The following is a 72,089-nucleotide window of genomic DNA, read 5'->3' on the forward strand; positions in this document are numbered from 1 at the left end:
ACATCTTAAAGAGCTGGCACTTGTACAGTGACAGTTCTAACCCTTCAGCTTTCAGACAGTCTAGCAACTTCAGTAACCTTGTCTCATGCTCCTCCAGTGTAGACCCGAACGCTATGATATAATCCAAGTACGCCAGTACCTCAAACAAGTTCATGTCCACAACAGTCTTCTCCAAGACACTTTGAAAAGTAGCTGTTGCTCCTGATATGCCCTGGGGCATACTTTCACAGCTTAGCTGAGTTATGAATTATGAATTATTTAACAATCCATAGTATTTGCTTGGATTATGTTGGTTCTGTTGCATTTTCCGCAAGGCACTTCTCTAATTCTGTGCCTTGCTTAATTTTCAGTGAATTTAAAGCTATCTGAAGACCCTAGAAAAGAATATACAAATTGTGAGAAACCGCCGTCTGGCGTATTATTACCATTTGCTGGCTAAGAGGACAACCAAATCAACTGATGTCAATTACACGTACTATTCTTGTTTCAACAAAATGTGGGGGAAAAGTACTTCTATATTCTGAAAGAAAGGGTACTTTCTTTGGCTGTTCGTACAATATAATGCACTATAAATCAGTGCAAAAATATATAGGCAGCACATCATATCTTGTCCTTTTTCGCAATTCATCATGGCTTGGCTTCGTGAATGAAGATTTAGGAAGGGGGCTGCCCATATCTGCTGCAGGCTCGCTGGTGGCTGACGAGGCCAATACGGGACAGGCAGGCCCAGCCACAGCGGTTGCAAGGGAAAATCTGTTCTGGATTTGGTGCTACTGTGTCACAGTTCTTCCTCCTTCTCCTTTTGTCTTCAATGCCAGCCCTGCATGTGTTCTCGAAGGAGGAGACAGACTGGTGAATGGTGTGTCACCAGGCCTCACGATTGGAGGCTAGGTTAGACCACTGATGATGGTCAATGTGCCAGGCACCAAGGGATTTCTTCAGACAGTCCTTGTACCTCTTCTTCGGTGACCCTCTGTCACGATGGCCAGTGGAGAGGTCGCCATACAGTACAATCTTGGGCAGGTGATGATCCTCCATCCTGGAGACATGCCCTGCCCAGCGCAGCTGCATCTTCAACAGCATGGCCTCGATGCTGGTGACCTCCGCCTGTTCGAGGACTTCGATGTTGGTGACGAAGTCACTCCAGTGGATGTTGAGGATGGTGCGGAGGCAGCGCTGGTGGAAACGCTCAAGGAGTTTTTGGTGGTGATGGTAGGTGACCCACGACTTGGAGCCATACAGGAGGGTGGTCAGTACAACGGCTCTGTACACGCTGATCTTTGTGCCTTTCTTCAAACGCTTGTTGTTCCAGACTCTTTTGTACAATCTGTCAAATGTATTCTTTGCCTTTGCCACACTGTTGTCAATCTCTTTGTCGATCTTGGCATCTGACAAGTTGGTGCACCCCAGGTAGCTGAACTGGTGGACTGTCTTCAGCTCTACCTTACTGATGGTGATGCAGGGAGGGTGGTAATCTTCCTGAGCTGTGGGCTGATGGAGAACTTCTGTCTTCTTCAAGCTGACTTCCAGTCCGAAGAGCTCGGCAGCCTCTGTGAAACAGGATGTTATACGCTGCAGGGCTGTCTCTGTGTGGGCAACAAGGGCAGCATCGTCTGCGAAGAGTAGCTCTCGGATGAGATGCTGCAATGACTTGGTGTGGGACTGTAGTCGCCTCAAGTTGAACAGGCTGCCATCGGTGCGGTGTCGGATATAGACATCGTCCTCGTCATCAAGGTTTTCTGTCGCTCTTTCGAGCATCATGCTGGAGAAGATGGTGAAGACAGTTGGTGTGAGGACGTAACCTTGCTTTACTCCGTTGCCTATTGGGAAGGGTTCTGAGAGGTCGTTGTTGTGTCTGACTTGGCCACGCTGATCTTCGTGTAGCTGGATGACCATGCTGAGCAACTTTGGGAGGCATCCCAGTCGTTCCATGATTTGCCACAGACCTTCCCTGCTCACGGTGTTGAACGCTTTGGTAAGGTCAACAAACATCACATACAATCCCTTGTTCTGTTCCCTACATTTCTCTTGGAGCTGCCTGAGAACAAATACCATGTTGGTGGTGCTCCTGTTGGCTCTGAAGCCACACTGGCTCTCTGGGAGGTGTTCTTCTGCAATGATGGGCACCAATCTGTTCAGGAGTACTCTTGCCAGGATTTTTCCTGTGATAGAGAGAAGAGCTATCCCCTGGTAGTTGGAGCAGTCAGACTTTCCCCCCTTCTTCTTATACAGGGAGAGATCCTGTAGTAGTTTACCTTGTTCCCAGCAGCAGACAAAGAACTTGTGGAGTTTGGTGTGTAACGCTGGGCCCCCATGCTTCCAAATCTCAGGTGGGTTTCCATCAATGCCCACTGCCTTGCCACTTTTCAGCTGCTCTATGGCCTTGACTGTCTCTTCCAGGGTTGGAATCTTGTCTAGTTCTGTTTTCTCTGGCTTTTGTGGGATGCGATGAACTGCTGAGTCTTGGACCATGCGGTTGGCACTGAAGAGAGTCTGGAAATGTTCTGACCACCGGTTCAGGATGGACGCCTAATCTGTGAAGAGCACCTGACCATCTGCACTACGCTAGGGACTCTGGACCTGGTGCGAAGGGCCGTACACCGCTGTCAGGGCTTCATAAAACGCTCTGTAGTCACTGTTGTCTGCACAAAGCTGAGTTCTCTTTGCGAGGTTGGTCCACCACACGTTCTGAGTCTCTCGAAACTTGCGCTGGAGGTTGCTGCTTACAAGGCGGAAGGCTGCTTTCTTATCAGGACAAGACGGCTGAGCGGATTTCTTCTTCGCCAGCAATTCTTGGATCTCCTGGTTGTTTTCATTGAATCAGTCCTTGTTCTTCTTTGTGGAAAACCCTAGGACTTCTTCAGAGGTTTGCAGGATGGTGGTTTTTAGGTGTTCCCAAAGCACTTCTGGAGAGGAGTCTGTGGGGAAATTGAGATCCTGAAGCCTCGACTGAAGATTCGTCTGATAGTCAGCTTTAACTTCAGCTGACTGGAGATTGCCAATGTGAAACTTCTTCCTTGGAGCACCTCCTCTCTTTGGCTTGGGTTTGAAATAGAGACTGAGTTTGCAGCGGACAAGACGATGGTCCATATGACACTCTGTGCTGGGCATCACTCGGGTGAGTAAGGCGTCTCGAAAGTCTCTCTGGCGCACCAAGATGTAGTCTATGAGGTGCCAATCCTTGGACCGAGGATGCATCCAGGTTGTCTTCAGACGGGTTTTCTGCTGAGTTCCTCCTTTGCGCAAAACTCTAATAGAAGGTGCCCATTGTCGTTGCAGTTTCCAACACCATGTTTACCAAGTACTCCTTTCCAGGCTTCTGAATCTTGGCCTAATCTGGCATTGAAGTCGCCAAGGATGAAGACCTTGTCGTCTGCAGGGGCATTCTGTAAGAGGTTGCACAGATCAGTGTAAAACTTGTCCTTTTCTGCAGGATCTGCTTGAAGAGTGTATGCTGAAGAGTGTAGCATGCTGCTTGGTTCGAAGTGGGAGGCACATGGGAATGATGCGGTCGGAGTGACTCGTTGGCAATTTTTCAAGTTTGGAGGCAATGGATTTCCTGACCATAAAGCCAATGCCAAAAAGACACCTCTTAGTCTCTGGCTTGCCTGACCAGTAGACCATTTTCTTGAAGGTTGCCTTCCTCTGGGAAGCGGACTTTACTGAGAGCAGCGATGTCAACATTCAATCTTGAAAGATCATGCTCAACTAGAGCGGATCGTCGTTCTGGGCAACCACTGTCTGCTGTATCGAGCATGGTTCTGATGTTCCAGCATGCGAGCTTTAATCCTTGCACTCCTTCTGAGGCAGGTGTATACTTTTTCCTTTTTGTTGTTGTTCAACCACATTTGAGGATGCCCGTTGACCGCGGCCAGCCAACTGGGGGAAATGGAAACGAGCTTCGGTTAAGCTACCTTTTCTAGGCCCCTCTCCGTGTGGAGCGAGCAGTGCTGTCCCTAGAGAAGGCTGCTTGGTCGTTCAGGGTGCTGCCAAATGATATAGTTGCCTCTGGGATCAACATCAGACGACCCATACACCTGTACCGCCTGCATGCAGGATCGGAACTGCGGCTTCCAGTGTCGTCTTCCACCTGCCGTTTTCGCCCCTTTCCCGTCGCTGCAGGGCTTGATGAATGGTCGGGGAGGATTGCCATAGATGTGGACGTGTCCTTCGGCCTGCGCAATGGTATTTTAGGTGGAATGCAGTGTGCGCAATACTGGCCCCGCCCTTTACACCCGAGGTTCATCTGCCATAGCCTAGCAAGCTGGGACGGTGACAGCGAGGTCCTCAGGTCATAGGATTTACGTCAGAGTGTCCTTCTCCTAGGTGGATGGCCTGACAAGGTTAATGAGCCCCACCTGCCCGGGTTTGGATGCAGAGTTGTCCTCCTCTTAGGCTGGCTGCCAGCCAAGGCTAACGAACCCAGCCTACCCATCCAGTTATACCACCAGACACTCGGTCACACCATGTTGCTATGGACGCAGTTATGTAGGAGAGGCCATTTGCAGTGGCCTCCTGCCTAGCAGGCCAGACAGTGACCATGCGGCGATCACTACACCAGGAAAGAAGAGGCGATGTATTCCCTGGGTGAGCGGGATGTCAGGCCCAGACCTTACCCTCCCCACTTTTTAGCAATAATTTGCACTGGAAACCCTAAGAGATCTTTGTGCTCCTAATTAAATGAATATGTTGTGTGAAAAGGAAAGATTAGAAAAAAATCTTTAAAGGAAATACAAAAGTGGTATGTGTGGAGAAATTAATCTTCAGTTATTTGCATCAATGCCATGGAAAAGTATCAACTGCTGATTACCTCCACCTCTACACATGGTTCTGCGGAATGGAAAATGTAGCTGAGGGCAGCCATTAGCAACCATTCACACATGGGTTAACACTGGCAATCAAAAGCACATTACTGCCCCTGCGGTCAGTTGATGGTTTCAATCAAGTATAATAACTAAAACAATTTTAATAAATAATATTTGTCATTTCATTATGGTTGGAGATGAAAGGTTAGTATTTTTCACTGTAGAGTGTTGCTAGGCCTTCATCAAAATCAGAAACTGTCAAGGCACTGAACAAAATAAACATGAAAGTGATGTGTGACAAGCATGTTTGATCTTTTCCAGTGTTGTAGAAATATACGGTATGATTCTTGGTATGTGATTTTATCTCCAGATATTCCACAAGCAAAAAAATATACTGATGCCTTTGGTTAAAACCCGCATGACTAAAGCCACTATATTAGCTCAGGAAATTTAACAGAGATCTTTTCTCCAGGTAGACTTACTTACAGTACCTACTGCCTGTTGGGTCCCTGGTGTTTAGGGCAGCAATGAAGGTCTCTGGCAGTGTTCAGGGCTTCTTTCATCATGTCAGCAGCTTCCTCTCAGTTTTCACTACTGTCAGCCATGCAAGTCCCATGTGGAGACTCAGGAATACTGTCACACTCAGATGTAAGACCATAAGATATAGGAGCAGAATTAGGCCATTTGGCTCATCAAGCCTGCTCCGGCATTTCATCATGGCTGATCCAACGCTCCTCTCAGACCTGATCTCCTGCCTTCCTCCTATATCCCTTCGTTCCCTGAACAATCAAGGATCTATCAACCTCTATCTTAAACATACATCGAGACTTGGCCTCCACAGTTGCCTGTGGCAACAAATTCCACAGATTCATCATGTGTGGTGAAAGAAATTCCTCCTAGTCTCCATTCTGAAAGGATACTCCTCTGTTTTGAGGCTGTGTACCCTGGTCTTGGACTCTCCCACCATAGGAAACATGCTCGTCATATCCACTTTATCGAGGCCTTTCACTATTCGATAGGTCTTAATGAGGTCACCCCTCACTCTTCTGAATTCTAGTGAAAACAGGTCCAGAGCTATCAGACACTCTTCATTTGACAAGCCTTTCAAACCTGGAATCATTTTTTTAAACCTCCTTTGAATGCTTTCCAGTTTCAGCACATCGTTTCTAATATAAGGGGCCCAAAACTGCTCACAATGTTCCAAGTGAGACCTTGCCAGTGCTTCATAAAGTCTCAACGTTACATCCATGCTTCTATATTCTGGTCATCTTGAAAGGAATGCTAATATCACATTTGCCTTCCTCACCACAGACTCAACCTGCAAGTTAAACTTTAGGGAATCCTGTACAAGGACTCCCAAGTCCCTCTGCACTTCAATTTTTTCTATTTTCTCTCCAATTAGAAAATAGTCAACCCTTTCATTTCTTCTACCAAAGTGCATGACCACACACTTCCCAACACTGTATTCCATCTGCCATTTCTTTGCCCATTCTCCTAATCTGCATGTCCTCCTGTAGCCTTCTACTTCCTCAAAACTACCTGCTCCTCCAGGTATCATTGTATTGTATGCAAACCTTGCAACAAAACCATCAATTCCATCATGCAAATCATTGACATATTACATAAAAAGAATCAGTCCCAACACAGATCCCTGTGGTACACCACTAGTCACTGGCAGCCAACCAGAAAAGGCTCCCTTTATTCCCACTATTTGCCTCCTGCCAATCAGCCACTGCAGAAAGCAGAAGGGTTCTTCATTGCTGTTTCTGTAACAGTTTTGTTTTGTCATTTAGAGTTGATAGACCTGAACTGAACCCCCTGAACCTGGAGGACCGGTGATCCACTCTTAGTCTGGCTTCTACCCTTTGACCTGTTTCACATGGGTGACCCTACCAAGAGCCAAAGCATAAAACCCTGATGCCATCCAACATAGCTCTCTGTGTCATTGAGGCACACAATCTAAACCAGGAAAATGCTGAGCTTAAACACAAGCTTTAATCTTGTTATAAGGGTAAAGTCTAATGTCAAGGTCATCTTTTAAAACCATGAGACTATAGGGTGCTGGAGCAGAATTAGGCTGTTCAGCTCTGCCATTTAATCATGGTTATTCTTTTTTCCAAACGCCTTTCTCTTGCCTTCTCCCCATAACTCTTAACCTTCTTACCAGTTAGAATCTATTAATCTGTCCTTTAAATACTCCTAATAACTTGGATTCCATAGCCCTCCATGGCCACAGGTTCCATGCATTCATTAGTCTCTGGCTCATCGCAGTTTTAAAGAGGCATCTATTTATTCTAAGGCTGTGCCCCCAGATCCTCGACTCTCTTACTAATGGAAACATTCAATCCACATCCACTCTATCAGGCTTTTTGGTATTGGCAGGTTCCAATGAGATTACCTCCTCATCCTTCTGAACTCTTCTGAGTACAGACGCAGAGACAACAAATGCTCCTCATATGTTAAGCCTTTCGTTCCTGGGACTGTTGTGAGCCTCCTCTGGACCTTCTCCAGGGTTAGCACAGCCTTCCTTTGATAAGGGAAACAAAATCGCTAACAATACTGCATACTCGGATTTAAAGTGTGCATGTGCCTTTTAATACTGTTTGTATTTATATCTCCATGTCCCAACATACACCAAAATTCAACTTACTCACTATGATAATTGATAGATAACTTCTGGTGTTGCTTCATGAACTGCACTGCATGTTACTTGTGACCTTCATAAATTTCAACTTATCTAGGTCACATCCAGCATATATTATATTTCTAACAGGCAAGGAAACTTAGAGCAGCTCAGAGAACAGTGTATATTCAGTTGACAAAGTAGCCCCCAGTGTTTGGATCTGTGCGGGTGAGCAATAACCTTTGTGCTCAATGTGCTATATTATTTGTTATCAACTCTTCTGATTAGGCAGTAATTCTTTCTGAGCTATTTATGCTCTACCCAGGAGCATTTAAAATGGAAGAAATTTATTGCAGGTCCAAGGCAGAAATGATGGTCTTCTTCTAATGACCACACACCGGGAGTTCTGCAGTCAAACAGACCTAACAATTTATGATAATGTGAGCTCCTCTTCCTGCAGGCACAGGAACAGATCAATGTTTTGAGATTTCTGCACCCTGCTGAGGTGCGAGGAAGCTGTCTTGACAAATTAGTACTGTTCGGGAAGAAGTCTTTGTTCCTGCTTTGTAATTTTTCTTGGCAACAGCTGCTAAAATTTGCCCAATTTTAGAGGACATGTGACAGTTGATTTTTTGCTGCAACTTGTAGCCTTGATTCCTTGTCCTTTCATATTTTAGCTGATGAAAGTGGAATGGAGGTAGAAGTCCAGTGTACTCATATGGTGGAAAAGGAAGAATTTGTCATGCCTTAAGCAATCTATACAAACTGGATGCTGTCAGTTGTGAGAGAGTATGGACTTTTATTTATATTGCTTCCTTCACGTACTCAAGATAGCACAACACTTTACAACCAATTACACTCTTTTAGAGTTGTGTCACTCACTTTTGTAGTATAATAAATACTATTACCAGTTGGCATAGATATGGTTCACTAACCAAGGATCTGAAAAAAAAATCAAAAAATATTTTGATAATACCGGGCAGGTTACTAGATGCATAATTTATTTTTGGATCATGAAAACTATTAAATGGGAGATGCTTGTAGCAAATATTGAAAATATTGATCAACTATTGAAAAGACAAATTAACAATAACGGAGGAAAGGTCAAAGATAAAAATAAAAACCTAATATTTATTCTTTTAAATATAATCCTCCATCATTTTAAAATCAATTGCATAATTTTGTTACTTGCAGATTTTTAAGGTTATATCACAATGATGTAATCTGCTGAACATCTGACATGATCAATCAGCCAAGCTAAATTTATTCAAATTTGCATGATAACAAAATATTTGTCTTAATTAATGCTGGAGGATGTGGATTAATAAGCACTGTGCTGGCAAGTCTCAATTCAGCTATTCCATCAATAGCAATCAAATTGAACCTCCCACATTAATGAATGGGTCATGGATGGGGTGATAAGCTTCCAGACTTTAGATAAGTCAAGACATATTGCTACTAATAATGATTCATCTCTGATCCTTTTCCTGCTCTCCATTGTAAGATTGCTCCTTGCTAAATGCTGATAGGCTTCATTTTTAGCACTTTAACCGAGTAAGAGTTAAGTCAAGTGAAAGAGAGAGCGTGTGTGAGAGAAAGGGAGATGGACTTGTACTGGTGGGCAAAGCCAGAAGCAAAACAAGTTTTTTTGCATAAATATGCAAGAGCTTCCAGAAGGTATCTGAGTAGCCAGGGCATCAAAGGTTATGGTGAGAAGGCGGGGGAGTGGGACTAAATGGGAGAATGGATCAGCTCGTGATAAAATGGCGGAGCAGACTCGATGGGCCGAATGGCCGACTTCTGCTCCTTTGTCTTATGGTCTTATGGTCTTATAGTCTTAATTGATTATTGTTAGATCTGATGAATAATCTTGCAGCATTAACTATTGCAGGTCCATTTCCATTTGCAAGACTGTAGATGCGATTCCTCAATGGTATTACTTTGAGATTGTCCATTATTCTACTTGCTATAATAGCAATAGAGATGTTCCAACATATTTCACATCTTTTTGCAATTTATATCTGGAAATACCTAGAAGTTTCTTGGACTGGAAGTTCAAACGTGTAGCATGTACGTTTTCTGTTGACTGAATCATGCAGTAAAATTACTCATTGAATGTAATCTAGACTTTCCAGTTTTCTACTGGCTATGACAGGTTACAATTCACCCATTTTCAAAAGTACGAAGTGAATATTCAGAAAGGATTGAGCCTATATTATTGTTCAATGTGTATTTCATACCAGTGCTGAAATTTTGGGCCTTGGATACTTGATAAGGAAGCATAGACTTGAAATCGGGCCAGAACAGAATAAAGTGGTCTCACCTGCAAACACTTTAGAATCACATTACAGAAGATATCAATGATTCAAGCACACAAGTAGAGATAGACAAGATTGCTGAGAATTTTGCAGGTGAGATCTGCTACATTTTGTTTGGCGTGGGTCCTGACCCCTTTTACTTCTGATGTCCACTTGGTTATACTACTTGCAGAGTTGGAGCCACTATGATGATATTGTGTTTGTGGATCACAAAGTTCTAAACTCAAACAAAGACCTAATCCTATTAGATATACTGGGTGTCGAGACCATGATGGATGGCACCATGGTCTGGGAGTCCACCAAGGGTGAACATGATGCACGACTGAAACAGGTGCTTGATGTGATACTGCATATCAATTTGAAATTAAATAAAGAGAAATGTGAGTTTGGTGTCAAGACACTGTCTTTCAGAGGAGATGTTATATCAGGAGAGAGAGCAAAGCCTGACAAGGCACTTAACCGCACATCGGTCTGACGACACTGGTGCCAAGCTGTATGGGTCCTAATGCCCTTCCCTTGGACAACATCGGTGGCGTGGAGAGGGGAGACTTGCAGCAAGGCCAACTGCTGGTCTTCCATACAACTTTGCCCTGGCCTGCGCCCTGGAAACCTTTCAAGGCACAAATCTATGGTCTCATGAGACTAACAGATGCCTATTATGATGATTATTATTATTATTATTATGAAGAAGAAGAAGAAGAAATAAACAATAAAAATCAAGAACATGACATGAAGAGTCAGCATACGGGGACAAACTTCATCAACAGCCCTTGATCACAATATCCCTTGATTCAATAAATGCACAATGAGTAGCAGATCAGGGGATAACTTAATCCCTGTGGACATGTTAAACCAAATAAAACATAAAGTTGCACGAGAGCTAGAAAGAAACCAAACAAAAAACCACGACAATACGACATTACAAAAAAGTAATGAAGATGCAATCCACTGCAGCACTGATGAGCATACAATTATTTCAACTGAACATAAGAACATAAAAAATAGGAGCAGGAGTAGACTATCTGGCCCGTCAAACCTGCTCCACCATTCAATAAGATCATGACTGATTTGGCCATAGACTCATTTCCACCTACCTGCCTTTTCCCCATAACCCTTATTTCCCGTACTATGCAAAAATCTATTCAAACTTGTCTTAAATATATCTACTGAGGTAGCCTCCACTGCTTCATTCAGCAGAGAATTCCACAGATTGACTACCCTCTGGGAAAAGCAGTTCTTCCTCAATTCCATCCTAAATTTACTCCCCATAATCTTGAGGCTATGTCCCCTAGTTCTCGTCTCACCTATCAGTGGAAACAACTTTCTATCTTATCCATCTCTTTCATAATTCTATATGTTTCTATATATATATATATATATATATATATATATATATATATATATATATACTCCTCTCATTCTTCTGAATTCCAGCAAGTACAGTCCTAGGTAACTCAATCTTTCCTCATAGTCTAACCCCATCATCTCTGGAATCAACCTGGTAAACCTTCTCTGCACCACCTCAAAAGCCAATATATTCTTCCTCACGTAAGGAGACCAGAACTGCACGGAGTACTCCAGGTGTGACCTCACCAGTACCCTGTACAATTGCAGCATAAACTCCCTGCTCTTAAACTCAATCTTTCAAGCAATGAAGGCCCACATCCCATTTACCTTCTTGATAGTCTGCTGCACCTGCAAACCAACCTTCTGTGATTCATGCACAAACACTCCAAAGTCACTCTGCACAACAGCATGCTGCAAATTTTTACCATTTAAATAATAACCTGCTCATCCCTTTTTCCTTCCAAACTGGATGACCTCACACTTACCAACATTTTACTCCATCTGCCAGACCCTTGCCCATTCACTTAACCTATCTATCTCTCTCTGCAGACTCTCCATATCTTCTGCAGAATTTGCTTTTCCAGTCAGTTTAGTATTATCAGCAAACTTAGATATACTACACTTGGCCCCTCTTCCAGATCGTTAATGTGTATCGTGAACAGTTGCGGGCCCAGCACTGACCCCTGCAGCACATTCCATTTGCCAACCAGAGTAACACCCATGTATCACAGCTCTCTTCATTTCTATTAGTTAACCAATCCTCTATCGGTGCTAATACATCACCCCAACCCTATGCAACCTTATCTTATGGATGTCTTTTTAATGTGGCACCTTATCAAATGCCTTCTGGAAATCTACGTAAATATCATCCATCTGTTCTCCTCTATCCACTGCACTCATTATGTCCTCAAAGAGCTCTTGTAAGTTTGTCAAATAGGAGCTGCCTTTGTTGAATCCATGCTGTGTCTGCCATTTCTTTCCATACCCTGGAATGCATTCCATCAGGACCAGGGGACTTATCTGTCTTCAGGACCACAAATTTGCTCAACACTGCATCTTTAGCGATAGCTATTGTATTGAGGTCCTTACCTCCCATCATATCCATAACATCTGTCTTTGGCGTGTCAGACGTGTCCTCCACCATGATGACTGACACAAAATAGTCATTCGAAGTCTCTGCCATTTCCTCATTACCCAATGTCAATTCCCCCTTCTTGCCCTCCAAGGGACTTAATGTTCACTTTAGCCACTCTTTTCCACTTTATATAATTATAAAAATTTTTACTAGCTATTGTAATTTTTTGCTAATTTATTTTCATAGTCTACCTTCCCTTTCTTTATGCTTGCTTAGTGATTCTTTGTTGATTTTTCAAGTTTTCCCAGTCTTCTAGTTTCCCATCGCACTTGGCGACTTTGTATACACGAGCATTTAGTTTGATGCCTTCTTTTATTTCCTTAATTATCCAAGGCTGGTTTTCCCCACCCTTAATGTCCTTGCTTGTAACTGCAATATACTTTTGTTGAAAGTCTTCCACTGTTCCTCAACTGTCCCACCATATAACCTGTGTTCCATGTCTATACTAGCCAAATCTTCCCTCATCCCATTGATATTGGGTAATGAGGAAATGGCAGAGGCTTTGAATGACTATTTTGTGTTGGTCTTCACAGTGGAGGGCATTTCTAACACGTCAAGAAGAGATGTCATGAATGCGATGGGAGGTAAGGGCCTCAATACAATACCTATCACTAAAGAGGTAGTGGTTAAGCATAATGCACTGATTTTGATCGAACTATTGCACCCTCCATTTGTATGAGAAACTCAGTCATACTGTGATCACTCTTTCCAATAGGATCCCTAACTACAAGATCACTAATTTTACTTGTCTCATTGCACAGAACCAGACCTAAGATAGCACCTTCCCTTGTAAGTACATTAATGTGCTGTTCAGGAAGTCATCACACAGATGTATTCTATGAAGTCCTCCTCAAGACTGCCTCGACCAGCTTGATTCACCCAATCAATGTGCAAGTTAAAGTCCCCAATGATAACTGCTGTTCCAATCTAACGTGCCTCAGATATATCTCTGTTCATTGCCTATGGCAATGTAATGCTATTATTTGGTAGCTGATAGACAGCTCCCATCAGTGATATTTTCCTTTATTATTCCGAATCTCTACCCAGATGGACTCAACATTTTGCTCCTTAGATCTTATATCGTCTGCCACTATCACTCTGATCTCATCCGTAATTAAGAGCACTACCCCACCTCCCTTACCTTCCTGCTTATCCTCCCGTATTACTTGATATCCTTGGATATTTAATTCCCAATCCTCTCCACCCTGCAGCCATGTTTCTGTAATAGCAACTAAATCATACCCCTTTGTACTGATTTGTGCCACAAGTTCACTGACCTTATTTCGAATACTACGTGCATTGAGATAAAGTGCCCTTACCTCATTGTGCTTTTAAAATCTTGTACTCTTTTACTCTTTTGCACTTGACTTTTCTTTACTCCACTCTTACTCTTCTCTTTTTTATCTTTCGCTTTTACTTTATTTTTATCCACACTTTTCTCTTTTACTTTATCCATAGTTCTCTAATCTGCTGAACACACCCCCATACTATTTATTTGAAAGCCCTATCCACAGCACTAGTTATGCAATTCACTAGGATTCAGGTCCCATCGTGGTTCAGATGGAGCCTGTCCAGGTCCCATCATGGTTCAGTTGGAGTCTGTCCCATTTGTACAGCTCCCTCCTTCCCCAATACTGGGGCCAGTTTCCCATGAATTCAACTTCTCCCACTTCTCCCACACCAATCCTTGAGCCAGACATTTAACTTTCTAATCTTTTTGACCCTGTGCCAATTTGTACATGGCTCAGGTAGTAATTACTACCTTTTTGGTTCTGCTTTTTAATTTAGTTCCTAGCTGCTCAAACTCCCTCAGCAGAATTTCTGTCCTTGTTCGACCTATGTTGTTCGTACACACATGGACCACAACAACTGGATCTTTCCCCTCCCACTGCAAATTCCTCCGCAGGTGAGATAAGATGTCCCAAACCCAAGCACCAGGCACCAGGCAGGCAACACAGCCTTCAGGACACTCCATGCTCACTACAGAGAACTCTGTCTATTCCCCTGACTATCCTATCCCCAGTTACCACTTCATTACTCTTCTCTCCCCCCTCTTGAATGGCTCCCTTCAACCCCTTCTCTAATTTATTGAATCAGACCAAAATTGGGTATCAACTCAGAAACAATGAAATGAGTTATACCTCAACACACCTTCTATACAGGGATGGTTTGAAATTATATGCTTCTTCATCAGTAAAGCTAAAATAATTAATTAAAATTGTAGAAATATTTTCCAAAGATATAAACATGAACTTTGGACTGGATAAGTGCAGAACATTGAACATTAAGAAAGGTGCAATAGAGCTAATAAAATCCAAACCAGAGCAGCAGGATACAATACAACCAATGGATGAATATGAAACATATGAGTATCTAGGATACCAACAAGGAAAGAAAATAGATCCTGGTGTTATAAAGGAAAAACTATTGACAGAATTTACTTCAAGGCTTAAGAAAATCTGTCAAACAGAGCTCAACAGTAAAAATATAACAAAGACCATGAACACTTCTGCTATAACTGTATTAATGTATTCTTTTGGCATAATATCTTGGTCCAAAACCAATCTGGAAAATTTACAAAGAACAATAGGAACTGAATGGACATATTTCAGAAAACATTATGTACATTCGAATGCGCTTAGATTAACACTTCTTCGGACAGACAAGGGAAGATGCATAACAGACATTGAAGATCTACACAACAGTCGGATAAAACTTCTAAGGATACACCTTCATCAACAAAAACAGGAATCAGCTCTCCACACAAGCACATGCAATTCCAATAAGAAGTACACACCACTGAACTTAAATGAGTACACAACCCAGAAAAATGAAGACATTATCACTATTGAGGGAAAAGTTAATGAATGGAAGAACATGATCCTCCATGGAAGATATTCCCATGATTTGAGCAGACTAGATGTCGACAAGGAAGTGTTGGAACACTTGGCTCTGAGACCTCTTCCCAGAAACAGAAGGGTTTCTTGTGGCAATATAAGACCAGCTGGTTAACACAAAGAATGTTCAAAAATACATAAGAAATGACCAACAAATTCAAGATGATAAATGTAGAAAATTCTGAGAAAAACCAGAAACAATCCAACACATTACAGGATCCTTTAGCAGTTTAACTCAATCTGATTATTTACACAATAATAATCAAATGGCAAATATCCTTCATCAAAATCTTGTTTTAAAATACAAGCTGATAAATGAAATCACACCTTACTACAAATACAAGTCTGATCCAGTTCTGTAGTCAGAATACCACAAATTACATTATGACTGATTAGTTAATACAGATAAGACAATCTATTATAACCATTTGGGTATAATAATACAGGATAAACAAGCAAGAACAACTTACTTAAAAGATATAGCCATTCCAAACACACATCTTGCAGAAATCAATGTGAAAACCACTGGAAGTATGCTGAATTAAAAGAGGAAATTGCAAGACTTTGGAACATGAACAAGGCATACATTGTCCCGATAGTAATATCTACAACTGGTGTCTTCCAAAGTCACTACACAATAGCATTAAACAATTAGGGCTTCACAGTAATATCTACAGTATGTAAATCTTCAGAAAGCCAAATACTAACCACCACTAGAATTGCCCGCAAGTTCCTAGCAATTGCCAAATGAATGTGCTTGGCTCTGACTGCACTCCTGGTTTCATCAGCTTGAGCTGAGAAAAAATAAGTACCTAATAAATAAGCAATAAATATCAAGAACATGAAATGAAGAGTTATTGAAAGTGAGTCTATTGGTTGTGGGAACATTTCAATGATGGGGCAAGTAAAATTGAGTGAAGTTACCTCATTGGCTCAAGAGCCTGATTGTTGAGGGGTTGTAACCATTCCTGAACCTGGTGGTGTGAGTTGTCAGGATCCTGTACCTTCTTCCTGATGGCAACAACAGGAAGAGAGCATGTCTTGGTTGGTGGGGCCACAGATTATGGATGCTACACTCCTGTGATAGCTTTTCATGTAGATGAGCTCAGTGGTGGGAATGGCTTTACCCATGATCAACTGGGCTGAGCCCACTACTTTATGTAGGATTTTCCATTCAGGGGCATTGGTGTTTCCATACCAGGCCATGATACAACCAGTCAATATTCTCTCCACTATGCATCTATAGAAGTTTGTTAAAGTTTTAGGTGTCATGCCGAATCTTCACAAACTCCTATAGAAGTAAAGGCGCTGGGCCCATTACAGGTCCTCCGAAATAATGACACCAAGGAATTTAACATTACTCTCTCTCTACCTTTGATCCTCTGATGAAGACTGGCTCATGGGCTTTTAGTTTTCTCCTCCTGAAGTCAGTAATCAGCTCCTTGGTCTTGCTGACATTGAATAAGAGGTTGTTGTTATGGCACCAGTCAGCCAGATTTTTGATCTCCCTCTTATATGCTGATTCTTCACCATCTTTGATTCAGCCTATGACAGTGAGCAAACTTGAATATGGCATTGGAGTTGTGATTAGCCTCACAGTCATGAGTGTAAAGCAAGTAGAGGAGGGGGCTAAGCACACAGCCCTGTGGTGCACCAGTGCTGATGGAGATTGTGGAGGAGATGTTGCTACCAATCCTAACTGACTGGAGTCTGTGAGTCAGGAAACTGAAAATCCAATTACACAAGGAGGTATTGAGGTGAAGGTCTAGGAGCTTATTGATTAGATTTGAGGGGATTATGGTATTGAATACTGAGCTGTACCGATGAGAAGGCATCCATTGTGGACCTGCTGCTCTGGTAGGCAAATTGAGGTGGATCTAAGTCGCTTCTCAAGCAGGAGTTGATATGTTTCATTACCTACCTCTCAAAACAATTCTCTCTGCAGTTTGAGAAGGAGAAACTAAAACTGGATGTATCACTATTACAGCAGAATCAGAATCAGGTTTAATATTATCAGCATATGTCATGGAATTTGTTAACTTAGCAGCTGTACAATATAATACATAATAATATAGAAAAAATAAATAAGTTAATTGCAGTAAGTATATAAATGGTTAAATTAAAAATAGTGCAAAAACAGATATAATAAAGGGACAGTGAGGTAGTATTCATGGGTTCAATGTCCATTCAGAAATCGAATGGCAGAGGGTAAGAAGCTGTTCCTGAAACACTGATCGTGTGCCTTCTGGCTTCTATACCTTCCTCCTGATGGTAACAATGAAGGCATGTCATAGGTGAGGGGGCTTCTTAATAATGGATGCTGCCTTTCTGAGGCAATGCTCACTGAAGATATCTTGTATACTATGGAGGCGAGGACCCAAGATTGAGATGACTAATTTTACAAGTGGAGTAAAGGGAATTACAGAGGCATGATAGGGGATCTGGCCAAAGTTGATTGGAAGGAGACACTAGTAAAGATGTTGGCAGAACAGCAGTGGCTGGCGTTTTTGGGAGAAAATCAGAAGGGCAGAAAGATACATCACAAAGATGGAGAAGCATTCTAAAGGGAGGAAAAGCCAACTATGGCTGACAAAGAAAATCAAAAACAGCATAAAAGCAAAAGAGAAGGCATATAATAGAGGAAAAATTAGTAGGAAAGTAGGAGATTGAGAAGCTTTATAAAAAGCAACATAAAACAACTAAAAAGCCGTAGAGAAAATACGAAATATGAAAGTAAGCTAGCCATAGGAAAAAGGATACAACAAGATCTTTCAGGTGTATGTGTAAAGAGTATAAGAGAGACAAGAGTGGATATTGGACCATCAGAAAATGATGCTGGAGAGGTAATAATGGGGTCAAAGAAATGGTGAATGAACTTTATATGTATTTTGCACCAGTGTTCACTTTATATGCTAGAAGTAAAGTGAAATAAAAAGAAGAATTGCCATTGCCAAAACCAACTTCCAAAAAGTAAAACCCATTTTTACCAACAGACAAATTTCTATGACAATAAGGCTTAGGCTACAAAAATGTTACATCTGGTCAATCTTGCTGTATGCTTCCAAAACATGGACTATACCACCAGAACTCCAAAGACATTTAGAAGCAACAGAAATGTGGTTTCTTAGAAGAATGCTGAAAATATCGTATAGAGGTAGAGTAACTAATGAGACAGTACTCCAACATGCACATACAAGAAGATCTTTAATAAGAACATTAAATGAGAGGAAACTTAAATTCCTGGGCCATGTCATCAGAAAGGGAGAAATAGAATGCCTAACATTACAAGGCCTTTTGTCTGGGAAACGCAGAAGAGGAAAGCAAAGAAGAAAATATATGGACACTGTGAAAGAACTAATAAATCTAAGTGTGCGAGATATCATTGATGCTGCGTGGGATCATTTGATGTGGAGAGCCATAATTGCCCAAGCGTGTAACACGCAAGGCACATGAAGAAGAAGAAGTTCACTGTGGAACACACTGGCAGAATGCCAGAAATGTGAGTGTCAGCAGGCAGAAATGAGTATTGCTGCTATTACTAAGGAGAAGGTGTTTGGGAAACTGAAAAGTCTGAAGGTAGATACTTCACCTGGACCAGATGCATTACACCCCAGGGTTCTGAAAGAGGTAGCTAAAGAGATTGTGGAGGCATTAGTAATGATCTTTCAGACTAGTGATGGTTTTTCTACATCCTGGAATGGTTCCTGAGGACTGGAAAATTGCAAATGTCACTCCACTGTTTAAGAGGGAGGGAGGGTAGCAGAAGGAAAGAAACTATAGTCCAGTTAACCTGACTTCAGTGGTTCAGAAGATGTTGGAGTCCAGTTAACCTGACTGCAGTGGTTCAGAAGATGTTGGAGTCCAGTTAACCTGACTGCAGTGGTTCAGAAGATGTTAGAGTCCAGTTAACCTGACTGCAGTGGTTCAGAAGATGTTAGAGTCCAGTTAACCTGACTGCAGTGGTTCAGAAGATGTTGGAGTCCAGTTAACCTGACCGCAGTGGTTCAGAAGATGTTAGAGTCCAGTTAACCTGACTTCGGTGGTTCAGAAGATGTTGGAGTCCAGTTAACCTGACTGCAGTGGTTCAGAAGATGTTGGTTCAGGATGTGGTTCTGGGGTACTTGGATGCACATGATAAAATAGTCCAAACTCAGCATAGATTTCTAAAGGGGAAAATCTTGCCTGACAAGTCTATTGGAATTCTTTAAGGAAATAACAGGCAGGATAGACAAAGGAGAGTCAGTGGATATTGTTTATTTGGATTTTCAGAAAGCCTTTGACAAGGTGCTGCACATGAGGCTGTTTAACAAGATAAGAGGCCATGGTAGTACTAGAATAGATAGAAAATTGGCTGAATGCCAGGAGGCAAAGAGTGGGAACAAAGGGTCCTATTCCAGCTTGCTGCTAGTGATGTTGGGACCAATTCTTTTTATGTTATATGTCAGTGATTTGGATGAAGTAATTGATAGCTTTGTGGCCAAGTTTGAAGACAAGAAGAAGATAAGTGGAGGAGTAGGTAGTGTTGAGAAAGCAGGGAGTCTGCAAGAGTTAGAAAGATTGGGGAAATGGTTAAAATAATGGCAGATGGAATATAGTGCAGGGAAGTGCATGGTCATGCACTTTGATAGAGGAATAGAGGTGTGGACTATTTTCTGAATGGGAAGAAAATTCAAAATTCAGAGGGACAAAGGAACTTAGGAGTTCTTATGTAGAATTTCCTAAAGGTTAACTTGCAGGTTCACTCAGTTGTAAAGAAAGCAAGTACAATGTTAGCATTCATTTCGAGGGGACTAGAATAGAAGAGCAAGGATGTGGTGCTGAGGCTTAATAAGGCATTGATTAGATCACACCTCGAGTACCATGAGCTTTTCTGAGCCCTTTATGTCAGAAAAGATGCGTTGGCATTGGAGAAGGTCCAGAGGAGTTTCAAAGAATGATTCCAGAAATGAAATGGTTAACAAATGAGCATTTGGTGGCTTTTGGCCTATATTTGCTGGAGTTTAGAAGAGTGAGGGGGATCTCATTGAAACATATCGAATATTGGAAGGTCTAGTTAGAGTGGATGCGAAGAGGATACTTCCTATAATAGGTAAGTCTAGGACCTGAGGGCAGAGCCTCAGAATTGAGGGACATCCATTTAGAAAAGAGATGAGAAAAAATTTCTTCAGCAGTAAGGTGGTGAATCTGTGGAATTCATTGCCACAGGTGGCTGTGCAGGCAAAGTTTTTTGGTATATTTAAGGCAGAGGCTGATAGATTCTTGATTAGTCAGTGTGCCAAAGGTTATAGGAGAAAGGCAGGAAAATGGGGTTGAAAGGGAAAATAAATCAGCCATGGTGGAATGGCAGAGCAGACTTGATGAGCTGAATGGTCAATTTTTTTCCCCTATGGTTTGTGGTCTTCTTTCTCAGCTTTTTATTCAACTCTTTCTCTTCTTTGAAGTACTGGAGGTGTCAATTTATTATTGCCTCTACGACTCCTTGTTGCAATATTTTTCACCTTCTCATCACTCCTTACAATGAACTGCAAAACTACTTTCTGCATCAGTGGTTGTCATATAATTATACCCCATTGTTCAGAACTGCTCATGAGTGAAAATATATCTCTCATATCACCTGTAAAGGACTCTTCCATGTCTTTTCAATTTGCGAATAAATGTCTCCTAGTCTCTTAATATTATGCTCGTGCTCCGATAATTTCTTTGTAAATGTTACAGCATTGTTTTCATGATTCTTTGCAGCATCCTGCATGAAAATAAGCACCATACAAAGTATTCCATTAATTTGCATCAAATTATGATTTTTGATTTTTGTATTTTTTGCTCTGGAGTTTTTTAGAGAGGGTAGAAAACATTGAACAATACAGAAGTGTGCAGGCCCTTCAGCCCATAAGGTTGTGCTGACCTTTCAAACTTCTCCAAAAACAATCAAATGCTTCCCTCCCGTATCATTCGATACATCTGTAATTTATGAATGAGTTCGTTGAAGAATAAATCAAGGAAGGTAGTGCACCCGTGGCTGACAAGAGAAATTAGGGATAGTATCAATTCCAAAGAAGAAGCATACAAATTAGCCAGAGAAAGTGGCTCACCTGAGGACTGGGAGAAATTCAGAGTTCAGCAGAGGAGGTCAAAGGGGTTAATTAGGAAGGGGAAAAAAGATTATGAGAGAAAACTGGCAGGGAACATAAAAACGGACTGTAAAAGCTTTTATAGATATGTAAAAAGGAAAAGACTGGTAAAGACAAATGTAGGTCCCCTGCAGACAGAAACAGGTGAATTGATTATGGGGAGCAAGGACATGGCAGACCAATTGAATAGTTACTTTGGTTCTGTCTTCACTAAGGAGGACATAAATAATCTTCCAGAAATAGTAAGGGACAGAGGGTCCAGTGGGATGGAGGAACTGAGCGAAATACATGTTAGTAGGGAAGTGGTGTTAGGTAAATTGAAGGGATTGAAGGCAGATAAATCCCCAGGGCCAGATGGTCTGCATCCTAGAGTGCTTAAAGAAGTAGCCCAAGAAATTGTGGATGCATTAGTGATAATTTTTCAAAACTCGTTAGATTCTGGACTAGTTCCTGAGGATTGGAGGGTGGCTAATGTAACCCCACTTTTTAAAAAAGGAGGGAGAGAGCAACCGGGGAATTATAGACCGGTTAGCCTAACGTCGGTGGTGGGGAAACTGCTGGAGTCAGTTATCAAGGATGTGATAACAGCACATTTGGAAAGCGGTGAAATGATCGGACAAAGTCAGCATGGATTTGTGAAAGGAAAATCATGTCTGACGAATCTCATAGAATTTTCTGAGGATGTAACTAGTAGAGTGGATGGGGAGAACCAGTGGATGTGGTATATTTGGATTTTCAAAAGGCTTTTGACAAGGTCCCACACAGGAGATTAGTGTGCAAACTTAAAGCACACGGTATTGGGGGTAAGGTATTGGTGTGGGTGGAGAATTGGTTAGCAGACAGGAAGCAAAGAGTGGAAATAAACGGGACCTTTTCAGAATGGCAGGCGGTGACTAGTGGGGTACCGCAAGGCTCAGTGCTGGGACCCCAGTTGTTTACAATATATATTAATGACTTGGATGAGGGAATTAAATGCAGCATCTCCAAGTTCGCGGATGACACGAAGCTGGGCGGCAGTGTTAGCAGTGAGGAGGATGCTAAGAGGATGCAGGGTGACTTGGATAGGTTGGGTGAGTGGGCAAATTCATGGCAGATGCAATTTAATGTGGATAAATGTGAAGTTATCCACTTTGGTGGCAAAAATAGGAAAACAGATTATTATCTGAATGGTGGCCGATTAGGAAAAGGGGAGGTGCAACGAGACCTGGGTGTCATTATACACCAGTCATTGAAAGTGGGCATGCAGGTACAGCAGGCGGTGAAAAAGGCGAATGGTATGCTGGCATTTATAGCGAGAGGATTCGAGTACAGGAGCAGGGACGTACTACTGCAGTTGTACAAGGCCTTGGTGAGACCACACCTGGAGTATTGTGTGCAGTTTTGGTCCCCTAATCTGAGGAAAGACATCTTTGCCATAGAGGGAGTACAAAGAAGGTTCAGCAGATTGATTCCTGGGATGGCAGGACTTTCATATGAAGAAAGACTGGATGAATTTGGCTTGTACTCGTTGGAATTTAGAAGATTGAGGGGCGATCTGATTGAAACGTATAAGATCATAAAGGGATTGGACAGGCTAGATGCAGGAAGATTGTTCCCGATGTTGGGGAAGTCCAGAACGAGGGGTCACAGTTTGAGGATAGAGGGGAAGCCTTTTAGGACCGAGATTAGGAAAAACTTCTTCACACAGAGAGTGGTGAATCTGTGGAATTCTCTGCCACTGGAAACAGTTGAGGCCAGTTCATTGGCTATATTTAAGAGGGAGTTAGATATGGCCCTTGTGGCTACGGGGGTCATGGGGTATGGAGGGAAGGCTGGGGCGGGGTTCTGAGTTGGATGATCAGCCATGATCATAATAAATGGCGGTGCAGGCTCGAAGGGCCGAATGGCCTACTCCTGCACCTATTTTCTATGTTTCTATATTTGTGCACAATTTATATCTCCAATTTTATACTTCACTAAATCCCATTGTGGTTTCCTCTTTGGTAACAATTGTATTTCTTCAGCAGTTTGAACAGGGCACAACTGTGCAAGCGTGTGGAGGTCAACCAGTGTGAACAGCGGGGAGAGTTTAAACGCGAGCAGAGTTTAAAACGTGATGGTTATTTCTTCAGCGGTTTGAACAGGGGACGACTGCGCAAGCGCACGGAAGTCGGCAAGTGAGAACAGCGGGAAGAGTTTAAAAAGGAGACTGCTTTATAGAGCGGGTGAGGGAGGAGCGAGCATCAGAGTAGAGAGAGAGAGTAGGAAGGCTTTGGCTCAATGGGGCTTTGGCGATAACGGGTCAATGTGAGGTAGGTTATCCGTTTAGAATACAGACAGAAAGAATGCGTGTGAAGCCAGTTTTTTGTACTCGGTGTCAGACGTGGTAGGTCCTGGAGATTCCCAGCCTCCCAGATGGCCACATCTGCACCAGGTGCATCGAGCTGCAGCTCCATAGGGACCGGGTTAGGGAACTGGAGCTGCAGCTCAATGATCTCTGTCTGGTCAGGGAGAGTGAGGACGTGTTAGAGAGGAGCTATAGGCAGGTAGTCACTCCAGGGCCTGAGGAGACTGATAAGTGGGTAACAGTCAGGAGGAGGAAGGGCAAGAAGCAAGTGCTAGAGAGTACCCCTGTGGCTGTCCCCCTCAACAATAAGTACTCCTGTTTGAGTACTGTTGGGGGAGACGGCCTACCTGGGGGAAGCAACAGTGGTCGTGCCTCTGGCACAGAGTCTGCCCAGTGGCTCAGAAGGGTAGGGAAAGGAAGAGGGTGGCAGCAGTGATAGGGGACCCTATAGTTAGGGAGTCAGATAGGTGATTCTGTGGACATTGGAAAGAAACGCAGATGGAGTTTGCCTCCCAGGTGCCAGGGTCCAGAATGTTTCTGATCGCGTCCACGGTATCCTGAAGTGGGAAGAAGAACAGCCAGAGGTCGTGGTACATATTGGTACCAACGACATAGGTAGGAAAAGGGAGGAGGTCCTAAAAGCAGACTACAGGGAATTAGGAAGGACGTTAAGAAGCAGGTCCTCAAAGGTAGTAATCTCTGGATTACTGCCTGTGCCACGTGACAGTGAGTATAGGAATAGAATGAGGTGGAGGATAAATGTGTGGCTGAGGGATTGGAGCAGGGGTCAGGAATTCAGGTTTCTGGATCATTGGGACCTCTTCTGGGGCAGGTGTGACCTGTACAAAAAGGATGGGTTACACTTGAATCTGAGGAAGACCAATATCCTGGCAGGGACGTTTGCAAAGGCTATTGGGGAGAGTTTAAACGAGAATTGCTGCGGGGTGGGAACCGAACTGAAGTGACAGAGGAAAGGGAGGTTGGCTCACAAATAGAGAAAGCTTGGAGACAGTGTGAAAGGGAGGATTGGCCGGTGATAGGGAAGGGACGAGCTCAGACCGATGGATTGAGATGTGTCTATTTTAATGCGAGGAGTATTTATGAATAAAACAGATGTGCTTAGAGCGTGGATCAGCACTTGGAGCTATGATGTTGTGGCCATTACAGAGACTTGGATGGTGCATGGGCAGGAATGGCTACTTCAAGTGCCAGGCTGTTTCAGAAAGTATAGGGAGGGAGGCAAAAGAGGTAGGGGCACTGTTGATCAGAGATAGTATCATGGCTGCAGAAAAGGAGGAAGTCATGGAGGGATTGTCTACGGAGTCAGGGGTCAGTAACTCTACCGTGCATGTTTTATAGACCATCCAATAGTAACAGGGACATTGAGGAGCAGATAGGGAGACAGATTCCAGAAAGGAGTAATAATAACAGGGCTGTTGTGGTGGGAGATTTTAATTTCCCAAATATTGATTGGCATTTCCCTAGAGTGAGGGGCTTAGATGGGGTGGAGTTTGTTAGGTGTGTTCAGGAAGGTTTCTTGACACAATATGTAGATAAGCCTACAAGAGGAGAGGCTGTACTTGATCTTGTATTGGGAAATGAACCTGGTCAGGTGTCAGGTCTCTCAGTGAGAGAGCATTTTGGAGATAGTGATCACAATTCTATCTCCTTTACCATAGCATTGGAGAGAGATAGGAACAGACAAGTTAGGGAAATAGTTAATCGGAGTAAGGGGAAATATGAGGCTATCAAGCAGGAACTTGGAAGCATAAATTGGAAACAGATGTTCTCAGAGAAACATACAGAAGAAATGTGGCAAATGTACAGGCGATATTTGTATGGAGTTCTGCATAGGTATGTTCCAATGAGACAGGGAAAGGATGGTAGGGTACAGGAACCGTGGTGAGCAAAGGTTTGTTGTAAATCTAGTCAAGGAGAAAAGAAGAGCTTGTGAAAGGTTCAAAAAACTAGGTATGATAGAGATCAAGAAGATTATAAGGCTAGCAGAAAGGAGCTTAAGAACGAAATTAGGAGAGCCAGAAGGGGCCATGAGAAGGCCTTGGTGGACAGGATTAAGAAAACCCTCAAGGCATTCTATATGTATGTGAAGAGCAGGAGGATATGGTGTGAGAGATATGTCAAGTGACAGTGGAAAAGTGTGCATGGAACCGGAGGAGATAGCAGAGGTACTTAATGAGTACTTTGCTTCAGTATTCAGTACGGAAAAGGATCTTGGCGATTGTAGGGATGACTTGCAGCGGATTGAAAAGCTTGAGCATGTAGATATTAAGGAAGAGGATGTGCTGGAGCTTTTGTAAAGCATCAAGTTGGATAAGTCACCGGGACTGGACAGGATGTACCCCAGGCTACTATGGGAAGTGAGAGAGGAGATTACTGAGCCTCTGGTGATGATCTTTGCATTATCAGGGAGGATAGGAGAGGTTCCAGAGGACTGGAAGGTTGTGGATGTTGTTCCCTTATTCAAGAAAGGGAGTAGAGATAGCCCAGGAAATTATAGAGCAGTGAGTCTTACTTCTGTGATTGGCAAGCTGATGGAGAAGATCCTGAGAGGCAGGATTTATGAACATTTGGAGAGGCACAATATGATTAGGAATAGTCAGCATGGCTTTGTCAAAGGCAGGTCGTGTGTTACGAGCCTGATTGAATTTTTTGAGGATATGACTAAACACATTGATGAAGGTAGAGCCGTAGATGTAGTGTATATGGATTTTAACAAGGCATTTGACAAGTTACCCCATCCAAGGCTTATTGAGAAAGTAAGGAGACGTGGGATCCAGGGGGACATTGCATTGTGGATCCAGAACTGGCTTGCCCACAGAAGGCAAAGTGTGGTTGTCGACGGGTCATATTCTGCATGGAGGCTGGTGAGTAGTGGTGTGCCTCAGGGATCTGTTCTGGGACCCTTATACTTTGTGATTTTTCATAAATGACCTGGATGAGGAAGTGGAGGGATGGGTTTGTAAATTGGCTGATGACACAAAGGTTGGGGGTGTTGTGGATAGTGTGGATGTCTAAGGTTACAGCGGGACTTTGTTTGGATGCAAAACTGGGCTGAGAAGTGTCAGATGGAGTTCAACCCAGATAAGTGTGAGGTGGTTCATTTTGATAGGTCAAATATAATGGCAGAATATAGCATTAATGGTAAGACTCTTGGCAGTGTGGAGGATCAGAGAGATCTTGGGGTCTGAGTCCATAGGACACTCAAAGCTGCTATGCAGGTTGACTCTGTGCTTAAGAAGGCATACAGTGAATTGACCTTCATCAATCGTGGGACTGAGTTTCGGAGCTGAGAGGTAATGTTGCAGCTATGTAGGACCCTGGTCAGACCCCACTTGGAGTACTGTGCTCAGTTCTGGTCACCTTACTACAGGAAGGACGTGGAAACCATAGAAAGGGTGCAGAGGAGATCTACAAGTATGTTACCTGGATTGGGGAGGATGCCATATGAGAATAGGCTGAGTGAACTCGGCTTTTTCTCCTCGGAGCGACGGAGGATGAGAGGTGACCTGATAGTGGTGTACAAGATGATGAGAGGCATTGATCCTGTGGATAGTCAGAGGCTTTTCCCCATGGCTGAAATGGCTAGCACAAGTGGGGATAGTTTTAAGGTGCTTGGAAGCAGGTACAGAGGAGATGTCAGGGTAAGTTTTTTACACAGAGAGTGGTAAGTGCATGGAATGGGCTGCTGGCAGTGGCGGTGGAGGCAGAAACGATAGTGTCTTTTAAGAGACTCCTGGATGGATACATGGAGCTTAGAAAAACAGAGCGATATGGGTAAGCCTAGGTAGTTCTAAGGTAAGGACATGTTTGGAACAGCTTTGTGGGCTGAAGGGCCTGTATTGTGCTGTAGGTTTTCTGTATTTCTATGTATTTTTCAAATATCTTATGTTATCCTTAGGCCAGCAGTTTTCAATACTAACGTTGCATTCCTCAAAAGTGAAGAGTGGAGGTGAAGCCTCCTCCCCCATTGGTTCACAGTTGCTGTAAATGATACTTTGCTGTTGAGTGGTCTTTAAGGTGAAATAATGCCGATTGCATTAAGTTTTTGACAGGTTTTTTTAGAGGTCTCAAAACAATCTAGACATTCATACATATACACTTCTGTACTTAGCAATATCTCTATTCAAAAGAAATGTTAAAACTTGGCAGCAAATTAGACTGGTGAGCAGCTGTTTCAGTGGAAGAATCAACAGGGCATGTAGATGCTTGTTTACCTCTGAATTATTATCTACACCAAAATGAAGACTTAACTCAGATATGCAACTCCTACTTCAGCACTCGGAGTCTCCAAGCCATGTCCAAAAGATCTGTTTGCATTAGCCCAAGTTAATTCAAGCCTTCATTCTTGAGTTAGCCCAGTCATATCTTCAAGAAAAGCTCTTGATTAAATCACTCGCTGAAATCTATAAAGTAGTTTAAATGGTGTAACATTTTCCAATTTATAATCCAGTTAGTTTTATTGGGAAGGTTGCAATAAGTCAGCATAAACCTGATGTAATGGTAATATTCATTGTCTGCATTAATGAGCTGCTGAGATTCTCCAAAATTTAAGACTTATTAATAATGTTGTACGGTGCACGTTGATGAAGTGAAATTTCATCTGCCTTTTCCAAAAGTACCTTTCAGAAAAACACTAAAGGGTTAATAAAACAAAAAACTCACACCATCTTAAAAGTTTTTTTCACCCGATCAAAAACTCTAGTTAGCTAGCCCACCCCCCACTCCACCTCACCTATCTGTGACCTCCGTCACTGCACTGCACTGTAAACTCTTTAAACCACTTTTTGTAATGCTGTTATTTTGTAAAAACATTCTGGTATTTATGTATTTATGTACATCTTATTCCATATCTGTACTTCTAATGTTATTATTTGCATCATTCTTCATTCTTTACAACTGTTAAATGTTTTTTGTTGCATGTCGTGCCAATAAACCACAGCAAATTCCTAATACCTGTAAATGTAGCTATGTATGGTGAATAAAGTTGGTCCTTGAACCTTGAACTGAAATGGGGCTTTCCACAATAGTTAATCGACTCAGCAAAGGGAGATATAATTATTAAATGTCATCTGTGAATTTTCCAGTACTGCTGATCTTTCCCAGAAATTTTGTTTTTAAAATATCTATTAGATCTGCCTTATTGAACATCGACAATTAAGTGAGTGTTTCTGACTGCACTATCTGTGTACGATGCTGATTAATGCAAAATCATGGTTAGAAAAACATATTGAACTGAGAAGAAGTTTCAAATATCAGCTTGCTTTGGGATTCTCATTTCTCAACGTACTGTTACTGAAGTAAAAAACCTGTGATGATATGGTTCATTGTTCATGAGAGGAACACTAAAGCGCTTTGAAGTTTGATATATAATGTAACATTGATGGAGATAAACTATTAATAATAAAGTGATTTTTCATCTTTGTCTTCTCCTAATAGTGCTGACACACCTGAGGTTCTGTAATTATTAGCAGCCTTTAGTACCCCTTTCACCAACTTCTCACATCAGTGGATTAGGTTTTGGTATAAGCAATGCTGAAGCAAGTCGACAGTGGCCATAAGGTTGTTGCATTCATTTTTCAAATGGCAACGTCTATTATTGTCGGTCATCTTTTGTTGTCCCGCAAAAGTGAGGGTAGGCGATCATCTTCAAAAGAGGGATGTATGCACCAAGTCCTTTCTGGACAATGTTAGAAAGCAGCTAAGATTCGGTCTTTGTATTGCGCAACTGAAGTCACCCCTTACAGGCCAGATCAAGGAAGATTGGCAAATTAACCAGAAAAACTAAGTGAGAATACCAAACATAGCGGTAAATTTGTTAGATACTTGCAACAATTTCAGCATTTCTAAGTTCTGTCAGTAACAGATTTTTACTGATTTTTAAAAATAAAATACATTCATGTTTCATAGAGGTATTTGAATTTACATGTCTTGTATCATTTGAAACCATAGTGTGCTGTGAACTTTAAGTAGGTGGTCACTAGGAAACAGTCAAGAGCAAAAGCAGACTGATTTTCTATCTGTCACATTCTACATCCACCCAGCCATCCATCCCCTTTAAATTCAGGCTGCAATGAACAACACCACTGCACAACTATTGCATTGGCTCTTTTCAACTAGCTTATCAAAAATGGGAAAACATACCTAGGATCTTTGACCAGTGTCAATCGAAATATTTATCCACTGCTCAAGCATAACTTTTAACTCCATCTGTCTGCCCTAATCCTGGGCTGTACATTTCTAAAGAGATTAGCTCTGTTCCCTCAAAGCAGAGTGTGTGCATGGCCATGCAGTAACTGAAATGCTGCCACGCACATAGCCTTTGTAGCCGTGCAGCTGTAATTTTCTTTTATATAAATTAACATAATTTTAAAATCATGCTAATATAATTTTGAGATACATGTTAATATATTTGTGAAAACCCTGTAATTAATTTACATATTAAAGAATATAATCCATAAGTTTTATAAATAAAAAAACATAAGAACATAAGAAATAGGAGCAGGAGTAGGCCATCTGGCCCGTCGAGCCTTCTCCACCATTCAATAAGATCATGGCTGATCTGGTCGTAAACTCATCTCTGCCTACTGCCTTTTCCTGATAACCTTTAATTCCTCTACTATGCAAAAATCTATCCAACCTTGTCAAAAGTATATTTACTGAGGTACCCTCCACTGCTTCATTGGGCAGAGAATTCCACAGATTCACCACTCTCTGGGAAAAGCAGTTCCTCCTCATCTCCGTCCTAAATCTACTCCCCCGAATCTTGAGGCTATGTCCTCTAGTTCTAGTCTCACCTACCAGTGGAAACAACTGTTGTGCCTCTATCTTATGTATCCCTTTCATAATTTTATATGTTTCTATAAGATCTCCTCTCATGCTTCTGAATTCCAGCAAGTACAGTCCCAGGTGACTCAATCTCTTCTCATAGTCTTAACCCCCTCATCTCTGGAATCAACCTGGTGAACCTCCTCTTCAGCACCTCCAAAGCCAGCGCATCTTTCCTCGAGTAAGGAGACCAGAACTGCACACAATACTCCAGGTGCGGCCTCACCGTATTGCCTGGCCTGCTGATTTCCTCCATCACTTTGTGTGTATTGCTCCAATTTCCAGCATCTGCAGATTTTCTCTTGCTTGTGATTTGAATACCACAACCTTTACTTTGAAACATGATAGAGCTTCAATGTATTTACATTATCAGTGTTTCTAGTTACAACACTGTTACAAAGTGCAAACAATAAACACAGAATGGAAGTCAGTACCTCATTGTTAATACACCACCAGCCTGCTTATTAAAAAAAAACACATTTTTAGTAACAAAAATTTTTCAGGCCGAGTAAAATACAACAGATCAGGCAACACCCAATTCAGCAAAATCGATATTCATTGTCTCAGGTCAAGATGCTTCATCTGGACTCCCAGTTTAGCTCAATGCAATAACTTCTTACTCTGACTCCTCATCTTTTTTTCTCCAATCCTGATGAAGAGTCTCAGCCCAAAAGGTCAACTGCACTATTTTCCATAGATGCTGCCTGGCCTGCTGAGTTCCTCCAGCATTTTGTGTGTGTTGCTAGCCCTTTTTGTTCCTGCTTGCTTCCCTCCAGTAACTCTCTCCAATATTAGCATTCCCCTCCCCTCACTTTGTTCCAATGGAATCTGCTTTTGTTCCTTTCTTTCTTTGTCTGCCTCCATCTTCTATTCACCTGTCACCATCTCCCATCTCTATTACCACTGCACTTCCCAACCTGGCCCAACCTACCTACCACCTTGCACTCTGTCAGTCCACCAATCACCTCGGACTCCTGCCTCAACGACCCCTTTCTTCTCTTCACACTGGCCATCTCTCCTCTCCACATTCAATCCTGATGCAGTGTTTTGACCCAAGTCATTGACAATACCTTTCCTCCTGCAGATGCTGTTCAACCTGCTGAGCTCCGCAGCAGATTGGTGTTTGCTCACTCACAATCTGTCTCCTTCTCACAATCTGTTTTCCCTTTCCTGCAGTCTAAATAATGAACATACTGGGCAGGAAACCTAGTAAAACACATTGAATTAGGATTTAGATTTAAAACTCCATGTGTTAAGGGGAATACATTCTTAAGATATTATAATTCTACCCACCTACTTACATTACTTGTACATTAGTCAGTACTGGGCCATTCTTACAGGAATAATTAATAGCTGTCTGAGGATGTGTCTTATTTTTATTACAGGACAATTATTGCTTTTTAAAATCTTAAATAAATCCAATATGTCTCCGTTGGACCATTTATAGTCTGCAGTGAAACAGCACAGGAATTGGTTAATCTTGAAAGCATAATTTAAAAAGAGGGAAGAGAGCCGATTGTTTTCTGCTGGGATTGTCTATTGTATGCAGTGCTTCTGAAGCCTCTACTATGTTGGTCAAACCCATTGCAAGTTGGGGGACTGCATCATCGAGCACCTCCGCTCCATCCACCAAAAGCAGAACGTCCCAATAGCCCAACGCTTTAATTCCAAATCCCATTCTTATACTAAGATATTGTTCCATGATATCCTCTTGTTCCATAATGTGGCCACCCTAAGGGTGGAGGAGAAACACCTTATATTCTGTCTAGCTACTCTCCAACCTGATGGCATGAATATCAACTTCCCTTTCCAGTAAAAAAAATCCCTCCTCTCTCTACTTTTATTTTCCACTATGAGCTCTTACCTCTTCTTCCCTGCCTATCACCTCCCACTATTTCCTCTCCTCTTTCCCTTTCTCCTAGGGTCCATTCTGCTCTGGTATCAGATTCCTTCATCTTCAACCCTTTTCCTTTCCTACTCACCCGTCTTCACCTATCACCTTCTAGCTATAATTTCTTCCCTTCCCCTCACCTTTTTTATTCTCACAGCTTCACCCTCCCTTTTCAGTCCTGAAGAAGTCTCTTGGCCCAAAAGGTCAACTGTTTGTTCACTTCCATAGATACTGCCTGACCTGCTGAGTTCCTCCAGCATTGTGTTTTGGATTTCCAGTATCTGCAGGATTTCTTGTGTTCATGTTTTTTTTGTATTGCATTATTTCATTTCACTGCAGGAATATGCCTGACTATAACACAACAAGGCATCACAATCCATAGTAGGTATGTTGAAACAGTTAGAAAAGAGAAGTGCATTGCAATTGCAATTACAATTAATGCTGTTAAGCTCATTGAAAACCAATGAAAGAGAAAGCGATATATACTGTATATGCTGTGCAGCTTGTATTTCAGAAAGCACCCTTCACAACTTCAGATCATCTCAATGTGCTCTTTTGGTACTTTTTGAAGGGTGGTTGCTGTTGAAATGTAAGAAACTTGACAGCCAACTTGACATAGCATTAAGAATGATTACTAACTAAATCAATGGTTTAAGGGGTATTGACTGGCCAGCAAGAATAAGCCAAGGCGCCATAGAGAACTTCCCTATTCTTCATTGAAGCAGTACCATGGAAACCTTTGTATCCACCTGAAAGGATAGATTAAGATTTTGTTTAATGTTTCACAGTTGAGTTTGTAGGCAATTTGATACTTATAAAGTGCCATCGCGATTGTATGCTGGAAAACTGAAGGTCAGATGGCCAGACAATGAGAAAACAAAGACATGCGATGAACATTTACTTTCCAGATTCAGGGAGTCTTGCTTTTTACCAAGCTCAGCTTTCTAACAGAGCAATTGAAACTTCTGGAGATAAAAGGGTTGTTTCTTGAATAAGATAAACTTTCAACCAATATTCTTTTCTCAATGTCTTGATGTGCATGGGAGCCAGTCTTCTGTCCTTAACGTACATAGCAAGCAATAATCAGTCTGAAGTTAAAGGAACAGCTTTTAAACAAAGTGTCTTTTGAACATAGGATACAAGCTCACAAAATCTGCACTGAGTTGCAGTGTAAGACAATGGGGTTATTTAATTGGGTTTCAAACCAGCCAAGATGGCTAATTTATTGAATTTAAGGAAGCTTGCAGAACAGCCTGATGCTATCACTTAGCACATCAAATAGCCGATTTGTTAATTGGTGGAAAGTTTATCTGCTCAGAGAGCCAGCTTCTCAGCGGTAATTGTGGGACTCTGGGAACTCTGCCTCCAGAAGCTTCTAGAATGTTCGTATAAAAAGGATTCTGAAAATATATAACCGTGAAGTCACCCAAGTGGTAGAAAACGTAGATAGTAGTCAGGCTTTTTAGGAATGATAAAGAGCAGCAATAGGAATGACACAAAGACAGAGGACCATAATCTCAATTTTGAGTTTCTGCCACAGACGATTCATTCATCTACAACTCATTGGTGTGTCTTTTTAGCTTATCAAAATTGTATCTGTGTTTTGGAAATCCTTGATGTTTTAAAAAGTGTTTATAATTTGGAAATCATTTATAAGATTGAAAACCTCTATGAGTTTTAAATGTGTTTTAAGAATTGTGTCTGTATTTTAATGAGTATCACTAAAAATAAATTAACTGTGTTTAAACTGCTTTGTTAGCTGGAAGTATCTCCTCCGTGGTGGGGAGAGAGGACCCGCTACACAAATAGTGAGCATTGACAGCTAAGCTCACCGTGGAGGATAAACAGGAAAATGAAGAAGTCATTGAAGAATAGGTAGTTTCAGTATAACCTCCCTTTATTGAGAATAAAGAAAGGCTACCTATATCAGACAGGGCTTAAAATCTTCATCTGAGTTGAGAACAGTGCAGTCAGAAAACCCAATCCCATCATAGTCAAAGACAATGATTTTCACCCAGGCCAACACCATCTAAGCTATTAAGACAATTGATTCTTAGTTTATTAAGACATTTGATTTAATATCACAGGACCTTTGGATAAAACTTCATGAGTACATCAGACTTGGAATGCAGCAAACTCAAAGGAAACTTCAGCAAGCAACTGTGTTTTAAAACTTCCAAAAAAATCTTTTAATCCTCAAAATTAGTGATCTCCAGAACGCAGACACGGGTCACTAGTGTAGTTGCCCTTTAAAAAAAGAAAGATGGAAAATGTGCTGGTTTACAAGTAGGAACAAAATGCAAAGCCCTCAGACCCCCACTTACTACTATCTTGTTGGTGAAAGGACACTCTCTGAAAAATAAATTTGAAGACCTTAGAGCATGATTGCAGTATCAGAGTGATATCAGGGACTCATATGTGCTTTGCTTTACAGAAACATGGCTAAACCCCATGTCATGTATCTTTCGCTAGGTCTTAGAACAAAGAACCAAAAACATAGAGTGCCTCTGCTCCAATGCATGTTTATTACTTGTAAAGGGAAAACCACCTTCACTCCTCAATTCTGGGAGTCAACTACTCCACTAGGCAGCTGCAGTATTCAAGGCCACACAATGCACTGACCTTCCCTGAGGTACACAGTGAACATTGATCAGATCATTACACTCCAGCTATCATGTACATACTCGGCATATAGCAAAACATTCTGGGATTACACAGGTTGCACTTTGTCACGTTACAATGATCAGTAATGGAGTGTGCACCCTGTGTGCATGGTAGTCCTCCCCAAGCCTCTTTAACCTCTTGCAAAGATAGTTGATTGCTGATGGATAAGACTGCTTCTGTGCACCAGCTTCCTTGCTTCATCTCCTAAGGTGACATCAAGTGTTATCCCACGATTGTCAGTCTTCTTATGCACTTCCTGTTGCCTCTCAGACAGCCAGTTTGTACTTTGGATCCTCATACCAAGACCATGTGGTTCATTACCATGGTGCTTTAAGCATCAAAAACCAGAATATATTAAACTCTTCCCTACGGTTGGCGATGTGGCTGCAGCAGTGAGGGCAGTTTCAGTGAAGTGGGCAATGCTCAGTTCTAGGCAGTCAAACAGGGCAATGCTGATAGGTGACTCATTAGTTAGGGGGACAGACAGAAGACACTTAGCCATGGAAGAGATGATAGGATGGTGTGTTGCAAGGGTCAAGGATGACTGTTAGTGGCTACAGAGAACTCAAAGGGGTGGGTGAACAGCGACAGTTTGTTGTACATGTTAGTACAAGCGACGTAGGTAAAACAAAGGATCAGGTCCTGAAGAATGAGTATAGAGAGATAGAGAGTATAGAAAGTTAAGAAGCAAGGCCTCAAGTTTAGTAATGTCTGGATTAGTCCTGATACTACATGCTAGCGAAGTCAAAAATAGGAACTAATGGCTGAGGAATTAGTGCAGGGGGCAGGGAACTAGGTTCTTGGATAATTAGGATCTCTTTTGGGGTACAGGCAACTTGTTCAAGAGAGACAGGTTGCATTTCAACATAAGAGGTACCCATATCCTAACATGAAAAATTTATAATGCTACACAGAGAGTTTAAACCAGATTGGCAAGTGGCTGGCACTGAGCAAGAGCAAGTCATGGGGAAAAAGCAATAGCCAGCAAGTGTAAGTTTAGCAATTAGGGTATCTAGGAACACAGTAAAATGAAGGAAAAGAAATGCTGATTTAAACTGCATTTATTACAATGCTTAAGGTTTAACAGGTAAGACAGATGAGCTCATAGAATGGATTGGGTCTGAGGACTGGGATGTTTTACTCATAGCAGAGATATGTTTGAGAGAAGGGCAGGAATGGCAGCTCAGTGTTTCAGAATACAAATGCTACAGGTGCTACAGATGTGACAGAGGTACAAGTAAGTAAGGAGAGGTTGTAGCTGTAGCACCTGTAGTGTTTGTATCCTGAAATACTGAGCTGCCATTCCTGCCCTTCTCTCAGACATAACTCTGCTTTTTTGATTAGGGAGGACTTTACAGCAGTACTTAGAGATGACCTCATCCAGTGAGGCCATATGGGTAGAACCTGGAAACTAGAAAGGGAGGGTCACTCTATTGAGACTTATTATAGAACCCACCACCAGTAGTCAACTGGAACTTGAAGAACAGGCATATAGAAAAATTTCTCATGGTGGCAGATATTAATTTCCCCAGTATTCATGGGTTTAGGCAGTGTGAAATCTGTGAAAGTCTTTAGCATATAGGCCTTCATCAGCCAGGGCATTGAGTACAGATGTTGTTGCATTATATTGCAGTTGTGTAAGCTATTGGTGAGGCCACACTTAAAGTGCTGCATACAGGTTATAGAAAGGGTGTAGGGTTAAACTGGAAAGATTGCAGAAAAGATTTACCAGACTGTTTCCAGGACTAAAGGGCATGATTTTCAGGGAGTGATTGTCCAGGCTAGGTCTGTATTCCTTGGAGAGTAGTGGAATGAGGGGTAAACCTGGAGAAATGTTTAAACTTATGAGAGACATAGATAAGGAGGATAGCAACAGTCTTCTCCCCAGCGTAGGGGAGATCAAAACAAGGGTGCATAGATTAAGGGTGGAGGGGGGAGGAATTTAAAAGAGACCCAGGGGCAGCTTTTCACACAGAGGCTGGTGAGTACATAGAAAAAATGATTAAGTAAGCAACAGTATAATTGAAGAAGCACTTGGAGAGATGCATGGAGGAAGGGGTATGGGGTTTAGAGGGATATTGGCCGAACACAGAAAATAGAGACTGGTTGGGTGGGCACCATGATCACCTGCCTGTATCCCTGTTGTATTGCTCCATGACTTACCACTGAAGATGGCATGGATTGGCCGCTAACCGGAGAATCTTGTCAGGGGGTAATGAATTGGACAATGACAACACAGGGAACAGTTAGTCCTTTCAGTAAACCTGGTCTATTGGCATGTGCCGATCTATCCAGAATTTACAAATGAAAGGAAAAGAGGCAAGACTGAGAAGCATAAATAGCCAGGCCAACAGAAAAGTTAAAAAAGACTCAGACATTGAAAATTGGAGAATTAAGGACTTCCGGGTCATCAAGGGAATGGTGGCGTAAGGAAAAGGTCTCTCGACAAAAAAGAAGGTAAACTGCCCCAAAATCAAAATTAGACAAATACTCAATATTGTATAACTATATTAATAGTCATAGTCATAGTCATACTTTATTGATCCCGAGTGAAATTGGTTTTCGTTACAGTTGCACCATAAATAATAAATAGTCATAGAAACATAAATAGTTAAATAATAATATATAAATTATGCCAGTAAATTATGAAGTAAGTCCAGGACCAGCCTATTGGCTCAGGGTGTCTGACCCTCCAAGGGAGGAGTTGTAAAGTTTGATGGCCACAGGCAGGAATGACTTCCTATGACGCTCTGTGCTGCATCTCGGTGGAATGAGTCTCTGGCTGAATGTACTCCTGTGCCCACCCAGTACATTATGTAGTGGATGGGAGACATTGACCAAGATGGCATGCAACTTAGACAGCATCCTCTTTTCAGACACCACTGTGAGAGAGTCCAGTTCCATCCCCACAACATCACTGGCCTTACGAATGAGTTTGTTGATTCTGTTGCTGTCTGCTACCCTCAGCCTGCTGCCCCAGCACACAACAGCAAACATGATAGCACTGGCCACCACAGACTCATAGAACATCCTCAGCATCGTCCGGCAGATGTTAAAGGACCTCAGTCTCCTCAGGAAATAGAAACGGCTCTGACCCTTCTTGTAGACAGCCTCAGTGTTCTTATACCAGTCCAGTTTATTGTCAATTCATATCCCCAGGTATTTGTAATCCTCCACCATGTCCACACTGACCCCCTGGATGGAAACAGGGGTCACTGGTACCTTAGCTCTCCTCAGGTCTACCACCAGCTCCTTAGTCTTTTTCACATTAAGCTGCAGATAATTCTGCACACAACATGTGACAAAGTTTCCTACCGTAGCCCTGTACTCAACCTCATCTCCCTTGCTGATGCATCCAACTATGGCAGAGTCATCAGAAAACTTCTGAAGATGACAAGACTCTGTGCAGTAGTTGAAGTCTGAGGTGTAAATGGTGAAGAGAAAGGGAGACAAGACAGTCCCCTGTGGAGTCCCAGTGCTGCTGATCACTCTGTCGGACACACAGTGTTGCAAGCACACGTACTGTGGTCTGCTAGTCAGGTAATCAAGAATCCATGACACCAGGGAAGCATCCACCTGCATCGCTGTCAGCTTCTCCCCCAGCAGAGCAGGGCAGATGGTGTTGAACGCACTGGAGAAGTCAAAAAACATGACCCTAACAGTGCTCGCTGGCTTGTCTAGGTGGGCATAGACACAGTTCAGCAGGTAGACGATGGCATCCTCAACTCCTAGTCGGGGCTGGTAGGCGAACTGGAGGGGATCTAAGTGTGACCTGACCATAGGCCGGAGCAGCTCCTGAACAAGTCTCTCCAGGTTCTTCATGATGTGGGAGGTCAATGCCACCGGTCTGTCGTCATTGAGGCCGCTGGGGCGCGGCGTCTTCGGCACAGGGACGAGGCAGGATGTCTTCCACAGTATAGCAACCCTCTGAAGCCTCAGACTCATGTTGAATAAGTACTCCTCATAGCTGAGGGGCACAGGCTTTGAGCACCCTGGTACTGACACCATCCGGTCCTGCAGCCTTGCTTGGGTTGAGACGTTTCAGCTGTCTTCTCACCTGTTCAGCCGTGAAGCCCACCGTGGTGGTTTCGTGTGGGGAAGGGGTATAGTCATGAGAGCAGGGTGGGGGACTGTGAGGAGGGGTAGGAGGGGAGAGTGGAATATGTGTTGGTTGGGGGCCGACAACAGATGGCTCATGTGGGGGATGGGCAGGGGTCATAATGTCAAATCTGTTAAAGAACAAGTTAAGTTCATTGGCCCTGTCCCCACTGCCTTCAGCTCCTCTGTTGCTAGTTTGCCGAAACCCAGTGATGGTCCTCATCCCCCTCCTGACCCCTTTCATGTTGTTCTGCTGGACTTTCCACTCAAGCTTCCTCCTGTACCTATCTTTAGCCTCCCTGATCCTGGCTTTCAGGTCCCTCTGTATTGCCCTCAGCTCCTCCCTATTTCCATCTCTAAACGCCCTCTTTTTAGCGTTCAGGATGTCCTTAATGTCCTTTGTCACCCATGGCTTGTTATTTGAATAACAAAGGACAGTTCTTGTCGGAACATTGCAGTCCACACAGATGTTAATGTAATCAGTGATGCATTCTGTGAGCCCATCAATATCCTCTCCATGTGGCTCACAGAGTGCCTGCCAGTCTGTCACCTCAAAACAACCCTGGAGCGCCTCATAAGCCTCCTCCGACCATTTCCTCACTGTCCTTGAGGTTACAGGTTTACCCTTCACCAGAGGCACGTAGCAGGGTTTTAGATGCACCAGTTTGTGATCTGACTTTCCCTGTGGGGGGAGGGGAGAGGAGCTGTATGCATCCTTAACGTTAGCGTACATCAAATCCAGAGTCGTCACCCTCTGGTTGTACAGCTCACATACTGTGTGAAGTTGGGCAGTGTTCTAGCCATGGTAAGCTGGTTGAAGTCACCCGAGATGGTAATGAGGGCACTCGGGTGCTGGGTTTGTAATCTGGCTATGACAGTGTAAATGGTGTTACACGCCGACGTCACGTTGGCAGAGGGAGGGATGTAAACAACAACCACAATTGCACGTGAGATTTCCCTTGGCAAGTAATATGGCCGGAGTCCAACAGCAAAAAGTTCAATATCCAGGCTACAGACACGTTCCTTGATCGTAATATGCCCAGGATTGCACCATCTGTTATTTACCAGAAAGGTAAGGATGAGGATTTAATAAAAGGGGCAAGGATGATGTCTAAGAACAAGATTAAAAAGTCCGCCTAGAAGGCTGACAAACACAAAGAGACGCAGCAAGGCGACGGGCCAAGCTCGCCCACGGCAAGCCAGGATGGAGATAATGAGGAGGAATCGGTGAATCTGTCTTTGATTCTCAGAGAGATTCGCGAGTTCCAACAAGATAACAACAAACAGCTGGAAGATATTAAAGGAGAAATAGTAAAAACTAACTCGCGGATAGATGAAGCCGAAGCGAGGATTGTTGGAATTGAAGAGAAGCTACAAAACGCCGAGGAAGTGATAGCAGAAATGCTAAAGCTACAAGACCAGCTCCAGTGGAAGCTGGTGGATCGGGAAGGCCGCTCGAGAAGAGAAAATGTGAGGATCTACGGAGTTCCCGAAGGAACCGAAGGTAAACCCGGATTGATGATTCCCTTCGTGGAGAGGCTGCTTAGAGAGAACCTTGATATACCGGCCGCAAAAGACCTACAGATAGAAAGGCCTCACCGCGCGTTGGCACCACAGCCTTCGGCAGGCGCCCAGCCCAGATCGATTCTGATCAGATTTCTCAGTTATAGAACAAAGGAAGAGGTGCTTAAATGGGCATGGCAAAAGAAAGGTTTCATGTGGCGCAACTGTAAAATCAGTTTAGACCATGATTACGCACCGGGGATCCTTGCCAGACGGAAGGAATATGCGGAAACACAGAGGGTTCTGAAGGAAAACACCATCAGATTTCAGACTCTGTATCCAGCTCGGCTGAGAGTCTTTTACGACGAGGGGACAAAAACTTGCGCTACGACGGAGGAGGCAACGTCAGACCTGGCGGACTGGGGACTACCTATTAAAGTTATCACCCAACCGGAGTCGCTACTGGAGAGGATTCGGCAGAAGTCGTGGCAGCCAGTGCGGCGAGGACACTCCGCACGAACCAGAATGTCAAACTACAAGGAAAAACTGCAAATATTCAGATGCGAATGTACAGAGAGTACAAATTAATTAAGAGAAATGACTGAAAAGAGTAAATCAGACTTAAAGGTAAAATGAAAGCTGGTAACTGAAAATAAACTAGACGGAATAACTTGAATGATAGCAATATGGTTGAGACATAAGTAGGAGAAAATTCTCTATGATTATTCACACTGCTGAGGGCCCTCTAACACAGGGTGAAGATAGAGGTTATCCCTCTGAACTGAGGCGGATCGGTGCTCAGGCCTCACTGTGGGAAGTCGGGAAAAATTTTCAAATGTTATACGTTCAGAAATGTCTAGGGTGTGGTTATATGTTTTGGTTTACTGTTGAGAAAGGATTGCTTACTGTTAGGTTAAAAAAGGAGAGTGTTTTTTTCTCTACTAGAGAAAAATGCAAATTGAATTGGTAAAACTAATTTCCTATAATGTTACTGGGGTTTTGAATCCAATTAAAAGAAATAAGATTATGTCTAAATTGAAAAAAGAGAGGGCACAAATAGCTCTCCTCCAGGAAACACATATGAGCCAATCCGAACATGAAAAATTAAAAAGAATGGGCTTTAAGCATGTATTTTATTCATCATATAAATTGAGCCACAAAAGAGGGGTAGCTACATTAATATCAAGTACTCTTAGCTATGAACATATTTCAGAGACTAAAGACAAAGATGGACGATTTGTAAAAATTACAGGAAGAATAGAAGGTACAGAAATAACATTGCTGAATGTTTATGCTCCACCAGGCTGTGAATGGTCATTCTATAGACACATTTTTGACCTGATGGTCAGTTCTCAACGGGTAGTAATCTGTGGAGGGGTTTTAATATTAGGTTAAATCCTGCATTAGATTCTTCAAGAATAGTTACTCAGACTAAACCTCTGACTCCGAAAATGAATTTATTGATGGAAGAGTTGGGAATTATAGATGTGTGGAGGGAATTACACCCCACTAGTAAAGATTATACACACTACTCTTTCCCTCATTCAGCCTATTCAAGGATAGACTATTTCTTTATCTTTAATACAGATAGACTCAGGATAAAAAACTGTAATATTGCAACAATTGATCTGTCGGATAATAGCCCAGTCTCTATGTCTCTAATCCTGGAAAGGAAAATGAGGAAAACACTATGGAGGTTAAATTCACATATACTCAATAACCTGAAAGTAATGGAGAGATTAAGGAAGAAATCAAAGAATACCTAGACCTTAATGATACGGGAGAAACATCACCAGTGATCTTATGGGATACATTGAAAGCTGTACTGAGAGGAAAAATTATTTCCATTACCACTCACATGAAAAAAATCAATGCACAAAAATTAGCAGACCTTCAAGGAAAATTAAAACAACTTCAAGTTGTAGATAGCAACAAAAGTGATTCTAATTTAAAACAGGAAATTAGGAAATTGCAAAGTGAAATTGATGATATTTATACATTGGAAACTCAAAGAAATTTTCTTTACCTGAGACAAAAGAATTGTGAAGTAGGAGGTAAATCAGCTAGATTACTAGCATATAAATTACGAAAACAACAAGCAGACAATACAATTCATAAAATAAAGAATCCAAAGACAAAGCTTGTGGAGAATACAATAGGGAAAATTCAAGAAAGTTTTGAAACATATTATCGAGAGCTGTACTCCCAACCCCGGGCTTCCAATGAGCCCTATATGGACACTTTATTGAATTCTTTAGATCTACCCAAGCTTACAGATTTACAAAATGAATGCCTATTAGAACCAGTAACTGTCAAAGAACTGAGTGTGGCCATCTCTAGATTAAAGGCTGGAAAGTCTCCAGATTCTGATGGGTTTACCTCAGAGTGCTACAAATCGCTGAAGTCACAGTTAGCCCCATTACTACTTAACACCTTTAATTGGATCTTGCAGATAGGAGAAACTCCACCTTCCTGGAGAGAAGCGATTATTTCAGTTATTGCTTACGAGGGTAAAGATAAACTAGAATGTGGTAATTATCGGCCAATTAGTGTTCTTAATTTAGATTACAAATTATTTACATCTATATTAGCGCGCAGATTGGAAAAGCTTTTACCTGACCTAATCCATTTAGACCAGACTGGATTTATTCAACAAAGACAAACGCAGGACAACATAAGGAGAACTCTACACATACTAGAACAGGTTATTAAGAATGAGACAGAGACAATGGTAGTGGGATTAGGTGCTGAGGAAGCTTTTGATTCAGATAGTTGGGCATTCCTATACAGAGTGTTAGGAAGATTCGGCTTTCAAGAAAAGTTTATTAAAGTAATCCAGCCTTTATATGACAGCCCTACAGCTCGAATTAAGATAAATGGGGACCTCTCTGACTCCTTTATTTTAGAGAGAGGCACTAGACAGGGATGCCCAATTTCTCCTCCCCTTTTTGCACTATACATTGAACCACTTGCCCAACTAATAAGACAGAGCGAAATCGTAAAAGGTATCAAGGTGGCAGAGCTTGAACAGAAAGTGGCGTTATTCGCAGATGATGTTTTAGTCTATCTGAGTGAACCAGAAAAATCATTTATAGGATTGTTTACACTGTTGGATGACTTTGGGAAAATATCAGGTTATAAAATAAATGTAAAGAAAACGCAGGTTATGTCCCTAATTATACACCATCCAAAAACTGCAGAATACATATGATCTTCAGTGGGAAGCTAAATCATTAAAACATTTAGGAATAACCCTGCTGAAGGATCTTTCAACGCTGTCACAGGTAAATTAAGGGCCATTAATTTCAGAGATAAAAGCAGATATGCATAGATGGAATCTTATCCCCTTTTTTTAAGTTTAAATTCAAAGATAAATACCATAAAAATGAATATTCTCCTTCGGTTACTGTATCTTTTCCAGACTTTACCTGTGGATGTGGATGATAATCAATTCAGGGAATGGGACAAATGGATTTCCCACTTTATCTGGCAAGGAAAGAAACCTAGAATTCGATATAACACCTTACAGTTAGGGAAGGAAGGAGGAGGTATGGTACTTCCTTGCTTAAGAAATCATTTTTATGCTTCACAGATAACCCCTCTGTTATTTTGGTGTAATAGGGAATATAAGGCTAGATGGAAGGAAATAGAATTTGAATTGGTTGACAGTTTTCCTCAACAGGCCTCAATAGCAGACAAAGGATTGATGGCCCAACTGGAAAAATTTAAAATCAGCTGGGTAAATCTTACCTTAAAAGTATGGCAGAAGGTGGTTAATTCATGTGGAATCAATAACATGTTAAAACTTTTCAGATGGTGTGCATATGATACCGAATTCCTTCCCAACAGAGGAGATAAAAGATTTGAACTATGGATAAAGAAAGGTCTTACAACCTACCTCTCATTTATACATGAAAGAGTATTACAAAGTTTCCAAATCCTGCAGGACAAACATGGCCTAGAACACAATGACTTTTTTAGGTACTTTCAAGTACGACACTATGTTAACCAGAATTGTAGATATACAGACTTATCAACAGTAGAATTAGAATTTTTCAAGATTCTGAATTCGGCTTACAGTTCAATACCAAGTAAATCAGTTTCTCGATTATATAATGCACTCTCCCATGCTAAAAATGTAAACACATTGTATACTAAAGAGAAGTGGGAGAAAGAAGCAGAGTTGGTACTTTCAGAGGAGGCTTGGGGGGAAATATGCAGCTTTCAGTGGTCTTCGACTAATTCTTTGACATGGAGAGAACATTGTTGGAAAAAATATTATAAGATACTTCAAGACCCCATATCAGGAAAAATATAAAGACACAAACGTAACGTGTTGGAGAAGGTGCGGCTCCAAGGAGGTAAATTATTTCTATATTTTCTGGGATTCTCCTAAATTAAAATTATATTGGAAAGGTATTCATAGAACATTAGTTCAGGTACTTAAGAACCAGATACCTCTGAACTTTGAGATGCTCTATCTGGGGCATGTCTTGTTTCTTGAACAGAAGAAAGATATAAAGTTGCTGCAGGCCCTTTTAGCAGCAAGTAAGAAATCAATCACTAGAAAGTGGCTAAATCCAATACCACCTACATTAGAAGATTGGCACAAAATTATCTTGGAAATATTTAAAATGGAAAAGATGACTTACTCCCTGAGAATTCAAAAAGAAAATTTTATCAAATTTGGAATAAATGGATTGAATATATAACCCCAAAGTGAGCAGACTTTAGATGACTCTCCTAATGATTTATACTGCTCTTCTCATCAACACAGTAATACTGCTAATGTAAGCACCCCTGGTCTAACTGTTTTTGGGTTTTTTTTTGGAGAATTAATACAAGTAAAGGAAAAGATTTGGGAAAGGGATAAAAATTGATAAAATTAAGTAAATAAGTACATAGGGATTGGATAATTATGTTTGGGGATAGGAGCAAACATGAACAAGTTAGGATATAAACACCTACAATGGTTGTTACATAGGCTTACATACAACATTTTGGACCTGAAAGAAATGGTCCAGAGGAGAAATATGGAAATTATTATTAATCCACTATTATTACTATTTTTCTTAACAACTAATATCATTACTTAGCCTAATAGACTAGAATTTCAACTGCACATAATTATCTATTTAAGTGTCTAATTTCTTTTTATATCATTTTAATGTGTACTTAGGAATGTATAAATAATTATAGTTTTATACATATATAAAAAAAATGGAAAAGGTTATACACGTGAAAAAAGTTCATGATACTTGTGAATTCCTTATCCAAATAAAAATTAAAAATTAAAAAAAAGAAAATTGGAGAATTCAATAATGAGTCCGGATGAAAAATTAGGTATTGTTCCTCAAGTTTATATTGGGTCTCACTGTAAGAGTGCAGGAGGCCACAGACAGATAGATCAGACTGGGAGTGGGATAGTGAATTATAATGGCAGGCTGTTAGAAGCACAGGATCCATCACATGGTCTGAGTGCGGGTGCTCCTCAAAGTGAGTGTGGAACCTACATTGGTTTCTCCTGTTTAGAAGAGGCCACATTGTGAACATAGAATGCAGTACATAAGGTTGCTAGATTGGAAGTAAAACCCTGCCTGGAAAGATTGTTTGGCTGTCCTCCTATTACCGACATACAGGCTGAGCCAAAAAGGCAAGGCTCCAGAGATTAAGACAACGAAGAGGTGGGCGTGGGAGGCTGAGTAACGGATACAGAATTGCCTTGAATCAGTAGACTGGGTAGTGTTCAAGTTCACATCTGTGAACCTGAATGGCTACACCAGGGTATTTACAGACTTTATTAGAACAGCTATAAAAGAGTGTCTTCCCATGAAATAGTTCAGGGACTTCCCCAAGCAGGTGTCCTGGATGAGGCATGAAATCCAAAACTTGCTGAGGGCCAGATCAGAGGATTTCAAGTTTGGAGATCAAGAATGCCTCCAGAGGTGCAAGAGATTCTGGACTAGACTGGAATCAACAAGGGATTCATGACATTGATGGCAGGGTTTGAATGCTATAACGTCCTACAAAGTTAAATCAAGCAACATGGGGGACAGCAGAGCTTCATGTCCAGATGAACTCAATGTCCTCTATGCTCACTTTGACCATCAGAACATGGAGGAGCCATCACGCACCCCCACATCTGGTGATGATTCTTTAGTCTCAGTATCTGAAGACAATGTGTAGGCTGCCTGAAAGAGGGTGAATCCAAGGAAAGCGTCCGGTCTGGATGGAGTACCTGGCCGAGTACTGAAGACCTGTGCTGACCAACTGGCTGCTGTGCTCGTGGATATCTTTAACCTCTCACTTTGGCAGTGTGTGGTATCCACCTGCTTCAAGCAGGCTTCAATCAGGCCAGTGCCCAGGAACAGCGTGGTTACCTTCTTCAATGACGATCAGCCACAGTGATGAAGTGTTCTGAGAGGCTGGTGATGAAACATATTAGCTTCTGTCTGAGTGGCAACTTGAGTCTACTTCAATTTGCATACCAGAACAACAGGTCCACAGCAGATGCCATCCCAGTGGCTCTTCGCACAACCTGGAACATCTGGACAGCAAAGATGCATACAGCAGGATGCTCTTTTTCAATCACAGCTCAGCATTTAATACCATCATCTCACAAAAATTAACCAGTAAAATCCAAGACCCGGGCCTCAATACCCCCTTGTGCAATTAGGTCCTACTTGTAGACCCCAGTCAGTTCAGATTGGCAAAAACATCTCCATAATCTCCATCAGCACAGGATGTGTACTTAGCCCCCTGCTCTACTCACCTTACACCTCTGACTGTGTGGCTAAGTACAGCTCCAGCACCATGTACAAGTTTGCGGATGACACCACTGCAGTGGGCCATATCAAAGGTGGTGATGAATCAGCATACAGTATACTAATTTACTACAGTATACTGATAATGAAGTGTACTAATAGTTGGCATTGTGGGTGGAAACAGTGTTCCCAGGTGAAAATCTCATGGTCACTCAGAGAATGTGCAAACTCTACATAAACAGCACCTGGCGTGAGGATTGAACCTGGGTCTCTGTCTGTGAGGCAGCAACTCTACTAGCTGTGCCACCCAGCCACCCTATTTGATAGATTATATAAACAGACTGTGTTCTGGTTGTAGGGTCCTGTGCACTAAATAAAAATACAATAATTTTGTTAAATTAGCTTCCTGTTCTAATCAAGATCTAGTGAAAAGACATCTGCAGAATTGCCAAGGGGTAATGTTCTTGACATATTCAAGTACTGTGAGCACACTTATTTTCAATGCTGTGCTAACAGCTGCTTTGATTAATGGAAAGCTCAATTGTTCAACTTGGAGTTGTGCTAATGGACTTAAACAGCCAGGCTACATTGATCTTTATTAACAGTGACAGTTCAACTACGTCAAAAAAAAACTAAAGGATATTAGGATTCAACAGTTCAATTAAATTCCTCTTTGATTTTTGCTTTTTGTCTTTTAGTTAGCTGTCTAATTATGTTTGATGATATTTGGCTCAAGTTCCCCAAACATTTCATTTTGCTATTATGCTGACTAACCTGTCTTCTTCCCATTTTTTTGGCATCTTGACAGTGCTGGTGCTGTTTTGTAACTGAGTCCTGCAGCTGATTCTTGGGGAAAATAGTTAATTTATTTTGTTAACTCTATCTGATTTTTTCCTTTATGACATGTATCTCGATGCTCCAGGGAAGCTAGAATTTATTTTCCAACTTCCGATCAGACTATCACATTACCTGAAGTATCCACATGAGTCAGAAGTGAGGACACTAACCATAATTAGAAACAAAAAAAAGATATTAAATTGAAAAGACAGATTTCAGTGATGCAGAATTCAAAGAGAATAAAAAAGTAGAAAATTAGCAATATCCCTATGTTTTCAAGAATATATTAAAGATCAGTTTTGATTTGTAGAAACAGAAAGCTGAAGTCAAGAACTAAACATAAATATTTAATTCAGCATTTTTGACTTCAAATATATTAAATAGCCTCTGCTAATTATAATTTGTATAGATCTCAATGACATGTGGTTACCTATTTATATCATTGTTTATTGTCAAAATTAACTGATACTGTATATGTAAAGCTAAAGTACAATTTAAAGGCTTCAGTAAACTTCTGAAGAATAAATTTTTAAGGCATGCTGAGAAGATAATCAAGGACTAAGAAACATTATATATGACTCCTAGAAAAGGCAAAAAATAAAGAACTGGAATGAAAGAAGAATAATAGAACAATGCAAATAATATCAGATTTTTATTCCTACTTCTGACTTTTGTCCAAAACCAGAAGTGATGTCAGACCAGCTTTGTCAACCATATAGTATGTCTGTATTCACAGGAACTAACCAAAAACTCGGTTTCCTGTAAGCTCCTTGGTGCTTTCTATATATCAGTTTCCTTTCTTGCTTTTAGTGTGCTAATTTGATAATAGGACTAGAGATGTTTTCCAAATGCAGATTTTTTTTCATTAAATACTAAAGGTTAAAGCAAATGTGCTCCAGAATATATCTGGATTGCTGTATCATTTTCTGGCTTTTCATTTATACAATCATACCCTTGCTAACAAGGACCAGAAACAGGACACAGTAGATGCTGAGATCTAAAGTTGGCTCTACACCTCATGGTTAAACAGGATGAAATGTTGTTATGCTCTTGCCAACATTCATCTCTTAATCTGTATTATTAATGCAGATTAATTGCTCTGTCAATGTTCATTGAAATGCTTTCCTTTGTGTGCTTTGGCTGCTGTATTTCTCAACAGCATGATGTTCACTATACTTAGTAAAATTCATTGCCACCTTAAGGATTGAAATGCACCAAGTACTGAATCCAAACATATATTTTCTTTCTTCTATTTGCAGTTTTAAAAGTACATCCATAGACATATTACACAAATTGAAATCAGAACTGCAGAATTATACAGAACAGAAGCAGAAGATCTCGTCTAGCTTGAATAATTTTCCAGTCCATTAACGACAGTGACAACTTGAATTGGTCTTGAGCCTTTGTGTCCGTAAAATATCCCATGGTGTTTCATGAGAGTGTAATAAGATGGAAATTAACACAAGTTAAAGAAAGAGACTGAAAGCCTGGCCAAAGTGGTAAATTTTAAAATATGTAAAATAAGATCAGAGGTGCAAAGATGAGGGGATGCAGGGAGGTTTTCAAAGAGTTCTGGAAATTGCATATCTGATGGCAATAATCTAATCAGGATAGCACATCTGCCAAGAATTGTATAAGGTGTACTGAAGAACACAGGGACATTGGGGTACAAAACCATAGATCTTGAAAAGTGCCAGCACAGGTAGGTGGGTAGATAAGGGGTGAAGAGAGCGTAATGGCATGCTGTCAGGCCAACAGTGCTTCCCTCAACATCAACAAAACAAAGGAGCTGCTCAATGATTTCAGGAAGAAAGATGGAGCACATGCCCTTTTATGTACCTTAAAACTATGCTCCATCGTGTTAGCAATTTTAGCCCTTGGAAAAAGCCTTTGGCTATCCACATGATCCATGCCTCTGATCATCTTATACACCTCTATCAGGTCATCTCTTATCCAAGGAAAAAATGTCACGTTCACTCAACCTATCCTCATAAAGCATGCTCTCCAATCCAGGCAACATCCTTGTAAATCTCCTCTGCACTTTCTCTATAGTATCCACATCCTTCCTGTAGTGTTGTGACCAGAACTGAACACAGTACTCCAAGTGGGTTCTAACTAAGATCTTATATAGCTGTAACATTACCTCAGAGCTCTTGAACTCAATCCAATGATTGATGAATGCCAATGCACCTTCTCAACAACACTGTCAACCTGCACAACAGCTTAGAGTGCACGAACCCCAACATCTCATTGATCCTCCACACTGCCAAGAGTCTTACTATTAATATTCAAATTTGACCTACTAAAATGAACCACTTCACACTTATCTGGGTTGAACTCCTCAGCCCAGTTCTGCATCCTATTGATGTCCTGCTGTGATCCCTAACAACCCTCTAGACTATCCACAACACCCCCAACTTTTGTGTCACCCACCCTTCTACTTCCTCATCTGGATACCCTTAGTACTAATCAACAAGCTCCAAAATCTGGGCCTCTGGACCTGCCTCTGCAATTGGATCCTTAACCTCCTTATCCAAGCAACTACAGTCAGTGCAGATCAGAAATAGCATCTCCTCCCTGCTGACAATCAAGACTTAACTCACTGCTCTACTCCCTCTACTTGCACAACTTTGTGCTAGGCTCAGCCATTTATATATTTGCTGATGACGCAGCTACTATTAATAGAATTTCAGATGGCAATGAGGAGGCGTACTGGAACGAGATACTGTAGATCAGCTGGTTGAGTGGTTTCATAACAACAAGTAGGACCAAGAAATAGAATATGGACTTCAGGAAGGGAAGGGGAGGTCGAGGAACACCAGTCCTTATTGAGGGATCAGGAGTGGAAAGGGTGAGCAATTTCAAATTCCTGGATGTCATCATCTCTGATGACCAATCCTGGAGCCAACATATTGATGCAATTACAAAGGCGGCACGGCAATATAGACTCATAGGCTCATCAGGCCAGTGCTTATGCTGGTTTCCGTGGAGTACCAGAGTACGTGCAGGACTGAAAGTACGAGACTCCCCCGCCTCCCGGATAGGACTCCAGTCTATTGCAAGTTTAACCCCCATTTTCCAGTACCCATTTTCAGCTGGGTGGACTGAAGCAGTGTGCGGCTTGCTTAAGGCCACAACACGCTGCCTCGGCTAGGGCTCGACTCACAACCTTCAGTTCGCTAATCCAACACCCTAACCACTTGGGCCACGTGACACACATGTATTGTGCTGTCGCTTTTCTGTGTTTCTATGTTTCTATTTGCCAGTGATATTAAAACTGATTCTGGTTCGGACCTCCTGTACATTAAATATGAGCTCTTGACCTCATAAACGACTTCATTATGGTCTTTGCAACTTATTATCTACTTGCACTGTGCTTGCTCTGTAATCATGAGTGTAATATTTTATTCAGCATTCTGTCATTATTTTTTCTTTATATTATTAGAATAATAAAAACGCATATCTTTTGCTATTAGACATTTCAAGTCTAGGTAAAAGATGTTGGCTGTCTACTGTCTATGCTGTATAGACCTCTATCAGAACACCCCTCAGACTCTCCCACTCCAGAGAAAGCAACCCAAGTTTGCCCAACCTCTCGTTAAAGCACATGGCCTTAATCCAAACAGCATCTTCTTCTGCAGCCTCTTCAACACCTAAACATTCTTCCTATAGTGGGGTGACCTGAACTGAATACTGCCCTCTAGCTGCAGCTGACTAGAGTTTTATGAAGCTGCAGATAACTTCCTGACTCTTGAACTCAGTTCAGGCCTGGTGAGCAAAATTCATTTTCTTGTGTTCTTATATAATGGTCCAGACACAGTCCAATAGTCTTAAATACTCATGGCTATGTGGCCAGATTCTGCTGTAACACCACCTCCAAATCTGGAGATGAATCCACCATAGTGGGTCAAATATCAAACAGCGATCAACAGCCAGGCATCAAACAGAAGACTAGAACTGCACGCAATAATCCAAATGTTGTCTTAAACCCTGAGCCTGCATAATTGCTGGAAGAAGTTTTGCTTCTATAATTACCTTCTGCCACCGATTGACAAAAAATGTTGATTTGATTTCAGTGCTGTAAAAATGAAGTTGATAGTTCAGTTGAAGTTTTTATTTGTTCTTGCAGAGATGAGCACATCCTGAGCAGTGGGAAAGTCTGCTCACCTGCATGTGCTTGGTTACGTGTGCCTGCAGATGCTAAATGGCTGTCACTTGACAGATTGATCATCAGCTACTTGTAGTTCCTGACTGACTGATCATTACAATGCTGAATTTATACAGAAATTTAGTATTTTCTGGAGTTCCTTAAAGATGCTATTATCAGCAAGATGTGGGCCAAACAAGCGCAGTTAATTTTTTGGTTAAACATGTTGCTTGTACGTGTAACCAGCACAGAAGTGCTATGCTGAATGTCTCTGTAACTCAATGAGTTACACTCACACTACTTGGATTACTGTAATGACAGCTACTGATGAACTTGCTGCTGTGAAATGAGTTAAATGCAAATACTGAGGGCCCAAAATGAGCAGTAGTTTCAACTTCTGCTCCGACTGAAATTGCATAGAGTTTGACGGTTGAGACAGGATCTGATTCTGAAGTGTCTTTATACAATTTCCATCCCCCATGCCAATTTCAGAAAAAAACAATTCCTTTCCAGTTGGGGATCAACAGAATGAATGTTATGTAAACTTGACACGTCTGATGTGCTATTGACTAAAGACACCTCGTCATTATGAAATCAGGGTTGAGTATTCAGAAGATGTAAATAGAATCTTCAGAGAGCTGTCATCGGGCAGCAAAAAAAAATAAGAAAGTTGGTAACAAATCTATTGAACATGGAAAGTAATATTGTTAGTTTGTTTCATCTGAACAGCAATGTGACAAAATCAATACACTCTATGTAGCCATGCAATGATTTATCTGCTGCACAAAACTCAAGCCTCATGCACAGAATTAAGCAATAAAAAGGAGAATAAGACAGCATTTGCAAGAAATTGCAGATCCATTTTGATGATAAGAGGCATAGCTGGGGTGGACAGCCAAAGACTTTCTCACAGGGTGGAAATGGCTAATACCGCGGGGCATAATTTTAAGGTAATTGAAGGATGGTACAGGGGAATGTCAGAGGTAAGTCTTTTACACAGAGACCATAAGACTATAAGACCTTAAAACAAAGGAGCAGAAGTCAGCCATTCGGCCCATCGAGTCTGCTCCGCCATTTTATCATGAGCTGATCCATTCTTCCATTTAGTCCCACTCCCTGGCCTTCTCACCATAACCTTTAATGCCCTGGCTACTCAGATACCTATCAATCCAATGACTTGGCCTCCACTGCTGCCCATGGCAACAAATTCCATAGATTCACCACCCTCTGGCTATAAAAATGTCTTTGCATCTCTGTTCTGAATGGGCGCCCTTCAATCTTTAAGTCATGCCCTCTCGGACGAGACTCCTCCACCATGGGAAACAATTTTGCCACATCCACTCTGTCCATGCCTTTCAATATTCAAAATGTTTCTATGAGGTCCCCCCTCATTCTTCTAAACTCCAAGGAATACAGTCCAAGAGAGGACAAACGTTCCTCATATGTTAACCCTCTCATTCCCAGAATTATTCTAGTGAATCTTCTCTGAACCCTCTCCAACGTCAGCACATCCTTTCTTAAATAAGGAGCCTAAAACTGCCCACAGTACTCCAAGTGAGGTCTTACCAGTGCCTTATAGAGCCTCAACATCACGTCCCTGCTCCTATACTCAATTCCTCTTGAAATGAATGTCAACATTGCATTCACCTTCTTCACCACTGACTCAACCTGGAGGTTAACCTTAAGGTTACCCTGCACGAGGACTCCCAAGTCCTGATGCATCTCAGAACTTCAAATTCTCTCCCCATTTAAATAATAGTCTGCCCGTTTATTTCTTCTGCCAAAGTACATAATCATACACTTTTCCAACATTGTATTTCATTTGCCAATTCTTTGCCCATTCTTCCAATCTATCCAATTCTCTCTGCAGATTCTCTGTTTCCTCAGCACTACCGGCCCCTCCACCTATCTTTGTATCATCAGCAAACTTAGCCACAAAGCCATCTATTCTATAATCCAAATCATTGATGTACAACATAAAAAGAAGTGGCCCCAACACGGACCCCTGTGGAACACCACTGGAAACCGGCAGCCAACCAGAATAGGATCCCTTTATTCCCACTCTCTGTTTCCAGCCAATCAGCCAATGCTCTATCCACGTATGTAACTTTCCCAGAATTCCATGGGCTCTTATCTTGTTAAATAGCCTCATGTGTGGCACCTTGTCAAACGCCTTCTGAAAATCCAGATGTACAACATCCACTACATCTCCTTTGTCTAGCCTACTTGTAATTTCCTGAAAAAATTGTAATAGGTTTGTCAGGCAGGATTTTCCTTTAAGGAAACCATGCTGAGTTCTGCCTAACTTGTCATATGCCTCCAGGTACTCCATAACCTCATCCTTGACAATCGACTCCAACAACTTCCCAACCACTGATGTCAAGCTAACAGGTCTATAATTTCCTTTTTGCTTCCTTGCCCCCTTCTTAAATAGCGGAGTGACATCTGCAATCTTCCAGTCCTCTGGAACCATGCCAGTATCTATTGACTTTTGAAAGATCATCGCTAATGCCTCCGCAATCTCCACAGCTATTTCCTTCAGAACACGCAGGTGCATTCCATCTGGTCCGGGAGATTTATCTACCCTTAGACTATTCAGCTTCCTGAGTACTTTCTCTGTCGTAATTGTAACTGTGCACACTTCTCTCCCCTGACACCCTTGAGTGTCCGGTATACTGCTGATGTCTTCCTCAGTGAAGACTGATGCAAAATACTCGTTCAGATCCTCCTCCACCTCCTTATCTCCCATTACAATTTCTTCAGCATCATTTTCTACTGGTCCTATATCTACTGTCACCTGTCTTTTACTCTTTATATACTTGAAAAAGTTTTCAGTATCCTCTTTGATATTATTTGCTAGCTTCCTTTCATAGTTCATCTTTCCCTCTTAATGACCTTAGTTTTCTTTTGCAAGCTTTTAAAAACTTCCCAATCCTCTGTCTTCCCACTAATTTTTGCTTCCTTGTATGCCCTCTCCTTTGTTTTAACTTTGGCTTTGGCTTCTCTTGTCAGCCGCGGTTGCATTTATTTTCCATTCAAAAATTTCTTCTTTTTTGGAATACATCCGTCTTGCACCTTCCTCACTTCTTGCATAAACTCCAGCCACCACTGCCCTGCTGCCCTTCCTGCTAGTGTCCCTTTCCAGTCAATTTAGACCAGTTTCTCTCTCATGCCACTGTAATTTCCCTTACTCCACTGAAATATCGACGCGTTGGATTTCAGCTTCTCCTTCTCAAGTTTCACAGAGAAATTACTCATGTTATGGTCACTGCCTCCTTCACCTCAATCTCTCTAATCACCTCTGGTTCATTACACAATACCCAATTCAGTACAGTCGATCTCCTAGTGTGCTCAACAACAAGCTGTTCTAAAAAGCCGTCTCGTAGACATTCTACAAATTCTCTCCCTTGAGATCCAGTGCTGATCTGATTTTCCCAATCCACTCGCATGTTAAAATCCACCACAATTATCATAACACTGCCCTTCTGACAAGCCTCTTCTATTTCCTGTTGTAAATTGTAGTCAACATCACTGCAACTGTTAGGAGGCCTGTATATATAACTGCCATCAGGGTCCTTTTACCCCTGCGATTTCTTAACTCAACCCATAAAGATTCTGCACCTTCCGATTCTATGTCACCACTTTCTAATGATTTAATATCATTTCTTCCCAATAAAGCCACGCCTCCCCCTCTGCCTGCCTGCCTATCCTTCCGATACACCGTGTATCCTTGGACATTCAGCTCCCAGAGACATGCGCCCTTTAGCCACGTCTCAGTGATGGCCACAATATCATACCTGCCAATCTGTAGCTGTATGACAAGATAATCCACTTTATCCCTTATGCTGCCTGCATTTAAGTATAACACCTTAAGACCAGTATTTGGTACTTTTTGCATGGGTTACACTGCAACTTTATTGCACTGCAACTCATCCCAATGGCTGCAAATTTACCCCATCACCTGCCTGTCCTTCCTGACATCTTTACTGCTCAGTATCTTAGATTTATTTCTGTTTTCCCCCTCCTCCACTCTATCATTCTGATTCCCATCCCCCTGCCAAATTAGTTTAAACCCTCCCTAATAGCTCTATTAAACCTTCTCACCAGGATATTTGTCCCCTTCGGGTTCAGGTGTAACCAGTCCTTTTTGAACAGGTCATAATTCCCCCAGAAGAGATCCCAATTATCCAAGAATCTGAAGCCCTGCCCCCTGCACCAGTCTCAGCCACACATTCATCTGACTGATCCTATTATTCTTGCCCTCGCTAGCACGTGGCACAGGTAGCAATCCCGAGATTACTACTCTGGAGGTCTTGCTTCTCAGCTTCCTTCCTAACTCCCAGAAATCTCTCTCCAGGACCTACTCCCTTTTCCTATCTATGTCATTGGTACCAACATGCACCAAGATAACTGGCTGCTTGCCCTCTCCCTTCAGAGACTGGTGGGTACATGAAATGTTCTACTGGGGGTGGTGGCAGAGGCGGACATATTAGGGAGTCCTAGAGGAGCACATGAATGATAGAAGAATGGAAGGCTAAGTGGGGGGGGGGGATGAGTTAAATTAATATTAGTGTAGGTTAAAGTTCAGCACAAGTTTGTGGGCTGAAGGGCCTGCACAGTGCGGTATTGTTTAATGTTCCATGTAATCATTGCCCTTTCCTCTTCAGATAAAGTATATTGAGAGTTCTGTTGAAATACAACATCAGGGCAGACTTTTTTTTTAGAGATATGAAAGAGTATATTGCGTTATTTTCAGTGGGGACAATGTTAGAAATAGTGATGCCTATGTCATTAGCTCTTTGCTGTTCAATTTGAGAAAACCAATAGAAACACATCTTACACTTCTGGTTACTAAAAGGTGTTGAAGAGGTGTAATTGATTCATAGGAGTGCCCTAACTCAGTCACTTGGCAATGAAGGAGAACTGTGAAGGGTCAACTGGTAGTATTTCCAATCAGCAAGATTAAAAGTAGAAGTATGGGATAGAATTTTAAATTCCATGTATATTGTAAGGTAGTGAGGTTGGTGGAAAGGCTGGGATCTAAGACAGGCACAAAACTTTCTCCTGAGCTTAAAATTAACACACTGCATCTCATCTGAAAGCTAGGCATGACCTAACTTTCAGATGAGATATAAAAGCTAAGATTCTGTCCCCTCTTCTTGGAGGACTTAAAGGTTTCCTTGGAATACCACTGAAGAACAGTAAGATTGTCTCTGGACCAAGAACAATATTTATTCCTTAAACAAATTTTCTCAAAAATAACTTTAGGTGCTTTCTAGGCATAAATTGGCTGCATTGTCACCTTTTATAACAGTGACCATATTTCAAGGGTACTTCAAAGTCCATTAAAAACATTGTACTGAAAGGATGGGAAGGATGCCATATCAATGAAATCTTTCTTGTGTTTCTGTTGATGACATCCCACATGATTTAAATTGCATCTTCACACTGCAAACATTAAAGTTGATGAGATTCTGAGATTCGTCTCACCACACTAGAAAGTCACCGTACTAAAATAGACAGCATGGCTTCCAAAATATTCACTGACTCTTCACTGGATATTAAGTCAAGGCTCGAGAAAGCTGAACAGGCATGATATGATAATGGAAAGATGAACACAGTTGGTAACACAAAGATGTGGCTAGAGTTTGTCACATGTGTATGGCTTCTTTGCTCCAGGACTTAATGACTCAAGTAAGATAAAGAGATCTTCAGGTCAGGAGTCTGAATACAGGGGAAGTATTTACTTGTAGCAGAGGGTTAATGTGAGTGAGGGAAGGGTAGTCTGGTGTTAACTATTATATCATTGTAACCCTTCAACCTCAAGCAATGGCTTTTCAGCACAGAGTAAGGAACTGTATTCACTGTCATTGCAATTCTGTACAATTTATTGCTGGTCTGTTGTAACTACTGGTAGGCAGGGCCACACAGTGCCGCAAAGCTATGCTAAATATAGGGCAGCACATTAGCGGTGTTTAACTGTCTTTCAGCTGATATCACCCAAGTTTGATCCTGACATCCACCACTGCGTTGTGAAATGTCATGGGTTTCACATGAACGCTTGGGTTTCCTTCAGTATCTCCTCCCATAGTTCAAGACCAATGGTACAGATGGCAGGTGGCTGAATTGAGAAGTGGTCATGAGTATGTGGGGGAAAATACTTTACAGACCAAAAGGGAAGTGTGAGGGTCCTGAGACTGATGGAATTGACTGGAAAAATGAAATATCAAAAAGAAGGTTCATGAGTCAACAAAATCATTGATTTCCAATTTCTGTTTTCATGTGATTGTTGACACCTATTGTAGAAATGCTGTTGTAGAAATTGTCAGTCAAGCATCCACAAAATCTACCATTCAAAGCTTGATTATATCTTTGCTCTGTTTGGTGCGTGACAAATAGTAAAGGGACTGGACAGAATGGCATTGAACAGTGGTGTCGTCACAAGGTTTGCAAATTACATAGGTGTCACATGTCGTGAGATCGCACTTTCCTGGTCACGTGCCAATGATAAGACACAGACCTTCCAGCATATGAATCCTGCTGAAGGAAAATTAGCAAAACAAAACCTCTATAGATTTTAGTGACTCTAAAGAACAATATTGTATTTAATGTGATGGATTGTGTCAGTTACATTGATTTTTTCAAAGCCACTGGTCCATTTGGTTCAGAGAAGATGTTCATGTCTAGGTGACCATAATGAAATCAAGAAAAACATCAGGAAAGCCATTGCAGAAAAGCACATAATATTCAGATATATACCTTTACAAATTTGTTAATATAAATCTTCTGAAGTGTAACAAGTCTATGAGTGAGCTAGTAATTCAGTTTGGCACATGAAGTTACCATCACAAAACGTTTCTTGAACACAACCTTGAATGGTCTGTAAGGCATGATATGAAATACATAATTCAACAGGCTATTCAAAACAGAAGGAACTGAGCAAATACGGACAATTAATGCAACACCCAAATACCTAACAATTGGAAATCCATTGTGTGAGCAGAAAGCTTATGTAAATGTCTTTGTAACAAAGCAACATAAAGATTAACCAGATAAGATGATCATTTTAATTATTAACTTATCCTGTTAATCTTAATGTCATTTAAATATTTTTATTAACTATTTCATAATATTATTACGATGCTCTGTTAGTCTATTTCGCCTGCTAGAAGTACAACAGGTTTCCCCTGCCATCCGAATGTAGAGCATTCCTATGAAATGGTTCGTAAACCGGAATGTCGTAAAGTGAAGAAGCAATTACCATTTATTTATATAGAAAAAATTTGTGAGCGTTCGCAGACACAAAAATAACCTACCAAATCATGCCAAATAATACATAAAACCTAAAATAACAGTAACATATAGTAAAAGCAGGAATGATATGATAAATACACAGCCTATATAAAGTAGAAATACTTCTCTACAATCATTGCCCGCACTGTTCTCCATAGCGAAAATCTCACGCAAGCGCTCTCGGCAAAAACATTCTCGCCAGTAACCTTTAAGCTATGAAGCTGCCAAATCGTACCAAATAACGCATAAAAATACACAGCCTATATAAAGTCGAAATAATGCATGTACAGTGTAGTATCACTTAGGGGAATCGGGAAGACATCGAGCACACTGTTGATGGTGTGTTAGGCTGAGTCGTCAGAGGTGGGGTGGTGCAGTGGTCCCCAACCTCCGGGCAGCAAACCGATACCAATCCGCGAAGAATGCAGGGGTGCAGCGGTCGCCGGGACGCACCCAGCACATCTTTAAGAAAAAAGCCGAAATACACAAGCTAATTCATTAGGTTCCAATTGCATCAGCTCTTCATCTATCAGTTCTTGGTCATGAGATGCCAAAACCTCTTCAACATTATCTTCGTCAACTTCCACAAGCCAAACTCACTTTGTCCTTGTTTCATTCACCACGATCGAAACGCTTAATTATGTCTAGTTTTACGCTAAGTGTAACACCCTTACGAACTCTTTCAGGCTTTTCCGATACCTTAGAACTCATCTTGCTAACGGCTGCCTACAGGTACGTGTTTAAGCAATGCCGGCTAGAATACAGTTCCGAATCCGGGGGAAGAGTGGCTGCTCGGGGCGCACGCTGAATTTTTTCGCCCGCTGTCTTTTATCACACGCTGCCTTTTTTCGTAATAGTGAAAACACCTTCTGTTAGCGAAAACAGGTAACGAATGGAGGTCTTTCATAACAATGAGGTTTCGTAAAGCGAACGTTCGAAAAGCGGGGGACACCTGTATATGTATTTCCTCTTTAGGACTGTGAAGTTGTCAGCATACTTAATATTTTGTGTGTGGTAAGAGCATTCATTTATTCTAAATAATTCAGCAGTGAATTTATCTAAGTAGTTACAAGGGATTATTGGACATAGTTTACAGCAACGTTTTGGAAGAATAGACTACTATAGAATTTCAGGGTCACGTTTTGGGGAGCAGTGGATGTATGTTGTTGTTCCTTACCAGTTGTAAGTTGTTGAAGTAGCAGCTTGAGCGATTGAAGAGTGTCTTAACTTTAGTTTCACTCTTAAGTTATAGGGAGCTTGATGTACCTGTGCTAAAAACCCATATGATTTTAATATTATTCTTAAATGGAGGCTACCATTTTGAAATTAGCAACCCTTTTCCTCCATAAAGCCTGATTTTTGGGGTAAAATGCAACAGCCAGTGTGTTGAGCTTAGATAAATTGATTTCATTTTTAACACTTTAATACTCTGTTTCCCAGCTAGTCACAGAAGTTAAAATTGCCCAGAGCAATGAACAATTTACTGAGAAAGCACTTAATTCTGTTAACCTAGTCAATCTTTATAACTGACATTGTTGTGTAAAGTCAGTTTGTTGAGTAAAGCCAGTTGATGAGGCGTTAAAAGTGTTTTTGGCTGTTAAAAAAACAGCTGTTTGACAGGCTTGATGGAACCACTGTACATATCTCTGGCCAGTGTATTCGTAAAGTTTTTTTCTTTTCAATATATAGGTGTTCAACAATTTGTTAACAGCTAGTTGTGTACACACCATTGGAATACCAAATATAAAGAAAAACAAGAGAAGTCAAAATTTCTGGTGATATCTTGATTTAATGTCAGGACATACAACAGCGGAGTACAGCATCAGTACAAATGTAGAAACATTGGTGTTAGGTTTTAAATCAAAACTTTCAATGCTTCATTGCTGGAGATAGGCTGAGAGTACCATCTTTAGATATATATACTTTATTGATCCTGAGGGAAATTGGGTTTCGTTACAGCCGCACCAGCCAAGAATAGAGCATAAATATAGCAATACAAAAACCACAGACAATCAAACTACAAAATGCAAACTATGCCAGATGAAAATAAGTCCAGAACCAGCCTATTGGCTCAGGGTGTCTGACCCTCCACGGGAGGAGCTGCAAAGTTCGATGGCCACAGGCAGGAACAAACTCGCATGACGCCCAGTGTTGTATCTCGGTGGAGTATAGCCAGGGTCCAACAGCAAATACGATGTGCCTGTTATGAACCTAAATATGTAAGTCTGCAGAATACGTTGATTTGAGAACAAATTGAGAATTCAAGATCAAATTGTCAAATATAACAACACAGACTCTTTTCATTCAGACCTTAAATAATGTGACATTTCACTGCAATTAATTGTCCTCCTGTTCCCTTTCCTTTGGTCTAACAACTTCCTTCACTTTGAAGAACCAATCCAATTTGTTTTGAATTGAATCTTGCTCCACAGCCATGCCAGTTCCATTACTAACTACTCAGCACATAGTAGTTCCTCATGTTGCTTATGGGTCTTTTTGCCATTGTATTTAAATAAATTAATTTTGTCCCAGAATTTTGCAAAGTTCTTTCCAACAGTGCTTTGAATATAGAGAGGGCTGATTCTAATTTCAGGCAGAGCTGTTCTAATTTAAAAGGCCAAGTTCAAGCTCAAACATAAGTTCAAGTTCAAGTTCGATTGTCATTCAATCACACATGAATAGTCAAAAACAGCACAAGGCGCAAGTAGGACATAGGAGAGCAGTCACAATAAAAAATGTAATATAGCCCCCAAGTCCCTGGGTGACTTGACCTGTAAATTGAATGTTCTTGGGTGTTATCAGCAAGAACAAGCAGTTCTCAGCAGTCCACAGATGAATGAATGCACACAAGCTGTCATGCAATCCAGCTTCTCATTATGGACATGGTGCTACACTGCCCCTGGCACCTCCTCTCCTGGACTGCTGCAACAGGCAAGCCCACGGCTTGAAGCTTAGTCCTTGCTACAACCAAGGCAGCTGTCTATCTCACCAATAAACAAGGGAAATTGGCTTGCAGCATAACTTTATCAATGTCCAACAGGGCCTTGCAGTGGCATGAGAAAAATGCAAGTCAATCACTTGCAGTTAGACTGCACACCGCATTCGTGCACCAACTGCGATGCCTTCTTGTAGCAGGTAGTAACACGATCTGCACCATTCAGCTCCTCTGCCAATAAGCAGCTCGCTGATCATTGTTTTTTTCCACAGGCACTGCCTAATCTGCTGATTTTTTTTTCCCAGTATCTTCTGTTTCTACAAGAGTTGCCAGCATCAGTGGTTTTGTTGGAGGAACTCAACAAGTCACACAGCATCTATGGAGGGGAGTAAATACAGGGTAGTCGAAGTTTCAGACCAAGACCGTTCATTGTGATTGGTAAGGAAGGGTGCAACAGAAGGTGGGTGGAGAAGAAGTCTCAACTGGTAGGTGATAGGTGAGACCAGGTGAGCAGGATAGGTGGGGGAGGGTGGATGAAGTTAGAAGTTGTGTGGTGATAGATAGAACGAATGAAGGGCTATAGAAGAAGAAGAAGAAGAAGAAGAAATCTAAAATGAGCCTCTTGCGTTGTGTCAATGTTTTCTTTCTTCACCCACTGAGGATTGACAGTGTTTTAATGGTCCTTGACCCTGATAGCCAGCTATTGTGCAGTGCAGCATCTAAAAAAATAATAACCACTGCAGACTGCTTTTGAAGGAGAGTGTAACAGGAGCTCTCATATTTATGCAGAAGCTGGATATTTAAACAGGTAAATGCCTTACAATAGACATGGAATTCTGTACTGCATCGTCCCTGAACTAGAGCACTTGTCATATTGGTCATTAAGGGACAGTTACATTTCTTTGCTGCAAAGTGTTAATGATGAATAAAAAAAGGAATGTGTCGTAGGGGCCCTAATGTGCGGTATCTACTCAGAGACCACCATACTGGGTACCTCCTGTACCTAATACTGTGGCCACTGAAGGTATGCTTGTAGTCTTCTGCTGTTGTAGTCCAGCTTCTGCTCATCACTGTTGTAATGAATGGTTATCTGAGTATAGTCACCCTCTGTCTGCTTGAAACAGTCTGGACATTGTCCTCTGATCTTTCTCATTAGCAAGGTATTTTCACCCACAGAAGTGCCACTCACTGGATTTTTTTTCTGTTTCACACTACTTTCTCTAAACTCCAAAGACTTCTATATGTGAAAATCCCAGGAGATCAGCAGTTTCTGAGATATTCAAACCACCCTGTTTGGCACCAGCAATCAGTCCACTGTCAGAGGCACTTCAGTCATGTTTCTTCCCCATTCTGATGCTAGGTCTGAATAACAACTGACCACTTGACCATATCTGCATATTTTGTTGCATTGTGTTGCTGCCACATGATTAGATATTTGCAATAGTAAGCAAGTGTACAGGTGTACTTAAAGTGGCCACAGTGCAAATCCAACTGATGTTTACATTAAACTGTGAATTCAACTATTTTCCATTGAAGTAGTTACAGCAATATACTGATCAGAGATGAATGTCCAGATAATTATATTTAATTATAACTAGTTTTCCTCTCTTTACACCTTAAAATGGGCTGATATATTGGCTCAAAAGAATTGGTTCCCTTTTAAAAAGATGTTGGACCTTTATCATGTTCTGAGCTACTTCAAATCCGGAAGGGAAGAGGTGATCCTTTTTTTCCTTTCCTACCTATGTTTGTGACACTTCTCATGTTCTGAAACTTTTCGATGATTTTACGTTCCCTGGCCCCCACCGCTTTATTTTCACCATGGATGTCCAGTCCCTCTTTACTTCCATCCCCCATCAGGAAGGTCTCAAAGCTCTCCACTTCTTTTTGGATTCCAGACCTAATCAGTTCCCCTCTACCACCACTCTGCTCCGTCTAGTGGAATTAGTCCTTACTCTTAATAATTTCCCCTTTGGCTCCTCCCACTTCCTCCAAACTAAAGGTGTAGCTATGGGCACCCGAATGGGTCCTAGCTATGCCTGCCTTTTTGTTGGCTTTGTGGAACGATCTATGTTCCAAACCTATTCTGGTATCTGTCCCCCACTTTTCCTTCGCTACATCGATGACTGCATTGGCGCTGCTTCCTGCACGCATGCTGAGCTCGTTGACTTCATTAACTTTGCCTCCAACTTTCACCCTGCCCTCAAGTTTACCTGGTCCATTTCCGACACCTCCCTCCCCTTTCTAGATCTTTCTGTCTCTGTCTCTGGAGACAGCTTATCCACTGATGTCTACAATAAGCCTACTGACTCTCACAGCTATCTGGACTATTCCTCTTCTCACCGTCTCTTGCAAAAATGCCTTCCCCTTCTCGCAATTCCTCTGTCTCTGCCGCATCTGCTCTCAGGATGAGGCTTTTCATTCCAGGACGAGGGAGCTGTCCTCCTTTTTCAAAGAAAGGGGCTTCCCTTCCTCCACCATCAACTCTGCTCTCAAACGCATCTCCCCCATTTCATGCACATCTGCTCTCACTCCATCCTCCATTACCCCACTAGGAATAGGGTTCCCCTGGTCCTCACCTACCACCCCACCAGCCTCCAGGTCCAACATATTATTCTCCGTGACTTCCGCCACCTCCAACAGGATCCCACCACTAAGCACATCTTTCCCTCCCTCCCTCTCTCTGCTTTCCGCAGGGATCGCTCCCTACGCGACTCCCTTGTCCATTCGTCCCCCCACCACTCCCCACTGATCTCCCTCCTGGCACTTATCCTTGTAAGCGGAAGTGCTACACGTACCCTTATACTTCCTCCCTACCACCATTCAGGGCCCCAGACAGTCCTTCCAGGTGAGGCGACACTTCACCTGTGAGTCGGCTGAGGTGCTGTACTGTGTCCGGTGCTCCCGATGTGGCCTTCTATATATTGGCGAGACCCGATGCAGACTGGGAGATCGTTTTGCTGAACACCTACGCTCTGTCCGCCAGAGAAAGCAGGATCTCCCATCGGCCACACATTTTAATTCCACATCCCATTCCCATACTGACATGTCTATCCACGGCCTCCTCTACTGTAAAGATGAAGCCACACTCGGGTTAGAGGAACCACACCTTATATTCCGTCTGGGTAGCCTCCAACCTGATGGCGTGAACATTGACTTCTCTAACTTCCTCTAATGCCCCACCTCCCCCTCGTATCCCATCCGTTATTTATTTATATACACACATTCTTTCTCTCTCCCTCTGTCCCTCTGACTGTACCCCCTGCCCATCCTCTGGGTTTTCCCCCCCTCCCCCTTTTCCTTCTCCCTGGGCCTCCTGTCCCATGATCCTCTCATATCCCTTTTGCCAATCACCTGTCCAGCTCTTGGCTCCATCCCTCCCCCTCCTGTCTTCTCCTATCATTTGGATCTCCCCCACCCCCTCTCACTTTCAAATCTCTTACTACCTCTTCCTTCAGTTAGTCCTGACGAAGGGTCTCGGCCCGAAACGTCGACTGTACCTCTTCCTAGAGATGCTGCCTGGCCTGCTGTGTTCACCAGCAACTTTCATGTGTGTTGCTTGAAATCCCAGCATCTGCAGAATTCCTCGTGTTTATCTATTTTTCACTGTCTTGTTCCATTATTTTCTTTATTATTCTATAAGCATTAACTTTGATTACATTTCCTTACTGGTTTAATATTAGTTTCCTTGGTTATTATTCTTTCTTAATATAACAATTGGAGAAAAGAATTATTTAATGTGTCAAATTTCCTTATTTCAATCATTATCATCTTTCATGAACCTGCACAAAACTCACTTTTTTTCCTACTCATTGCAATGTGTTGATTACATTAGACCCTTTTCAAACTTTTTAATGTTATTATTATCTGTTAAGTCATACCGTATTGTTCTTTGTGTTTTTGTGATCTGTGCACATTTTTGATTTTCTACTTATCTTTATGTTGTCAGGCCTATTAATAATTTATTTGGCAACTAGAACTCTTCTCCCTTTGGGTTTAAATTGGTTCCATATCACAGTAAATTTCTTATCACTACCTTCCACAAATGTCTTAATTCAAATCAATTAACATGAGCTCAGCTTCCTGTGGACACATTACATTTCATTAATAGAAGCTAGCATTACTAAAATATAGAATCTCAACAGCTGTTTCATGTAATTTAGTATATTTTAAACATTCTGAAGCAGCAAGGATGATTTCTATAAGATAAATCCTCACACCTCATGAGGTTGCTAACTAGATCCAACTTGTTACTCATTTTTGCGTTTTATCCTCCCTACCCTTTCTTGATTGTTGGACATATTATTGAAAAAAAACTACCTTGCATGAACTGAAGAAATGCACAATCTTTCTGACATGAATGCACTAATTTATATGAAAGTTAACATTGCAGCAACAATCTTGCACTCAATGTCAGCAAGACTAAGGAATTATTTGAGGAAGAGGAAGTCAAGAGCACACACACCAGTCCTCATTGAGGGGTGCGCAGCAGAAAGGGTGAGCAGCTTCAAATTCCTGGTTGTTAACACCCCGGAGGATATACCTTGGGCTCAACACCTTCATTTCTGTCGAATTATGGTGGACAGCTCTCCAAATGATTGCATCTCCACCTGACATGGAGGCCCCAATGCACAGGATCGCAAGAGGCTCTAGAGGGTCGTAGACTCAGGCAGCTCCATCATGGGCACCACCCTCCCCATCATTGAGGACATCTTCTATAGGCAGTGCCTGAAGAAGAGGCATCCATCATTAAGGACCTTCACAATTTAGGATGAGGTACAGAGTCTTAAGACCCATACACAACATTTTAGGGGGAATTTCTTCCTCTCTGCCGTGAGACTTCTGAACCATCCTTGATCCCATGAAGACTACACTGTTATTCCTCTTTTGCACTATTTATTTCAGTTTGCAACTCATAGTAATATTTTTGCCTTGCACTGTACTGTTGCTGTAAATAATAAATTTCACGATATATATCAATGATTATAAACCTGATTTTCATTCACCTCCCTAACACTTTACTGTTACTCAGTAACTCATGCTGACTTTGTTACAATTTCTGTTTTTTTTTCCATTTTTGCATTCTGTTACTTCATAGGCACAGCAGAATCTTGAAATCATCTGTGTTTTTTTAAACCCTCCACCCCACTGCCAGACCAGAGCTTAATAATGGTAAAAAACTTACTAATTAACTGATGTGCAATAAACCGCAGGACACTTTGATTCAGAACCTGCTGCTGTAAAATACGGTGGTGATTGACTCCCTACATGTAGTGTGCACTGGACTACCTAAATGTTGCATTTTAGAAAACATAGGATTACATCTGGAATTTGAGAGGTCACACCATGAGGACCCTCACTAAAAGGAGGTTATACTGATACTACTCAATCTTCAAAGACTAGTTCACTTCCCTGCTTATTCTCTATGGTGAGTTTAGCAGTCAATATCTACTTAAAACAGTGAGTCCCCTCTCCCTACCAAGGAGGAGAGATTTCTAGCTAACAAAGCAGTTTAAAACACAGTTAATTTATTTTCAGTGATACACATTTAAACTCAAACAACATTCTTAAAATATATTTAAAACTCACAGAGGGTTTCTATCTTAAACATTTCCGAAGTACAATTTCGAAAAGACAAAGCATTTCTAAAACACAAAACGTTTCTAAAACACAAAGTATAAAGTATTTCCAAAACACAGGTAGAATTCCCATGAAAGACTTACCAATGACGCAGACAAACAAATCATGCATCATAGAAATTGAAATTGTAGGAATGGTCGCTAGTTCACCCCTTCATTTCCCTTACCCTTACTGAGCTGCTATCTACATTTTTACAGCTTCTCTGCAACTTGGGTGACTTCACACATCTGATATTTTCTCAGATACCCTTTTTATACACAGGCTAAAAGCATCTTGGAGGCATATTTCTCATTAATGCTGTGAAGTTAGCTTTCTTGAGTATATAAAGCTTCAAACTTTAATACATCAGCTATTAATGTGCTCAATGATTGTTTCCATTTGTTCCGCAAGCTTCTTTGAACTAAGCAATTTACTCAACATTGGTTTGTTTTGAAACAAACCACTTGAAGTAACCCATTGTCTTGTACTGCATCCCTTATAAGCAGTAATAAAGCAGGTGTAGTGACTTTTTACAGACAGAGCGTCTCCCATTTGCAGAGCTTCTTGGCAAAGCTGTGTTCTTAACTTCAAGGTGATTACTGATTTCCATTTCCATTTTAAGAACTAAAAACCAACTCCCATTTAGAACCAACACACTAATGCCCCACCTCCCCCTCATACCCCATCCGTTATTTATTTATATACACACATTCTTTCTCTCTCTCTCTCCTTTTTCTCCCTCTGTCCCTCTGACTATACCCCTTGCCCATTCTCTGGTTCCGCCCCCCCTTGTCTTTCTCCCCGGACCTCCTGTCCCATGATCCTCTCATATCCCCTTTGCCAATCACCTGTCCAACTCTTGGCTCCATCCCTCCCCCTCCTGTCTTCTCCTATCATTTTGGATCTCCCCCTTCCCCTCCCACTTTCAAATCTCTTACTAACTCTTACTTCAGTTAGTCCTGATGAAGGGTCTTGGCCTGAAACATCGACTGTACCTCTTCCTAGGGATGCTGCCTGGCCTGCTGCGTTCACCAGCAACTTTGATGTGGGTTGCCTGAATTTCCAGCATCTGCAGAATTCCTGTTGTTTCCCATTTAGAACCAGCAGTTAAACAAAGAAATATACATAGTTGAAAGTTTACCTAGATCTGTTTTTGATATTACAAGTAGCAAGTACTGTGCTTAGAAAGCAAATGTAGTGAATATACCAAGAAGCCCACTGGCCTAGGAAGTGAATATTCATCATAAAATAACTGCTTCTGATGTGAGGGATTGTGTTGAGTGGTCAGTAATTAACATTCGGAGTGAAATGTCACGATAAGAGATGGGGAATGGTGTTGAGTAGCAGTCTGGTGATCAAGATCAGAGGGTTAGTAAGAGACATTTGTCAGTGAGCAGATGTGAGTTTAGGCCACAAACTGGTGGTTAGAGAGCAAATTGATGGCCAGGAGGGACCATGATCTAAGAAGTACTGGAATCAAAATCAGGAAATTAAGTGCTTTCTCAGCACCAAAATCTACAGCCTGCATTTATGACCTGAATGCTTGAAGAAATCAAAAGGAAAATGGTGAACCTTTTTGGAACTAACAGCAAGTTATGTGCAAATGATTTTTATTCAATTTGACAATGGTGTTTTAACTATTCTGATTTTATAAATAGAACTACTTAATAGTTCATTGTGATTCAATGTTTAGACAAGAGAGTCCCCACAGTTTTCTTTCCTCTCATTATAAAAAGGATGTTATCTCCACTTTATCACTAGTCACGTTTCCTGCCATTTTCCCCATTTTCCTGTAGTCTTTATAACATGGTATTTTAAACACGAGATTCTGCAGGTGCTGGACATCTAGAGAAATACATGCAAAATGCTGGAGGAACTCATCAAGTCAGCTAGCATCTATAGAGAGGAATAAAGAATCAATGTTTTGAGCCAAGGCCCTTCATCAGGACTGGAAAGAAAGGGGCAGTGGGAGGAGTACAGGCTGCCAGGTGATGGGAAGGAAGAAAAGCAGGTGGGGGAGGGGAAATGAGACGGTGGTCGGTGCAAAAGGTAAAGGGCTGGACAAGAAGCAACCTGATAGCAGAAGAAAGTGGACTATCAGAGTAAGGGAAGGAGCGGTGGCACCAGGATGTGACGGGCAGATGAGGAGAAGAGAAGGGGTAAAGCGAGCAGTTAGAATGGGGAATGGAAATAGAGGGAAGAGAAAGGGTGAGAAGTTACTGGAATTTAGAGAAATCAATGTTTATGCCATTAGCTTGGAGACTACCCAACCTGAGACTGGTTTCATTGAGGCAGTAGAGGTGTCCACAGACCAGCATGTGAAGGTGGGAATGGGAAGTGGAGTTAGCATGGCTGTCTACTTGAAAATCCTTCTTCCTGTGGACGGAGCCAAGATGCTCTGCAAAGCGGCCTCCTTCCCCACCTACCAGCTTTCCCTTCACTTGGCTTCATCGATCACCAGCCAGCTTGTACTCCTTCCCCTCCCCTCATTCTGGCTTCTTCCCGCTTCCTTTTCAGTCCTGATGAAGGTTCTTGGCCTGAAATTTTAACTGTTTATTCCCCTCCATAGATGCTGCCTGACCTGCTGTAGTCTTTCAGCATTTTGTGTGTGTAACACAGTATCCTTTCTTCCATGTCTTCACTACCTTGAAGTGATGCCTTGATAATTGCAATCATACCCTTCCTTAATTTTTAAAAGCATGTTATTAAATCTTTTCCTTATATACTGTGTCTTCAGCCTCATACTCTAATATTTTTTTCTGCTTTAATTCACTGGGGACTCACTTCTTTTTATTGTTCATGACAATTTCTCTTCCTCTGCCCTTGCCTATTTGAGCTTTGTGCAAAGTATTATTGATGCCTCCTTTACATAACATTTAGCAGAAACTCAATAGAAATTTGGAGCACACAGTTTGTATGTTCCTGTCAGGATTAAAGGCAAAGTGAATAGGAATAAGGAACCTTGGTTCTCAAGGGATATTGCAACTCTGATAAAGAAGAAGAGGGAGTTGTATGACATGTATAGGAAACAGGGAGTAAATAAGGTGCTTGAGGAGTATAAAAAGTGCAAGAAAATACTTAAGAAAGAAATCAGGAGGGCTAAAAGAAGACATGAGGTTGCCTTGGCAGTCAAAGTGAAGGATAATCCAAAGAGCTTTTACAGGTATATTAAGAGCAAAAGGATTGTAAGGGATACAATTGGTAATCTTGAAGATCAGAATGGTCGGCTATGTGTGGAACCAAAGGAAATGGGGGAGATCTTAAATAGTTTATTTGCATCTGTATTTACTAAGGAAACTGGCATTAAATCTATGGAATTAAGGGAAACAAGTAGTGAGAAAATGGAAACTGTACAGATTGAAAAGGAGGAGGTGCTTGCTGTCTTGAGGAAAATTGAAGTGGATAAATCCCCAGGATCTGACAGGGTGTTCTCTCTGACCTTGAAGGAGACTAGTGTTGAAATTGCAGGAGCCCTGGCAGAAATATTTAAAATGTCGCTGTCTGCAGGTGAGGTACTGGAGGATTAGAGAGTGGCTCATGTTATTCCGTTGTTTAAAAAAGGATCGAAAAGTAATCCGGGAAATTATAGGCCGGTGAGTTTAACGTCGGTAGTAGGTAAGTTTTTGGAGGGAGTACTAAGAGACAGAACCTACAAGCATTTGGATAGACGGGGATTTATTAGGGAGAGTCAACATGGCTTTGTGCGTGGTAGGTCATGTTTGACCAATCTATTGGAGTTTTTCAAGGAGGTTACCAGGAAAGTGGATGAAGGGAAGGCAGTGGATATTGTCTACATGGACTTCAGTCAGGCCTTTGACAAGGTCCCGCATGGGAGGTTAGTTAGGAAAATTCAGTCACTAGGTATAGATGGAGAGGTGGTAAATTGGATCAGACATTGGCTCAATGGAAGAAG

Source organism: Mobula hypostoma, chromosome 7 (genome assembly GCF_963921235.1).
Source record: "Mobula hypostoma chromosome 7, sMobHyp1.1, whole genome shotgun sequence".
Lineage (NCBI taxonomy): Eukaryota > Metazoa > Chordata > Chondrichthyes > Myliobatiformes > Myliobatidae > Mobula > Mobula hypostoma.